Source organism: Abramis brama (genome assembly GCF_963993115.1).
Source record: "Abramis brama genome assembly, chromosome: 24".
Lineage (NCBI taxonomy): Eukaryota > Metazoa > Chordata > Actinopteri > Cypriniformes > Leuciscidae > Abramis > Abramis brama.
In genome coordinates, this window is record NC_139986.1 from 16,690,054 (window position 1) to 16,745,122 (window position 55,069).

The 55,069-nt window shown below is 37.7% G+C and overlaps 1 protein-coding gene across 8 annotated transcripts; it reads left to right on the forward strand.

The window, feature by feature from the left end:
• The first annotated feature begins 13,324 nt into the window (after positions 1–13,324).
• On the forward strand, positions 13,325–53,990 carry sulf1 (sulfatase 1). 8 transcript variants are annotated; one of them, XM_084102964.1, is made up of 21 exons: positions 13,325–13,465; positions 29,715–29,943; positions 31,437–31,676; positions 33,123–33,274; positions 35,890–36,059; positions 38,338–38,488; positions 38,583–38,758; positions 39,528–39,656; positions 39,959–40,015; positions 42,020–42,155; positions 43,989–44,199; positions 45,254–45,509; positions 45,607–45,703; positions 45,788–45,882; positions 46,796–46,873; positions 47,518–47,690; positions 48,329–48,471; positions 48,772–48,895; positions 50,539–50,572; positions 51,013–51,063; positions 51,725–51,898. In XM_084102964.1, the coding sequence occupies exons 2-21, from the start codon at positions 29,775–29,777 to the stop codon at positions 51,756–51,758; spliced, it is 2,676 nt and encodes an 891-aa protein (XP_083959090.1). In that variant the 5' UTR covers positions 13,325–13,465; positions 29,715–29,774; the 3' UTR covers positions 51,759–51,898. The 8 variants fall into 8 exon arrangements, with proteins under 8 accessions (XP_083959090.1, XP_083959092.1, XP_083959093.1 ...); XM_084102966.1 differs by lacking the exon at positions 51,013–51,063 and having other exon boundaries at positions 51,725–53,428; XM_084102967.1 differs by lacking the exon at positions 46,796–46,873.
• The last annotated feature ends 1,079 nt before the right edge of the window (positions 53,991–55,069 follow it).

The window sequence follows — 55,069 nt, forward strand, 5'->3', positions numbered from 1 at the left end:
AATTCACAGGGATGGGCGAGTCTTTCTGTAGTCTTCAGCAAACAGGATGTAAGGTACAAAAAGTATGAGCTTGCATTATACTGAGATATGAAAGGGCTAAGAGTCATATTGTTGTCTTAGCTTAGAATTCTGATCCACGTGGGTGGCAAAGAAAATCTTATTCTTGGCTTCGACAACTTATTAACCCTTGTGGGAGCCTTGGTGTGTGTTCTGTGAAAAAGCAGCTCTGAAGATGTAAACCTGCTTGATGATGCCTAACAGTGCTAGCGGTGCTATGACCTGAAGGTCATGCAGGACATTTCCAGATGCTTTTGCACTCATCTAACGCAGGTCAAAAGGCTTGTGTAAGAATGAAAGACCAAGCTTTTCTTGACTTTTGAATTCAGTTTGTGATATATATATATATATACATATATATATATATATATATATACATATATATATATATATATATATATATATATATATATATATATATATATATATATATATATATATATATATATATATATATATATATATATATATATATATATATATATATATATATATATATATATATATATATATATATATATATATATATATATATATATATTTATTTATTTATTTTTTTATTTTTTTTATTTTATTTTTAGACAAATTTCTCAAATGGATCAACCTTTTCAGGGTTTAGTTGCCATGAAGATGAATACTGATGCCCTTTTTCCATCCTTAGCAGAGCACAGCATAAACACAAATCTCAGGTTCCATGACTAGGATGGACAACAAGCCGCAGTTGATGGATTTCAAAATGTTTTTCTCTTAATTCTGTGGTGTATCAATGTCCAATGTGGAGAGAAGGGGAATTTTATTATTTTGTCATGGAAGAAACCATTACCTAGGCCTGAATGAAGGCATGGAGACAGTACAGGCCTAAATTGGCATTGTGTCACTGGAAACTTACCCAACACAGACACTCTTCAGTAAGTTAAAGTTCAATTAAAGTTCACCAAATGACTGTTGAATGATTAGAAAAGGATAAGACAGCACAGTAAATCTTCTCTAACTATATGAGTGAGAGAGACTTGTAGCTTGTTGTAATTGTTTAATGTGTAAAGTCTCTTTGGATTTGTGAACTCAGTGCTCTGAAATCCCATGTTGGGATTGACAAAGAATTGCAGATGATGGCCATCCTGCTTTTAGACTAAAGGAATAGTTTGCCAAAAATGAAAATGGTAATTTACTGTTTTTCTGAACCTTTCTTCTGTGGAACACAAAAGATGTTCTGAATAATATTTCAGCTGTTTTTGTCCATACAATGAAAATCAAACGGGTCAAAAACTGTTTGGACAAAGATGTTTTTCTTTTGGGTTTCACAAGAAAAAAGAAAGTCATACAGGTTTGGATCAAAATGAGGGTGAGTAAATGATGACATGATAATTTTTCTAACTAATTCTGTGGTGTATCAATGTCCAGTATAGAGAAAAGGGGAATTTTAGTTTTTTGTCATGGTTAAAACCATTGCCAATTTAGGTCTGGACTATATCCCCAGCCTCCATTCAGTCCTCAGCACTGTCTAAACATGCAGGATCTGAATCAGCACTCCACATCGGCTGGAGGAAATCACCTGGAAATCAAGCGTTCTGGCTGGCTGCTATCTATAACTGAGAAAGTAAGTAAACAAGGATGATAGTCTGCAGGAGAGGAAAGGAGGGGTGAATAAACTAGATTGATCTGTTTTCACCGTTTTGCAGAGGACACAGGCTATCAAGATATCTTTTAAGAGGAAGTGGGCTTGTATAACAAGTATTCTTTTATTTACTTCTCTTGTTTTCTGGTCTGAAATGTGAGTAGGCGTTCCAAGACACTGGATGGGGATGATTCTGGGTTTGATGTTGAGAACTATTCTTCAAATTATCATGTGAGGAGCTCAGGAACTGCTAATAAGGCAGTGAAATGTACTTCCGTCCAGGATAGAGTGCAGAGTTTTGGCTTCTAGTGGTGGGGGTGAGGCCGGCCGGCCGATCCTTCCTTCATGCATATGCAAGCACATCCTGAGAAAGAAGCTTGGCTGAGTGTCAGGGGAGCACTACAAAAGATTGGTGCTTGACAAGAGGCTGAGCTCCCTGCCAGCCAGTAGGGTTACAAAGTGGAACAGAGAGCCTCAGCAATGTTTGCTAAGATCTAAAGCTGTTCCCTAAAGCACTGTTTACATTTCATTCACTTGCACAGCTGAAAAGTATAACCTCTTCTTTTTTTTTTTTTTAGCTTCCACTTCCACTGTCCTTCCCTTTTCTTTCTCTTTTGACTCTGCAAGTTGTATTCTGCCATTTGGTCAAAGAATGTGTACCAGAGGAAATTATGTGGCCTAATGAGATTATTAGTTGTTTTGTTCCAAAGAATGCTCTCACACCAGTGGTGCGAAAGCCAGATCACCCACTAGCGGGAGGTTTTTCTTGGACTGCCCATCTGGCTGGAAGAGTCACACTGCCATTCACTGTTTTTGCATGCTGTGCTAATCAATGTTATTATCATTAACTAAAACCATCAAAATTTACATTTGAAATAAGATCTACATTAACTATATATGTGTATGTGTATAAAATTGTTGTTTTTTTACTTGAGTTAATGTATTTTTAAAAAGAAAACAAACTGATAAAAGTGACACAAACATAACTAAAATTAAAACGCAAAATATAAAACCCAATTCAAAATATTAACAAACTTTAATAGTATATTAAAGATACTAAAATAACAGTGCATTATTTTGAGAAATCTGGAGGGGTGCCATTGAGTAAATAAACTCCAGACAAGAATACCGGATGGTTATGACAACTATAAAAGATTTAGTGTGGAGCAAATAGATTTTATTATGCGATTATGGGTACATTATGCATTTGCGGTTTAGGCTGCATAACAGATTTTACGTCATATGTTAATGCAACCCCCAAATCTGCACGAATTCATGGTTGATTTCAGAGGAAGCTCTATGAACAGTAGTCGTCCTGCTGAGATGAACCTGATCCATGTCAAGCTCTCGTTCCTTAAATGGTGGACTCTTCTTAGCTGCTTGTGGGGGAAAGTGGCTGTCATTTGGGGATTAGAATAGGATTCCTCTCACAAACTGGCTTTTTTATGGTTGTCAAGAGGTTCCTCTCTGGTCCTTGTTTATTGCCTTTTGTTTAAATGGGCACCCAATTAGCACCGAGATGACAGCAGAGCCCCACCAGCGCCTTTTAAGATGTAGTGGGCTTCCTGCTCGTAGATGGACACACATGCACAAAGGCTAAATATAGCCCTGGCCTCACAGTCCTCCTTACATTAGGCTGTGAATTATTATGGGGGAAACAGACAAATCTTGTGTGTTTTTGAAACTGAAGAGAGAGTTATACCAGTTCTGAATCAAGGCCGGTTATCCACCATGTGCAACTGGAATGGCTCCGATAAAAGCACAATACTCCCTAACACAGAGGTATTACTGGAATTTGCACCTGTTGTAGGGCAAGCCCATGTGATCTGTTTCAATGTCCTAAAAGATGACCGCTGCTGGCCACAGCATTGCAGTTCACATTTGGTAGTAAAGGTGACGAGTAGAAAAGAAAATGGACCATTTAGATGTTCCGTGGTGATCTTTGTGGCTTTATATTATTTTATTTATTTTTTATTTTTTTTTAGATCTCAAATTCAGTTTAACCTTTTTAAAACGTGTGTGTATATATATAAAAAATATAAAAAATTGGTATCACTGATTTTTATATATATATATATATATATATATATATATATATATATATATATATATATATATATATATATATATATATATATATATATATATATATATATATATATATATATATATATAAACCGCAGCCTAAACCGCAAATGCATAATGTACCCATATATATTTAATATTTAACTATGTCTTAAATAAACATCTTTATTTATTAATTTGTTAAAAACAAAGTATTGCAGTAGAAAATAAATATATATATATATATATATATAAATATAAATATAAATATAAATATATATTTATATTTATATTTATATTTATATTTATATTTATATTTATATTTATATTTATATTTATATTTATTTTCTACTGCAATACTTTGTTTTTAACAAATTAATAAATAAAGATGTTTATTTAAGACATAGTTAAATATTAAATACCAAAGTTTTTGTTTGTTTATCTTATTTATTCCTTTTATTTATTTTTCTATGTTCTATTAATTATTTATTATTTGTTTAATCAATTTACATTTATTGAAATTGTATTTCTTTAAAACATGCAAGATAATTGAATACAATATTTAACATGTTTTAAAGAAATACAATGTAATAAATAGATTTAACAAATAAATTAATAAATAAAGATCAATAACATTAAATGAATAGATAGATAAGATAAACAAATAAACTTTTGTATCTTTGCTTTTTAACTTGCATGTCACAAATAAATTAAATATTTGTTTTTGTTAAAAACATGCAAGTAATATACCAAAGTTTGTTTGTTTGTTTCTTTGTTTATCTTAATTTTATTTTCGATATATTTGTTTAATTTTTATTTACACTATTGACATTTACAACATGCAAGTTAAATATCAAAGATTGATATTTATTTCTTTTGTTTTTTTTGTTTAAATAATTTGTAATATATCTTTGAGATTTCTGATTTATTTGTTAGGAAATTGTTTCAAATCAACGTGCCCCCTTATTTTGAATGAGGCATGATGCTTCTAGACCATTTTCAGAAGAATGACATCAGCAGTTCCCAGTACTTTCATTTTCTTAACTAAACACATTTTTCCATGAGTGTTTGAGTTGACCAACCCCCTCACCATCATTTAATGCTATCTCGCACACAGGCACGCACACACACTGTGACGAGGACCTTTAAACGTGGTCATTCTCAGCGTGGCAGCTGCATCCATTCTCTGAGAGGCCTGGGCACAGACGTCCTCTATTGTAGCACAGGGCCATAATGTCCCCTTTCAACTGCCCCTTCATAAACAGCCAGGTGTGAGTGCTGTGAGAGGGGTGGAAGGCAGAACGCTGGAGGGCTTTGCTGGCACTTACCGCATCTATTTTCATACGAATGCTCCCTCATGTTCATAAGAAGAGAGGACTCCTAAACATTATAAATAACTATAGTGATGTGATAAAGCCCAGTGCTTGAGCTGTTGTTGTTTAGCGGCAATGCGCCTTGGTAATTATTTCCTCCTCTAAAAAAAGAGGCTAAATTTAAAGAGCTTCCTACTCTCATGCCAATCACAATTCGCCGGACCCTTGTCGCTTCCTCTACTCGAAGGCTGAAATTAGAATTAAAAAGCCACAGCCACTTCTGTCTTTTCCCACCACTCATGGTTCTGCACACTTGTATGACAATGAATTGTTTGTGCATTGTATGTGTGTGAGGTCCAAATCTGCATAATATATTACATGTCAAGACTTATAGCATTGCGAATCATTTATGCTTAGCCCAAATACTGATAAACTGCTGTAATTATGCATTTAAAAAAAGTGGCCAATATCACAATGTAATTATTTAAATTTTGGGTAATGTAAAGACCTTATTCGGAATATCCAGTGTAGCTGAACATTCATTTGTCGTCACATGTCCAAACAAAGGTACTTCTGGTTGATATTTCATGCAGACAGTTTGTCTAGACAGTCTATTGAAGACTGAAGAAATGCACTTTTTTATATATATATTTTATATATATATTTAAAAAAATTACACTTTTTTTTCATATATAAAAAATTGACTAGCATTATTTCACTATTTATTTAACTTATAATTTACTTTTATTATAATTCTATTTTATTTTTTTATTTTTTTTATTTTTTTTTGACTATGGCTTTTCATTTACTTGGTTACTCATTTATTTTACTATTTTACTTCAATTAAATACATTACATATTTATTCAGCTAAAGTCAATAAATACAAAAAATATTTTTAAGTTAAATTAGTGAATTTAAATAAAAAAAAAAATAGATAATTTAAAGTTAATTTCTTTGCACTTTTTACAGCAACTATTTAACTAAATAATATGGCCTTTAAAGGGATAGTTCACTTTAAAATAAAAATTCTGTCATCATATACTCACCCTCATGTTGTTTCAAACCTGTATGAATTTCTTTCTTCTGCTGAACAGAAAGGAAGATATTTAGCACAACCAGACAGTTTCTGGTCCCATTGACTTCCATAGTAGGAAAAAATATATACTATGGAAGTCAATGGGACCAGAAACTGTCTGGTTACTGACATTCTTCTAAATATCTTCCTTTCTGTTCAGCAGAAGAAAGAAATTCATAAAGGATTAAAACAACATGAGGGTGAGTATATGATGACAGAATTTTCATTTTAAAGTGAACTATCCCTTTAATTGGAAAATTGAAACATTAGTTTTGGTTTGTCATCAAACGTTTCACCTTTTATCTCATCTTTAGTCCTGAACTGTCCTTTTGCTCTTCAGCTGTCCAGAAGCATTTAGCCATCCGTTTACAATCTTCTTATCACTGCCCTAAGCAACCTCTAAGGTTGTGCGGGGGGTGACCGTTATCTAGATAACTATCCACCTCACACACACACCAAACATTAATTCTCTGTCAATGACCTGCTTGCGGCATGCTTTTAGGGATTATACTCAACCAGCCATTTGAGGATGTCGAAGTGCGGACAGGGCCTCCTCACATGAGGATTTGCCTTTTCTGTCTTGTTCCTTCTTTTCACTTCTGGGTCTGAGAGGATTAAACCATGCTTCCGGACGTAGGGCATTATTTGCCTGGGATGAGAAAGCTAGAGGAAGTAGCCAGGATCTAGTGATCCCTAAAGATAGAAATATCAGATTTTATACAGTTTTGGAAACTTTAATAGTTTAGTGTAGTTTCTGTGTAGGGTGAGTAAAAGTTCAAATTAAGTTCACCAAATAACCCAGAAGGCACTTATATTTGGGGTGAATGTGGAATTCATTGCGTCTCATTCACTAATAATTGCATAAGTGAATGCAAAAGGCTCTCATGCAAAATATCCAGAACACGTGCAAATGCTTGTGAACTTTTTCTAAACCATTTTTCATATGAATCCACAATTTTAAATGGAGAGAGTGTGCTTGCAGTTAGAGTTAGCAACAGAGACTCAAAGCCTTTTATAGTGAATCTGTAATTGCTCAATCCATGATGTCCATTTACATCAGTGACCTCTGCGCTGACCTTTTCCTCTACCTGTTTAAGGATCAGATGTAGTCTAGGAATGGGATGTTGTTAAGGCCTGTAAGAGGTAATGTAGCTGCTCTTTTTACTTTTTTTTTTAACTTTTTTTTAATGCCTTTTGGCTTTTATCTAAAGCAAAATTTGTACTCTGAGTATAAATTTGCATTGTAAACAAATTAATTACATGTATTATGCTACATCATAGTATTAGATTAATACATTTATATTATTTCTATAAATTGAGACACAAAAATTGGCATGAAGGTCTGTAACTCCTACTTTTCCTGAGGTGCCAAAAGTCTTTTCTGGTGGAGGAAGGTTGGCAGGACAGGAAAATTCAGAAAGAAAAAACAGTAATAAAGGAAATTCCATTAGCCTGGTGTCAGGCCTGATAACCTGCTAATGTATGATTTAATAAAAAGAGTAAAGCTGCAGAAATGTTATACATAAGGGTTTATCTTTCCCCTTGTCTCTCAATTCTTTTTTGTGTCATAAGTGCTCAGTTTCTGCTGGTTTCAGACATTTTACATTCAAGTGAGCTTAATTAAAATGACTCAGTCCCACTTTCGGGCTGAAATTAAATTATACCATGTAATGTGCTTTGTCTTGCAAGAATTGCCATTTTTTTTAATAGATTCCTTGGTATCTCGTTGGCCTTTTAAATTGAGCACATTCTTCATGACATTGATTTTGCGACTGTTCATTGTTGTTTATGGTGACAAATAAAAATGTTCATGTATTTGACCTAGTTTTCATGTTGTCTCATTCCTAGAGTCTTAGAGGATGGGAGTTTTCTTGTCCTGGAGGAATATATTTCTGTCTTCCGCCCTTTACTCTGACAATGCACCAATTCAAAGCCTGTTCCAGTGGAGATAGTGGTTCACACTAATGACCCTTGCTTGAGGTGCCTTTTCTGCAGTGGAAGAATGTTGCAGAATCTTTGTCTCACTTGCAGCTGCTTCCCATCTGCTATGTATGCAAGATTAGTATCGCTTTATTCTTACATGTGGGGCTCCCATGGGCTAATAATTTACACATGCTGTCATGCCACACTGTGCTTTACTGTTTCTTGAGTGCTGAGCAGTGACAGAGCCTGAGGGATTCAAGGGATCTTGGGATTCTTGAGTGCCACTAAGCATGCTAGGGGCATACAAACCCCCAGGACAGTCTGGACAATAGCCTGTCCCTTTCACCCAATACATCAATGTCGTCGTTCATCAAACCGATGGTCAAGACAACCTGGGTTTGAAAGTGAATCAACCTAACCAGAACCCAACAGCAAAGTGGTAGGGAGAATGTTGCAGAGATAAAGGTTAATTGCCTTTCCTTCATAATAAAGTACGTTATGGTTCGGAATTTGTAGCATATAGCCGTACTTTTATAGAAAATAACTTCAATAGGTCATTTAGTTTAATGAATTACCAATGTGATTTGAGTAAAATCATGTTATAAACTTCTGTACATGTCTTGGCTGCAATAATGTTTCAGAAATGCTAATGTACTTAACCATGCAGATGTTTTCTGGCCCAACTTGACTGAGGGGCCCATATTGCGGATCTAGATGATGGTTCTGATAAAGACTACAGAGGAAATGACTTCTATATTCGGTTTCAAGCTCGATGGGCAATGAGGGCCTATGAAACCAATACACCGTTTGAAGTGTTAGTCAATAAGCAGCCTGTGCGCTCGTTCCCTGATTGCACATGGCAGCCATGTAGCCTAACAGCTAAAGTAACACTCTCTTCCGACAGTTGTTTCAGCTTGAAGCTGAAAATGGTTATTGCTTGGGATCTGGAGGCATTTATAGTTACTTTCGTCCAAGAAAGTACTTGACAACGCTCTTAATTTTTCTGGCAAAAGGAACCATCCGCAGAGTGGTCAATCTAGGACATGTGTGGGCAATTAGCTTGAAGTTAGCTTCCCCTGATCTGAAGCACAGAAATGTTTTGTCAAGAAATAAAAGTTGAGTCTTAGCTAAGCAGTTTAACTGCTATTACATGTGATAGCTCTCTGGAGAAGTTTCCTTACATTAGCAGGTCTGTTATTGGTCATTATTTGGTTCCAGTGAGGCATGAATCCCCCTCCGCTCTCTGTATAAAATAAAAAAAAGATTGAAACAGATATGCAAATAGTGGTTTAATGTCATTTTGACAGTGTGTAAACACATTTTGTAGTAATAGGGTGAAATTACTTTGATTTAAGTTTCAATAATTGAGGTTCCACCCCATAGTTATTGGTTGATTAGAGCCAGTGACACATGACATTTGTCTGTATACTGATAATTACGTTAACTAGCAACCGGCTTTGATGTTGAATCTCAAAGAACGGTGCTGACAATGGTGAAAATTGTCTGGGAAATCAAAGTGGTGCAATTAGTTTGCAATTAGCCTACTGGTTTACCGTTTGATCTGAGTGATGTCCTAGTCTGATGAATGGCATTCAATGATGTTTCTGAATAGCTTTTGAGTTTTGGTGCATCCAAAGTGAAAATGGTCTTCCCTTTGGGATGTGTTCTGTGTTTGACACCTAAGCTTAGCCGTTTCATATACGTTGGTGATAAAGATGTGGATATTTCAGGATAGTGATGGGCTTATTTGCTGAGATCAGAGCATGCTTGAGGTCAAAGCATTAGGCAGCTGACTCGATAAAGTCTTTGATCCAGAGTGCGACTGCATTGCACGCGTGCTTTTGGCACTCGAGACCGTGGAAGGCAACACCACAAATGTCATTTATGTTTAGAGTCTGTTCACGCTCTCTCTCTCTCTCTCTCTCTCTCCCCTTGGTCCAAAGACACCAAATCTCATCCAAGCATAATGAATGAGATAAATGAACCAAGTAGGCCCCCTCTAGCTGATATACACATGCACAAGGTTCTCGCTGCACCTGTGAGGCTCATTTAGGCTTGTAGATGGGAGAGGGCCCTTGCAGGGGTTAATTCTGTGTCCTCCTTTTGTGTGTTGGGAGGGGGACTTTTTTTGGTTTTGCTCTGCACAGCCTAAGTGACCTCCTGCAGGGTCTTTAGGCTTAACTGACACAAGAACAGTTCATAGTGTCCTATTCTAGAGGCCTCAAACACGTAGGCTCAAAGATCCTTAAGGATGTTTTTTAGTCTATGGATTCACGTACCAACCATTTCTTTTTCCTTAGACGAGTTTTGTTAAATTATTTATTTGAATATTTTTTTTTTTTGTACTACACTGTAAAAAAAAAAGTTGCTGCCTTAAATTAAGTACAATCAACTTGGATGTTTAAGTCATTTCAACTTAAATTGCATTAAACTGACTTAAAAAAAAAATGCAAAATCTTGTACAACTTGCAAAATTGCTTAACTTATTTTGATGAGTTGGAGCAATGTAGAAATGTATGTTGCATAACTTATTGATCTTATAATTTTTGACAATGTAGAAGTATTTGTTTTATTTTATTCTATCTCACAAAACCCCTGCAAAATTTTTTGACAGAAATAAATTAAGTGTCTTTTGTCTTAATTTCGATCACAGTGCAAGGGTAGAAATAAATTTTGGGGGGAGCAGAGAGGACTCAAACTCATGACTTTCGAAGCACTGCTTCACTGTATTTCAGAGCGCTTGCTCACAAGGCTATGACTCTGACAAATTAATTAAATTAACATTTTCTAAAAGATGTTGTCATTTACATTTTGAAAGAATACTTGCAGTTCCCTTGAGATCTAAGATGGGTTTATTTTAGTCTTGGGACGGAGGGGTTTTAGCTGACAAAAATGTGGGAAACCTTGTTTTGGATTAACAAAAGACCATACCTACTGGTACAATAAGAGACATTTCTTGTCAGTGATCAGTGAGTCCACTAAATAGGATTGTTTGCCACTTCTCTCCCTCAAAGGCTTTTAGAAATTGTGGGGGTTGGGGGGCTGGCTTTGGGGTTTGAGGTGCGGCATGTACTAAGTGTGTAGATGTAAGGGGGTGGGGTCACACTTTGTGAATTCAGTCAATCTAATTTGAGCTCTTCCCCTGAAGCCCTCATCTCATTCCCCTTTTTCCAAACCTCATGTGAACCAATACCGGGGGTTTTCATGCCCCTGATGAAAATAGCCTTTGTTGCTCTTAATCTAATATCCTGCGCATTTAAACAGCAGTGAAAATGAGAATCCTGCTAAAATGTTGGAAGTATCTGTTTTCACCCAGTAGTTCCGCTGAACACGCTGGCTGGAAAATGGATCAGAGCGAGTCACACAACAGCATGCAAATGGAATTAAGATGTGTTGAATGCATTTGCTGGAAATTTGTGTCCTGTTACATTGGAAACCCTTTAAAAACGAGTAGAAAAAACCTGTGTGGTGGTATCAAACCTGAGTCACTCTGTTCTTTCCATTAGATATGCTGTGCTATGCTGTTTTGTCGTCCGCTGGTTCTTATCTTCCCTTACAGCCTCTCCTGAAACTGTCACCAGTCAAGTATCTCTCCCAGATTGACATCCATTAGCACATGAAAGACGACACAAATGTAGAATTAAAGTATAAGACGTGCTAGTCTTCTCTTTGGCTTCCTGAATAGGGTACGTGATGACGTGGTCTGTGTTTGTTTGATTTGGGGCTTTTGAGTGGTTTGTCACAAGTGAAGATTGATCAGTGTTTGAGTTTGGTCTGGGATAACTGAAACTTTTACCAGGTGTGAAAGCAGCTTTAAAGAATGCTAATAGGTCACTTAGCAGCCTTTGTTTTCATTTCCTCAACTGATGAACTCAGTTAGCACAGAACCAGGGTTAGCATGTTTATTGAGCTGAAGTTTCATGAAAGAAAAGCCACTTTCTATTGACCTTCTAACATGAGAATGAGAAATGATTGGCTTTCAATTGTCAGTGCACCAACATTCAAACTGTTTTTCTTGAGTATTGGTGGCTAAATGGTCAGTGGCATGAATTTTCTTTTCTTTTTTTATCCAATAAATATTCACAAGGTATAAAAATTGCAATGCATACCTACATACAAGGTGATTTTGGAATTAATTTACTTTATACATACAAAAAATACATTTTTAAAAAGTAAAAAAAAAAAAAAAGTCAGGGTTGTCTTACTGTCCTGATATAATGAAGATGTATTAAAAGGTTAGGTCAAATATCGAATAATAGGTCAATGTAATTCATACAATTATTATGAATTAAAACTTTCTGAAACTTTCTTTTTTATATATTGGTTAAGATGTGTATCCAAAGTGTTACACCCTTTTCTTGGTTACACCAACACAACATTTTAGACTCTGTTAAATTTAAACTTTTGTTAAGACTTTGGTTGAAAGTTTTTCCAAAAATTACATTTTTAGGAATGGCACATTGTATTTATTTTATTTTCTTGGACATTCCTCTGCCATTGACCGTAAAGCAAATGCTTCACTGAAGTTAAATTCAATGGAAAGTATGCTATTAACATTGAATATTTAGCCTGTCTTCAAATAAATTACAGTGAAGCTATTTAAATCCCACACAGCATTACAAATGACAATAGCTAAAATAAATGAAACTAAATGGCGCTAATGATCCTGGCTCAGTCTCTTATCTCTGGAAAATCTCTTTCTCGCTTAACTTAAGGCAGTAGATTGCGAAGGACAGGAATGCTGCCGAGACAGCTGAAGATTTATAACAGGGAGGTGTGAGTTGGGCAGATGTAACAGTGTAGTACAAACAGCAGTGCATTGTGGTCTATACAAGTATTTCTTTCTTTAACTGACCATACTCTTTTGTGGAGTTATTTTTTTACCCCATCGATGCTTTAGAGGCACTGCATTTCAACTACCGGTATATGTGTGAGTGAGATTTGAGGAACCCCAGGCTGCTTCTATGGGATTCCTGTGAGCTACAAGTGGCAACATAAATGTTCATAGACGTGCTGCCCTCCCTCCCTCACTCGCATTCTCAATCCCCTCCCTCCTCTTCTCCTCTCCTCCCTCTCTCTCTCTCTAAATCTCAGGTTACCGTGGCTGGAGTTTTTAGACATCTCTGACTAGTGTTTCCCTTATGTCCTTGTCCCTGCCTCCAGCCTGGGAAGAGCCACCCAGTACCCTCTCTGATTGGACTGGGTAGTTTGTCTTGACGCACCACTGTGCTGAGTGCTGGAGGACGTGTTTCAACAGATGGTTGGGGTTAGTGTGTGTCATCACATTGGAGAACAGATTAGAGGAGGAAGGTTGTCTTCCAGGAGCAGTGTGGTCCCCACAAACACTCTGAGGAGCTCAAGAGCGAACAACCCACAGCGAGAGAAGGATCAACTCCATGAGCAAGACTGATATCCAGGTACTAACACTTCTTATTCTCACTCTCTCCAACTAGTTTGTTTTTCCTTGGAGGGTCTGGAATTTTTAGTTCATCTGTATTAAATGTTTTTGGCTGTCTCAGGTGGTTCTCTTGTGTGAAGCTGAAGTGCTGTCAGGTTTGGGATTTAAAGAGGGGTATTTCTGAATGAGAGATTGTTTCTGACTGACGAGACGTCTTTTTGCATGTTATGCAAGTTTTAATGAACCATGTAATTGGATTTTCACTACATGAAAATGACATACCCTTTTGCAAACCTTGATTTAATTGCCGTTTCTGTCATGCTAAAAAGTTGCAGGGAACATCTCACTAAAAATCATGACCTTTAGACTGTGCCAGTTATGCATTCACATAAATTTGATTTGAAGTGAAAGCTAAACCTTTGCTGCACAAACTATTTTTCAGACTGATCCCTGCACATGTTGCCGGCAAACAAGTTTAATCCATTCAATTTTGCATCAGTTGTTTAAATGAGCTGTGTCCTCCATTAAGCTGACACTGTTTTCATAATGAAGAAATGTGGTGTTAAGAACATCCCCTGGACCAGGTTGCAACATATGCAAATGGCGGGGTGCCTCTAAAGACATCATGCCACAAGTTTCACTCAACTCCAGTAAACCAAAAAAAGGCAGAACTGCCAATGAAGAACTAGATGTCTAGCATTAATATGTTGCTGCCGGGCATGTATACAGGCGTGAGGTGTTTGCTGAGGGGACTGTACAGCTGTAAGGGCAAAGGGGGGCAGAAGAATGATGCCAGGAATGCCACAAAGACAGAGTTGTGTGAATGATGTTTATTTACACACATTAATCAGCCATGTCAACATCACTCACTCACACACTGAAATTCATTTGAGAAAACCACAAATACATCAGCACTAGTGTTGAGATTTAACAATGAGGGCAGTCATTACCAGTGACGACTGCAGGATTATGAAGGGACGTGATTTGAGAAACTTGTTTCTTTTCGTTCAGTGTGTTTTCGTTTCTGTAGATGTACAGTTATGCCTTATTAGCTAAATTTTTTTGGCTGTGACTTCATTAGTGTTTGAAAAATCATTTGAGAGATGACGCTTATGCAGACATTACCTTTCGTTGAACCAATTTAATGCACAAGTGGATTTGATTTAATGTGAGGTTAAAAATGACCTTGCTAAATTAATCTTGATGGGTTGCAATAGTCGCCAAAAACTGCTTTTCATTACATTTCTTTTACACAAGCCATATGTAATTAGGTGTTTTAGCTCTGAGGTCTTTGAGGAGATCTGAACTAAAGACTGTTTATGGTCTCAAACCCTTGGTTAAGTTTGAAAGCAGACAATACCATTGACCTGTTCGTTCTCTGCGAACAGAGCCATGTCGTAAACTTGTCAGTTACAGTTCTTCATCAATCACTTTCTCTAAGTGCAATTAGTTTTAAAGATACAGGCCTGCTTCTCATTTTTGTGCACTGGTTTTAAAAGTGAACGGTACTGTCAAAAAGGAAAATGTCAGTTACTCAAATGTTATTTCAAACGTGTATGAATATCTTTTGTGGAATGTGAAAGGAAATGTTGAATGTCCTGGCCCCTCTTTATCTTAATGAAAGTGAAAGATCTGGGGTGTCGAGTAAAATGTTGCTCTTCTGTACGGTCTTCTGAATTATAGACTCTGTATTGATAGCTTTGTGTAATGAACGGATGAAAATTTTGGAGCTTGACAGCCCGGATCCCTATTCACTTTCTTCATTGGAACACAAAAGGAGAAATATTTCATATTTGTTTTCCATATAAGATGATGCAAACATGTTTGGAATTACACAAGGGTGAGTATATAATGACATAATTTTCAGATTTGGCTAAACGGATATATGATCTTGATCCCAGCATCTTTGAGAGATTGTTGTGGTTTTGTGTCAGTCTAAACAGTTGCTGCAGCTGTTGTGAATAATTTGCAGTTCTAGATTTGGGTCTGCCAACACTAATATTGTTTCAGTAGCTGTTCGGTCTTTTGGAGAGTTAGACCCGGGGATCAGCTGTACCGTGAGAGTGGGACCACGAAAGAGCATGAACTCTAAGCTGTGTGTGTGTGTGCATGCGTGCATGTTTGTGTGAGAATGAGAGAGAGAATCTTTGTCTAACTGTCAATAACCATTCAAACTCTATGATCTAATATCCTGTATGTATTCTCAGTTTTCCTGAAGCTTTGGACATGTGTTAAGTATTTGACCCCCTGCCATTCGTGTTCACTTACCAACTCAAATCAAAAGCAGCGGGAACCCATGTGCCGCTGTACCGCATGGCTCTTGTGCCGTTTATAAAATGCCTCTTTGCCTTTATAGTTGCATATATTCACTGCTGTTCTGTCAAACAAATCACAGTTGCCAGGGTGCTGGACATTTAACAGCCCATATGTACGATCCTTTCTGTCAAGTGCTGGAAAAATGGCAGCATGTGGAGGTGGCCACCGGTGCCAGCTGTTCCCAGGATACTCTGAGGAGCACCAGCCATTCCCACCACATGGACATTAAAAGTCTTGTTTAGATGGGTAGTGAGAGAGGAAATTGAGCCACACTGTGTAGTATCTGTTTATCTCTGCTTAATAATAGTGTTCCTGCAGGAAGTGAGGTGGTAATTTAAAAGGGAAGGGTGGGTGATATCAAGGCTGTAATTGAGAGTTGACAATGCTTCGGCATGATGTTGTCTCTCTTATCTGTGGCTCTTAGTCCTATGCTTTGGGTGCACGGTTTATAATTTCACTGTGCATGTTATTGATCTCTCTTCATAGAAGGGGGAGGGGGGGTCGTGATGTTTGGATGATGCTTTCTAATCTAGGAACAACAGACTCATGGGAAACACTGCCACAGATGGCGCTCTCAATAGCACCCCCAAGTGTTTGAAGAGCATCACTCTATTGCAGGGGTGTCAAACTCAGTTCCTGGAGGGCCACAGCCCGGCAGAGTTTAGCTTCAACCCTAATTAAACACACCTGATCAGCTAATCAAGTCCTTCAGGCTTATTTGAAAACTGCAGGTGTGTGTGTGTTGAAGCAGGGTTGGAACAAAACTCTGTAGGGCTGTGGCCCTCCAGGAACTGAGTTTGACACCTGTGCTCTATTGCATCAGGGTCACGGTAGGCGAATCAACATTGTAAGAACCATTAGGAGAATCTCTAGGCAAATATAGCTGTTCTTTCAAAAACATGTGGCGACTAGTGGTTCCTCTAGAATAGATCCACCTTAAAGGAAAGGTTTTAAGGCACTTGAAATGATTTTGAGACAACTTCAGACAGTATCTAGAGGTTCTCAGTGGTTCTGGCAATGGTCTCTCCACTTATTTTGTTTTTACAATAATGCCCTCCTTAATGCAGAGAGGCATTCTAGAGTTAGGCGATGACTACTTGAATCCCTTGGTGTCATGATAATTAAGGTAACTCAGCCAGTCATTATTGACCTTTGGCAAGAAAAGGCAGGCAGCTTTGCCGACAGCTCACCTAATAAAAGACAGCATGCAATGCTTTCAAAAATGTAACCTCCCACCCTTCTTGCTTAATATTTTTATTCAACTTCTGCAAGAATGAATTGAGTGGGTCCATAAAGGCCTCTTTTGGACATGACAGCTAAGCATGCAACGTATCCAGATTCAAACGTACTCTGTTGCTGAACGACTTTGATTTGCTTTCATGTCTCTTTCTCGTCTTTACCATGGGGATATGAGTCTGACCTCTGCTGTGGCTTGCTCTTGAGTGGAATGCCTATAAACCTTTCATTGCTTTGGGTTTGTCTCGCCAGAGCCCAACAGGCAAGCCACTGGAGAGTCGTACCATCCAAATGAAGTGGTTCTGTGGTTTTCCTGTTTGGTTGCCATGGTGTGATCGATGTGGCAGAGAAGAAATTAGACGTAGATCAAGGGTAGGGAAATTGCATTTGTTTTTTTCCTCTTAATTAATTTAGCCAAAATGTTGTTTTTAGTTGAGTGACACTTTTTTTATGGTACCAAAAAAAACGGCAGCTTCCATTTTATTTATTATCTGTTCCAGGACCAGTATGAATACCTGTTTCTATCTCAAAGGAAAAAGTAAAGGAAAATATTGACTTAACCGCTTAATTGCGATTTTCAGATTTGACTTTTTTTGTAATTGCAAATGACTCGCGACTATCTCAAAATATTACTTGTTCATTATTGCTACTTTTTGTCATAATTGCAACTATTTCTCATACTTTCTCTTGTGATTGCAACTTTCTCACAATTGCGTCTTTACATCTCACGATTGCAACTTAAAAATTGAGTCTTTTTCCGTAATTACAATGATCATAGTTCTGACTTTTTCTTCTGCGACTTTCAACAGTCTCACAATTGTTAACTTATTTTCTTATGTGACTTTGATTATCTCTCAATGTAACTTTTCTTATTTTAAATTTTATTGTATATACATTTATATACATACTACTAGATTTTTTTACTCTTAGGTTGAAACAGGCTTTCATTAGAAAAAGACTGGCCAGCTGAGGTTCCCAGAGGGCATAGCAGAATTCTGCTCAGGCTAATTTACATATGGCATGTTTGTCTCTGGCACTCAGCGTTTTAGGTTTGGCCTGCTGACTGTGGATTTATAAATGCATGTGAATATTTGGCTGCACGGCTTTTGAAAATGAATCCTGTGATTTTGAAAAGATCATACAGTCGGTGGATGGGGCGTGACCTGTAAGTACAGGTGTCAGAAAAATGGCAGTACACTCAAAGTTAATTACGTTACAAATGATCTGATCGCACGCTTCAAAAAAAAAAAAAAGCCACACGCATTCACGCCTCAAGCACTGGCGAAGTGAGCACCAGAGGACAAATTACAGGTTGCATTTCTGCATGTGTCTGTGGCTGAAGGGATGGATGACAAATAGTTTTTTTTTGTTTTCTTTTAGGAGTAACATCCCACTCGTATCTATAGCAGAGTGACAGATAGGGTCAGGGATGGGTATTCTCATTGTCGTTTTTTCTGCATAGATTCTGTCTGTACATGCCCCACATTCTGGAAGTGTACCATTTCACACTAGGACAGAAATGCTCTGACTGGGGCCTGCTGACAGAGCCCTCTATGCACCCACTTACCCCGCCCAAAAACAGTCTGGAATTCGATTCCTAAGCGCCCCAGTACATTTTCAGCATTCAGGTAGCCACAGTCTTCGCTAGAATAGGTAGTCTCAAATTAACATGCACTAGACAGTGCTGGTGGCTTTGCTAGCCTCAAGTTTGTGATTTCCAGCCCATTTGACAACATGTAAAGCCACGTGATCACGCTTTGTCATTTGCAGCAACTAAGGCCCTATTTACACCTGATATTAAAATGCATTTTGGGCGATCAGATCACAACTGGGCGATGCAAAATACAGGTGAAAACGGGGTCTAAAACGTTTTGAGCTTTCGACCACTTTCAGAGGTAGTCAAACACATTCGGCAGGATTGCTTTCGTAGTGTAAACGCTCATGTGGTGTTCGAACAGCCACAAAAGACTGTCTACTCTCTGCCTACTGACCTAACGTTTAAACATTGCGGGAACCGTGCTAGCCAGATTTAAACTTTATTTAAAAATGACGAAAAACGTTCCAAGCACAATGTTCTCTCACCATTCCTGATTTCTAACGCATTCACAGCATTCGGCAGGACCTTGCGGCTGTCAGAGCAGAAACGAAAGCTGCTGCTCTCCGTATGTTGTTCCGTCTTCTCTGGGTGCATTTATATGTAAATTGTGTGAGCTTATTTTATCCAATAGATTGAAAGATTGGAAAAAGCCCATATATTTACCCCTGCCATACAGCCTCCCATCAAATAAATCAGGACAGAAATGGTTGAAAGTGGACAAAAGAGACATTAAAGTACCAGGTGGAAACAAGTATGTGTCTCCCTCGTCTATTTATGATTCGATCGACCAAAACACATCATAACACCAGGTGTAAACAGGGCCTAAGTCCCTTACTTTGGAGTTACTAAGTGCGAGTTGAAAGCTGATCCTGGCATTAAATGGAGTAACACTGTCTCAATCTCTCCACTTTCAGACAGGCCATATGGTCCAGTGGTGAGGCCTGCCGTGTGCGCTTGCTGGTAGACCAAGTATTTATATTTGGGGTTTGAACACATTTCAGTTTGGCTCATTAATGTAGCAATAAGGGTAATAATTCAAGGGAATCACAGTCTAATCCTGTTTTTACCTGGCTTTTTTTTCCTCCTCCTTTTACCTGTGCTCTTCTGTGACTGATTATGAATTGACCTTCTTCCTTGTTGAAGAATCATGTTAAAAAGTACTAATTTGTTTTGACAAGTGTTCCAGTAAGGATATTCATCAATCCTCATCAGATCTTCATGGGTCATTTAATCTGTATACATCTGTGGCCAGGTCTCAATGATTAACCTGCTCTCCAAGACACAGAACCCCCATGGTATAGATGTGGCCTGGTGGCACCTCTTCTACTATAGTGAGGGATTTATGTCTTCAGGCTTGTAATGGTGCCACGCGTCTTCAGTCAGCGAACTGCACATAATATTAGGATCACTTAAGCGGCAAGGATACTCCAGCTCAAACAGATTTGCTTGGCTCCCTACGTTCTTCATGTGGGAGCTGGCCACTGATTTCATGGAAAAGACATTGATTTATTTATTCAAGACAGTTACGTCAGTGGAAACTCACTGAAGCTATTTGAATATTTTCTTTATGTGGCATTTTAATGTGTTTGGTGTATTTGCCACTGTGGTAGAGAGGAATATTTCTTTAAAAATGAAATTAAGAAGAAACATATTCTTTGGGAGGTTCTCTTTAACTGGTTTTATACTGCAATCTGGAGTTTTAAAGTTTTCTACTTGTGATGTATGTTTTGTGGAGAATATGAACTATACGTCAAAGGCTCTGAAAGAAGAGCATTTTTCAAGACAAAGAAGCACATTTATTATGGTATGGCTGGTTGCAGCTGTAATTAATTTTTCTCCCCCTCCCACCAAAGACCCATAAAATGCTTTACTGTGTCTGTTTCTCTGTTATTTGTCATATACTGAGTTGATCAAAGGCCAAATGTTTGACATTGCCCCCCCCCCTCCATTATGCTGTCTATGGATATCTGCTTTTTTGCTTCTTTCATTAACCACATACTTAAAGGAATGGCCTGAAAACCTCTCCAGCGAGACCTCCCAGCTGACCGAGAGGGGCGAGGATGGCTTGCTTCGGCTGCTCCAACTCGAGCAAAAACGCCAGGAAGAATCTCTGTTAGGCTTTGCTAGAACTCTGCCAAATTTGGTCAGAGCTGATTTCAGTCCTACCTGGCAATCTCAGTCGATTGTACTTGCGTTTAAACAGCAGGGTAAGTAGCCGGAGAATGTCGAGAAGGTCTGAAGCTTTGACTGGTTTATGCTGTGCCGACTTTGCAGGTGGCTAATGAGTTGGGCCTTCATAAGAGAAAGCTAATCTCTCCCAAAGCCAAGCCGAGGAGGAGCTGAATGGAATTTGCTTAGCTCTGAATTCTGTGCCCTGTATGTTTAAGCCTGTGAGCTGCTCTCTCTTTCTCTCTCACAGTCATTGAGATGCTGTACGGCACCCACCGGCGCTCCTGAGTCATGTATGCCACAGTACAGGTCACCTATAGCTCCACCGTCGCTCTCAGACATCGTGACTTCAGGGGCCTCTCTGGTGCTAGTATATTGGATTATGGAAAAATCATAAAACTCTCGAAGGTGGCTCCAGCCCCCCTGCCTTGGTATTTAGAAATAAAGGGTAGTAATGTGTGCTTAGTTTGGAGATTAGAGAGGGGTTTTGGGTGGGCTTTAAGGTGTGAGTGAGGCCCAGTGGCTGGGGTTCTTGTGCGATGGCACGGTCGACTGCCATCAGCTGCTGCTGGGTCAGGGTGTGTGCAAAGCTGGTGTCACTGGAGAACATGTTAATGTGAGCTGGCATAGCAAAGCAGCGTGGCAGCCTGGGGGAACTAAAGTGGCCATGGCATCAATGTTTAAAAGTATTAGATCTCAAACTGTCTGCACAAGTTCACAGAAGAATAAATTACTAAATCTGTTCTACCACTGTCCTAATGTTTTCTTTCTGCCATCTTAAGGCCATGACTTCAAGCAAATCAGCAAATCAAAGAACTAACTGTTGTGACGTCTTCTTGAACAAAATCATATCAAAACGAAGTTCGTTTAAATTTCGCTTCTGTAGTTTTTACTTGCCACTTTCAAACTATCATTGGTCCGTGGCGATTACGTAATAAGTGTGTGTGCTCTGGAACTCCCTTCTTTGATGTGGAAATCTTCTCCGGTTCATTTCATCTGTTCAGTCTGTAAAAATGTGAGCAAAAAAATGTATACGCTGGAGATGCTTTATGGTAGAAATTGAAGTTGTAATTCTAATTGAAAGTGACACTGACACCGTTTTTTATCTTTTAATACTCTAAAGCTTTCTTTAAAGCAATCTATTATATAAAGTGCTTTATAAATAAATGTGACGTGATTTGTTTGCAATGCCGAAATACAGAAACATATCCACATCGTGGTTTTGTCACCACTGTCATTTTTGTTGTTTACTTTCTGACTGAGAGGAAAGCACTTATTAACAGTATACCACTGCAAAGGTATTTCACACATCTTTTTACCCTGTGTGAAGAACAAAAAAGAACTTTGCCATGAGTATATCAGTGCCTTAAATCTGGGTCTTTGTCCTAACCAGCTGCCACAGGATAATTTTGTCCGTTGCCAGGTTTTTATTTGTTGCGTCATGCTGGGTAGCCCCAATTCTCAATGACCGAGATTCCTGCTCCCCACAAAGAGCCTCTTCAAGACAAAACTTTAAGACTTTGAAGTCTGTGGGAGGCAGATTATTTTAATGATATTTACATACATTTATAATTAATGAGATGGAGCCCTCAGGTAACAGGACCCCAAAGCCCCCCCTCTTTGGGGTTTTTTGACTAGCATAAGACCGGTTTTCGATGATAGTCACTGCCATTTGCTTTGAAACCACAATGTCAAAGCATTTATGCTATTTAATGTGGTGGTTAAACACTAACAGTTCTCTGCTAAATATAGTCCAGTGCCTGTTGAAATGAGTTTTTATAAAGCTTCTAAAAAATAAACAGAAATCATGAAGTAATGGTTCATAGTAGTTCATGTGTATCTTGTAAAAGCCTAAGCTTATTGCATTTTGGCTTTTTTTTTTTTCTTTTTTTTTTTAAATACACAGCCACTAGAATTTGGTTGTTTTGGTCCATTTCTTCAAAAACCACCAGATACTGTGGTCAGGATGGATATCTTTAGTCTACAGGCATCCATATGCCATGTTCTCCTATTTGGACATTGGCATTTTTATGCTGGCTGGCATCACACTGTTGACAACTGCTGGCGCTCCTGATTTGATTTGATTTTTTTTGAGGTTTGCTCAGCTGTTCTAAAAGATAGAAAAGCTTCTGTTCCCTCGGCTCAAGTCATAGATGCGCTTACAAACATGGCAAGTGCCAAAGAGAAAAGCTACATAGGAACATCAATTGGATGTTTCAAGCATACGGCTTGGTTTTGAAAGAACTTTTTTTTTAAAGACCTTCTCCCATTGGGGTTGTGTGACTACCAGGGCAAAGCTCTGGCTTGCAAAGGTGGCTTTTGTCATGGAACTTCTGTAGTCATTCAAATGTAGAAATTGGGCTTTCTCTGTTTGTGATTTAAGTGTTTGTTGTTGTTTTTTAAATGTAGAAATGCTATAATCATCTTGCTGTACACATTAGCATTTTGCTAAAGTCATTATTTACTCTCATTACTTTGTTTTTAAGTAATGGGAGCTTCAGAGAACCATCATAATCTCATTTAAGGGGCGCACGTTATATTAGTATTAGATATTGGAGACATTTTTTTTAATTAATTTCTCATGTTCTGTTTAAAAAAAGTTTATATTTTATATCAAATAATGTTATTTAAAAATTATAATTAATAATAATTTAATTTATTGAAATAAATGTTATATACATTTAACAATTTAATGTTGAACGTACTGTGATATGGGACTAATTCAAAATCTTTATAACAATTAGTACAGATGGGACTGCAATGTACTAGAACATCATCAGCTGAAGCAAGTTTCAGTGACTAATCTGAAAAAGAGTTTCTTCTGAGCTTTCAGGCAGAGAAGCAAAGCTGCATGTGCTTTTCCCATTTAGAAAAGGTGTTTGCGTGCGAGTCGGTTGGCATGGCTGTCGTTCATGCGACTGCAGTGTATCCATTCACTCTACAGTGATTAAGCAGAATGGTCCAGTGGCGTGAGAACAAACTGAAGCCACTTCAGTCGGATTCCACATTCTTGTTCTAACCGCATAATCAGTCGTCTGTTCCATCAGTGAGAACAAAATGTGCACTGAAAGTGATTGAGCAAAGAGAAGCTACACACTCTAAAACTGGTCACATCACGATAGTTTTGTTGGCCTTCCTCGCTCCCATGTGGGTGGATGGCTCTTGTTGACGGAGGCTCGTGCGGTGTGCTCTGGCCACGGACCTCCACGACACCGTAGGGTTTGACGCTGTGGATGGAGCAGCGAAGTCCTGGCTGATTCCTAAAAAAAGAAACGTTGCAAAATACAAACCTCAAAATTCTGTGGCTAAGTAATCATTTCTCCCCCGATGGGAATAATCAGCATACAGAAATATGCAAACAGCCTCTGCAGAAATAGTCATTTATGTGCATGTCCCTTTACGTCTTTAACCAGCCTGTCTTTTATGTAAAACTCACCAGATGATCCTAAAGAAACAGTTCACCTAAAAATGAAAAATTTTATTTAATTACTCATTTCATTCAGTGATATCTGTAATGGGATATTTTGAGCGTCGTCCCGCAAAAATCACTTTAACAGCGCCATTAAAGTTAAAACAAATCTTGTCTTGGACCCTTTGATAATTAAAATGCAACTGTCACAACCAATAAACTGTGAAGTGTTCTTACTGCTGATTGTTCTCCAGTGACTTGGCTTCTTTACAGGGAGCGAGCGAAGTCTCTATAGTGAGGGAATGGAAAGGGGGATTAGCCCTCGAGACTGTGTTTGTCTATGGAAACCTTGCATTTATGAATGGCTGACTCACTATTTAGCCGTGCCATCTGGTTTGATTTATACTCGTTCTTGGCTCACAAGGGACTCTCATTTGCAATGAAGATGCACAAACAACTTTGCCATGGTGAAGGATGAGTTCTTGCATGGTGCTTTTGCTTTAAAAGGAATTATTTCAAGCTGACAGGGATCAGAGTTTTCATTTAAGTGATTTTTAGAAGCTGATCGCTCATGTTACGAATGCGGCCTTGCCATTTTCGTCTTCCTGGACGAGGGATTGACAGAAACCAGACTATTCGTGATGCAGTCTAGATGTTATTAAACCCAGCGCGGTTGGAAAGAATGTGCCGGGTCATGACATTCTGATCTTAATCGTGTGGCCTCTTCCTCAGGAACTCATCTTTCCTTACCTGTGAATCCTGTGAATTCGGCAGACCTCGTTTTGGAGTCTTCTGAGAGTCCAGGTGTTTGAGGTTTGGGTTAACCACCCCACATTACCACGTGGGTCAAAGGAGGTTCAGGGTGCATGAAAGTATGTGGTCTGGGCCTTTACCACAAGCAGCAGTGGCGGTTTTTTGCTTGCCAAGAACCTCTGTGTCGCTGTCTCTGATAGCACTACATGGTAGAAAACACCGCTATGTGGGTAGGAAGGTGGGAGGGATGCTGGATGCTTTAGTATACATGGAGTGGGGAAGAAAGCATAGTGAAATCATAAAAGTACAGAATTTGGATCACATTGAAGGACCCTGGTCCTGTCATCCATTAATCTGAAAATTGCACCTCTTTCATAAGGGGTTATTTTTTGGCAGCTGTGTCTCAGGCTTGAAAAGTCCAATAGTAGCCTTTTTGTTTTGCTCCTTTGAACCTTCGAGACCTTTTTTCCCTTAATAAATCCCAAATATTATTCGACCAGCTTAGCCCTGATTAGTACAGTAGAGGCTAATTTACTGGGTCATTTCCTCTAATCCCTAAAAACAATAAGGAGCTGAGATGATGCTTGCTCCGGTGCTCATCTGTGACCCAGAAGAAAGCTTTCTTGTGTTCCTCAGCAATGCAGGTCTACAAAGGCATAGCGCTTGGCCAATGTGCGCAGCCGATTTGGGTGAATGAAGACTATGAACTATAATTTAAAATGATTTTAAGTTATGAAATTGTTATAAATGTGTATATATAAATAATTTTAAATAAGTAATTTGCCATCATCTAGCGCTCACTAGTTTTTTTTCTCTAATCATTAAACACACAAATGTAATCTAAAGATCTCAGAATTAACATTTGTCTTCCATACTTAAAACTGTGGATTTTTATATTTTGCTTTTTAACTTTTATTGTTTTGAACTCGGAATAGCTCATCAATATTTGCCAGATTTTTAATATCAGTGCATTCCTACTTTTTTTTTTTTTTTTTGGGGGGAATTTGATAGTTCTTTATGACCTCTCCAGAGTTTATTGCAGAGATCTGGAAACTCCATCTCCAGATATCCACTGTACTTCAATGGTGAACGTGATTTTCACCAAGTACAACATGTTCCTGGATCATCTTTGTTGATCCTGGAACAACATTCCAATCAACTAATCAGATTTGAGGGAAGTTTACAGTTTATGTCAATTGTAGGCCTACAACCAGGGTGAGGTGCTTCTGCATCAGTGTTATTCACCAATCATTTTCCTCTGATTTTAGGGATAAGTTATGGGAATGGTTTGGTTTAGGGGTATAGATATAATTAGGACTACATTTTCTGACAGGAATGTTGTTCCAGGATCAACAAAATATGTTGATCCAGGAACATGTCTGTCTTTGCAAAATCACGGTGACCTTACTGCAATATAACTGTAACAAATTTATAAAAAAAATAGTTGCTTAAGACATATATTTAAAGCAAGTGAGTTGGAAGTACTTTTTGTTCTGCACATTACAAGAACATTAATCTGAATAACCATTCGACTAAAGCCAGAGGAAGTCACCAGGTTTTCCACTGAAGGCTTCAGACACAAACATCACATCTTTTTTGCAAACCAGCCCAGTGCTGATTCAGTGTCAGGGAGCCATGGGAGTGTGGAAGCTTTTGTTTCCCATTATTCACGGAAATGGAGGACAGCAGGTCTGTTTTTCGAAGGCAAAGGGTCAGAGCGTCAAAGAAAAGCAAAGTAGTGGTTTATGTTCTTGCCAGTGCCACCAACTGGAACACATTTTCACAGTAATAAGGGTAATTAAAACAAAATTATAATTCACGACCCTTTTCCCTCCAGGGAAGAAAATAGAAGAGCTATTTTGGGTCGACTGTATTCTAAAATTACAGTGCTGGAATGAGGGTGAATGTGTCATCATTGAGGGCAGAGACAGTTTAATTCATGGTTGCTTGAGGAACACATGATTTAGCTAAACAGCACAGTATTGGCTCAAATCTGGAGTTTTTATATATATATATATATATATTTTCTTTTGGCTGAAGTTAGTTTCAAATTGCTGGAGGCACATCACAAAATAGTTCATCCTGTAGGTCAATGAAAGGATTTAACACTTTAAATTGAATACTGATGAGAAAAGTAAATCTAATTTGCACAGTGTAGACATAAAACAAATGATGGAAAGGAAGCATACGTCTAAATGAACATTTGAAGGAGTTGTTCTCCATATATTTTCTCGGCCTTAGGAGGTTTTCATGAGATCTGGAAGTCATACTGTGTGTGTGTGTGCGCACTCTGGTCTGACTGGACCCTGCCATTCCCTGCTGTTTGTCTAAACAGCGCCAGTGTTTGTACAGTGCTGTCAGGGTGACTGGACTGACTATCCCTCATGCTGCCTGTCTGAAATCCACTCTGTCCAAAAAAGCACTTAGAGACCCATCTGAGAGGCAGACCATCATCTGCACAATGATGGAGAAGGACAAGCACATGGTTTTCCATTCAATGGCTCCTTCTTATCGGATGTCACATTAGATGTACCCAAAGAGTGAAACTTAAAGGGATGGTCTAAACCTTAAAAATGAAAATGGACATTTACTAAAAAAAAATCAATTTTCTTCTAAATCCATATGAGTTTTTTTGTTTGTTTTTTTTTGTTTACCTTGATATCAATCCAAAAAAAAAAAGCAATACAAAGGCAATGTAAAATAGTTATAAAATATTACATGACCTCAAAAGATTGAACCTAGCTCCATATTGACTACTTTTATGCTTTCTATATTTAGTTTGATATATATGATAACAGCATAAATGTTTTTGGGAATGTCATGAGTGAGTAAATAAAGTGACTCCCATTGACCCATTGATATCAATATTCTTGATGCTGCTCTGCTGCACTCCTTTACACACTGCTCTCTGTGTTGAGATGATAAAAAGCTTAAAAAAGTAACATTTCTAAGGTGTTCTCAGAAGGTTTAACAGCGCCAATGTCAATTTATGTGATATGACCAGTCGACTGGACAGAAGCCAAGCATGAAGCTTCGGTTTTAATGGTAAAAGAGTGTTAGGTAAGATATAAAATAAGAAGCTAAACAATTAATGTTTGACAACTTTTTATTATAGACATGTTACACGACCAACAATAATATTCAGTGATGCAAAGTATCTGACTTTCGATTTGTCAAATTTTGCCATTTTGAATTGAAAAGCCTTTAATCATATGTGATTCATGTAATTTAATTTATAATTGAATGTGATGAGACAAGAAACATTAAACAGAGCTGTTTTAGTCTTGTTAGGCTTATGATTAAGAGTGAAAGTGTGCATATTTTAAAATAAAAACTGTAAATGCTAATAGTTTGCAGTAAATTATACTTTTTACCATCTTTGTCTTTCTATTTTAATTATTCCATTAAATTATTTTCATTTGAATTTCTTTGAATAAAAAAAAAAAATTGATTTAAATCACTAATTCTGAAGGGATTTCCCGCGTCTTTCAAAATGGAATATTGTTTGAATATGTGGACACATTGGCCTTGAGTTGATACTGTAACACCAGTGCTGACTCTAATTTACTAATTTATTTCTACTCTCACTGGTCTTATTGTTGCATAAATGACTTAAGCCATTTTCATTGCAAGCAAAATTATCAAGCCAAATGAATGCCATGCGACGAACCTCAGGTGCATAAATGCCCATATTGTTTAACAGCTCACTGATTGGAGACAAAGATCAGCTTGAGGCCACAGGCAATATGGTCCTCAATAAGGTTTATACAATAAACTCATAGATAAATTGGACGGTATATCAATCAAACCTACTTTTGCGCATGCTAGTCGTCAGGTAAATTAAAATGTGAAAAATCAACTCATGCATAAGTACAAAATCTGAAGACATGGCTTTTTAGGAAATTGAGCATGTCTGTGGAATATGAAAGATTTCACTGAGTAATCTTTGCTGGCGTAGAGCGAATGCAGTGCTGTGTAAAGGGGTCCAGTGTGTAAATCTGTGACTGGCGACCACAGCACAAGGGTTAATGTAGCGGAACCCTCTACCCCCTGTACTGGCTTGGTAATTCCCACCGGGTGTCCGCTAGGGGTCACAAGCTCTGGGCCGTCTGACTGACAGCTCTGCCATAAAATGTGATTGGCTGGGTTTGGGCCAGAGCAGCCCCTAATAGCCAATAGAATAGCCTCAATAGTACTGAAGTAGTGTGACTGATTAGAAAGAAAGAACTGGCTTGTCTGCACACACGGAGAGAGACACTCAGGCCTTTCTGACTTGAAGAAAGTGTCTGTAAATATGAGTGCAGAACTGAAGTAAAGATATTGGGTGTACTGTTGCCACATGTGATGCTGCTAAGCTAAGAACTGTACAGGTAGGGTTTAGAGTTTTTGTGTTTTACTGTTCGTTAAGTAGCAAAGATTTCTGTAAAAGATTCAGCTAGTGTTTTTTAAATTTTCTTTCATGTTGATTTTGGTGCATGCACATCCTGGAAGCATGTTGGAGTTTAAAATGTGTTGACTCCTTTAAGAGGGTGTGCTGTGTTTTTTTTTCAAGTGCAAAGGTTGAGATTTTCTATGGTCTGTTCCTGTGCTTGTGGATAGATGTGAAAATAGATGGCATCAAGCTTAAAACGGATGCGAATGATTTCGCAGACAATGATCTGGAATTCTCGTTTGTCTTGTGAAGGAAGGAAAAGTGGTACTTTTTAGTCTCTCCAATTTCTGTTAACCAAAGTAACATTTGATTTGACCTCTTTGGAAATCATCTCTTTGCTTTTTTCCCCAAAACAGATTACCTTGTGAGGATTCCAGCCTTCTAAATCGTGTTTGCAAAGCCTGGTGCGCAGTCCCATGATGCAGCTGGTGAACCTGGCCTGGATGATGGTCCTGGCCGCTCCACTGGTCTGCTTTGGTTTCACCACCCGCGGTCAGGGCCTGCGTGGGCGGGTTCAAGGTGACCGCCGAAACATCAGACCCAACATCATACTCATCATGACAGATGACCAGGATGTGGAGTTGGGTGAGTATACCAGATGCAATTCATCATTAATGGCCCATCTGTTCTGCAGACGAATGAGGTGGAGACCTCATACGACTCTCTTGAGGCTTTGTCAGCACTCGGCACGCATCAGTTATGAATAAGCAAGTCGTCTGGAAAGTTACTGTAGAGATCTTCAAATACCATAATGATACTTGGAGAAACATGGGAATGGAACTTCAGATGAAACAGATTTTTATTGACCTCACTGATTTAGATGTTTGAATTTGCACACTCCACTTCAATATTTGGAGACATTTGAATTAATTCAGTTTTAGTTTTTACTTCAAGTTGTTGTTGTTTTTCTTGTTTTCCAGTACAAATATGTAAACATTCTTGAATCAAGGTTCATTTACTTGAGAAAACCTGTTTTCTCTGAAAAAAATATGAAAATAAATATAGTTTTTGTATAAAACAAGAAAAATATCTTCCAATGGGTTAAGAAAATTAAGTTTATTTTTCTTGCCTCATTGTCAGATGTTGTTCTTGGTTTATGTATACACTTACTTGATTTAGATTTTTTTTTTTTTTTTTTTTTTTTTCAGAAAACAAGACTTGATATCCAGAGCAATTTTGCTTCTCAAGTAAATATTAAATTAAGTGTTTTTGTTTTGTTTACCTTTGTCTTAAACCAGCGTGAGTTTCCATACTGGTCCAATACTGGTTTAAGTTAGTGCTGGTCTAGCTGGTGGACCAGTACAGCCAGTCATAGCTGGTAATGCAGGTTGACCAACATGATATTTCTAGTGATAACAGCTGACGAAGGTCTTGATCCTAGAGGGTCAAGTTCCTTTAGAATTTGGCTCCAACACATCTGCCTTGTAATCTTAAAGACCTTGAATAGCTTCAGGAGTGTTTATTTACGGTTTTAGCTAAACCAAGGCAGTCATGCTGGTTTAACTAGTTAAAAAGCCTTGTGAGAACACCAGCATACCAGCATTCAAAACTGGTGCTGGTGACCGTTTATGCTGGTCTTATTCAGGAGGATTGTCAGTTCTCTCTTGTAGGAGCTCTGTTTAGTTTAAGTTGTTCATTATTAACTCAGCCTTGGAAAGAAAAAGACTTTAGCCTTCTCGGACTTCAGTCCTGGAAACATTTGCTTGCTTGTTGTTAGTCTACTTGATCTGCCACCCAAGTCCCTCTCTTGGTATTTGTCCCATATTGTAAGCATGTTGTAACTGGATCAAGTTCCTTCCTCTTGAGCATAACATCCAATGGGTTTCAATCTCAGACTGTCATCACAGGTTTGACTTATTTCCTATTTCAATATTTAATGGCTTCCCTCAGACATCTGAGAGGATAAGGGCCTTAGTCCTGGAACCACAACCAGTCGTTGCATTGCCACAGAACGGCAGGGATCCTTTTCCACATCTAACACTACTTTTGACAGCATAGTGAATATTAAGACGTGTAAAAGGTTTGAACTTCTCAAACATGCATGACTGAACTTGCATTTGTCTGGTTTTGTCTGTCAGGCTCATTGCAGGTGATGAACAAAACCCGCAAGATCATGGAGGACGGTGGAACCTCATTCACAAATGCGTTTGTAACTACGCCCATGTGCTGTCCATCACGCTCTTCCATGCTGACTGGGAAGTATGTCCACAACCACAACACGTACACCAACAACGAGAACTGTTCCTCGCCTTCATGGCAAGCTCAGCATGAGCCACGCTCCTTTGCCGTTTATCTCAACAACACTGGATACCGAACAGGTGAGAAACCAAATGAGAGACCGATGACTCATTCTAACCTGCTTGATTCAAAACAGGGTTGAATCCAGTTTGCATCATGTCCTGTTTTATAAATGTTGTTCACTTCCCTATAAAATAAAGGCAAAAAGCCTATAAATAAAATGTTTTAATGTAATATAGCTGTCAAAATGAATGCGCTAATTTTACGGTTGAATTGATTTTAATAATTTTAAAATTAATTTTAATAATTATCTCAACTCAGATAAATTTTTTTTAATAATTTTTTCAATAATTTTTTTCTTGCATCCTTTGGCTTGCATTACAGTATATGATCACACTATCATTCATTCAAGTGCTTTTAAAGCATTTAAGTGTGATTAGACGCAAAAGAGAATTCAAAACTGTACCGTCTTTGTTACCGCAATTAATCGTTTGTGATTACATTTTTTTTATTGATTTACAGCACTAATATAAATATATATTATATTTTTGAAAAGTCAAAAAAAGACCATGTTTGATCAAAAATACAGTAAAAAACTTTATATTGTAAAATGTTATTACAATTTAAAATAACTTTTTTAATATTATTTAAAATATATATAATAGTAAAAGTCTATCACTTTTGATCAAATTAATACATCCTTGCTAAATAAAAGTATTAACATTAAAAAATAATAAACAAATCTAACTGACTGCAAACTTTTGAATGGCAGTGTACATTATTATTGTGTGTGTGTGTGTGTGTAATACTTAATGTGTGTGTTAATCTTTTTAAATCTAAATAATAAAAATAACAGACATTCCAGTTTTACATTTAACACAATTCTGCCAGGAAAATGTTAAATTAAATAAAAAGAATGAATATCTGTTGACTGATAATGCTCAAATTATGCTTAATGTTTTGACCTGAAGGTCTTCGTGAAAGTTTATTATTATTAATATTATTATTAGTTTACATTATCATATCTCATCTATCATTTATCATTAGCACTATTCTGAATATGTACTGGGAATTTTTGTGTTCTGCAATTTCACGGGATTTTTGCTTCACATTTGTTTCTCAAAGTCAAATAAAAGTTTTACAGGAATTTTTAATCTGTCTGGTTTGTGGAAGCTAAACATTCTGGTAACCCAGTGCCGTGTGTCTTGAGTGGCAGTAAGTTCTGACCCTGAATACAGGGGTTCAGGCCTTACCACTGCTTGTGGTTTCCAACTGATGTGTTAGTCTACAATTAACTCTCCAGGGCAGACTGGCTGCGTGCCCGGCTCTTTTGGAAGATGTTTTGGCTTAGCTTTGAGGGGAAAGGGTAGAGAAGACATGAATACAATGTAGAGACAGATATTTACAGGTACTCTTCAAAGGCAGTGTGTTGAGACAGTTGTCATAAAATGATAATTTTAGTCTTTGCGTCGACCTCACTGAACATGCTCGAGTTTATATGTTGTCTTTATTTTTTTTTCCCACAGCTTTCTTTGGGAAGTACCTCAATGAGTATAACGGCACCTACATCCCACCTGGGTGGCGTGAATGGGTGGGGCTGATCAAAAATTCCCGTTTCTATAATTACACCGTCTGTCGGAATGGGAACAAGGAGAAGCACGGCGCAGATTATGCCAAGGTATGTGCGCCTGGTCACATAAGTTCACAGCCCTGTCAGCGTGCCAAAGGCTTCTTTTAAACTCAATTTTCAGTTTATGCTCAATTGTATGTTCTGTTCTCAACTAATTTCAGGCCTCTAATTACATATAAAATTTGGGTTGGTTGACTCCACATGGAATGTGGTTAGATTAAAGGGGGCATGGGGAGTTACACTAGTGTCTTGTGTATCATCAGGTGGGTATGTTGAATAAGACTTGGTAGGCAAAGAGATGATGTCCTTGGGGCAAAGTTTCTTTTGGAAACAACCACTGTTGTTGTGTTGCTGATTTGAAAGGGGTGGACATTTAGACTATGTTATGAATGGCACACTTCTCTAGTACAGCATTTTGTTTCACATACTGCTTTTACATTTCTTTAGCAAGCAGTATACAGAGTATATACTATGCAATTTTAAACTAGTATTCCATTTCAAATAGCCATAGTTTGCAGGTCATCCAATACTTTTACCATTTAAAAGGTTTAATTTGATATGGCCACCTTCCATCTCTAGAGTGTTTTGAAGCTGCTGTCAAAACAAGGTTTTGGATCTTCTCATGGCTGTTTTTCAGGTAGCATATTTTTGGGGAACGTGGAATTTGTGCTGAGGTTTCATGGTTTGGGCATAAATTGAGTTGGAGGCAGTCTAAGGGATGAGTAAATAAATGTTTCGACTGTTACTTGGATGTCAATAACCTGCTTGGATGAAGGTGTTAAGTTGCCCATAAGCGGAGAGGCACAAGAGGCTGAAGGTTTCTTCATTAGGTCTGGAGGAATTTTGTGGCTAGGTGTTCAAGTGGTTCCTGGAAACCCTTTAGGAACACTTAAAGGTTAAGGTTCCTGTTTAAAGGTTAAGATTCATGTTTGAAGGGATTAAATAGGTAGGCAGAGCTATAAACGTATAGAAGAACGTCTTGGACAGAAATGTTTTCCCAAATTTTGCATCATAAAATGAATGCACTTGTGATTCTTATTGTTGAAGAATGCCACACATTTCAAATCACCTGTAGCCTTTTAGTCAAGTGAATCATTAAGAATTTGCTGCAAAGGCACAGTTTGTGCCTTAATTCAGTCCAGGCAAAAGATCTTTTGATGAATTGGACAGGTTAGGTACATCCGGATGCTATTTCACTCAAACATTCAATATGATGCTGAATAGTTTTCCAAAATGAACAAACATGCTGGTTCAATTAGTGGTACAACAGAGACTGAAGTGACATAGATGTGTTTTGCTCTAATGCTGAGGAACAAGGTCTACTGAGCATATCTCTAAACAATAACTTCCACAAGATTTTCACTCCCACAGATGCCGGTAGCTGCATGTTTTAGCAATGGGGAGGGTAGAAGGGGGGGATGGAGACTTTCCCACAACCAGCCCAGACCAGGAGCACTGCCATCAAAGGGCTTACGGCTTCAGTATCACGTGATTTTTACCCCCAAGCCCTTGTGCGCATTCCTGCTGCTGCCTCATAGCAGTAAGATTGAGACCATAGTGTTGTCAAAACACCAGACCCATGGAGGGCTACAAACCTCTATTACCATTGAGTGACGCAGTCAACACCCTTGTCGTGCTCAATACCATGTTGTTAGCATCAGGGCATTAGTTGTGTTGATGTGGGTCAATAACAAATAATAGTGTCCATGATGAAGAATAATCATAAATAATGGTTTCATGTGATTTTGAAAAATGTCTTTACTATTTTTAAGAAAACTTGAAATGTAATGATTCTAAAATGTCATGAAATGTAACCAAGTAAAAAGTAATGATGTACTTTCAATATTCTTGACATCCTAATCATGATTGTCAAAAAGAAAATTAATATTTTTTTCTCTCCTGCATGTTGGTTGCATCACATGAATGATTTGGCTGACTAAAGATTTTTTGTTTTGTGTTTTCCTTTTAAGAAATAATAATAGTGTCAAACTACTTTAGGGTTTTTTGGTTACAGTTTATTTTGATGGTCCACTTTAGATATTATAACTATAAGTAACTTTGCAGCTACATGTCAATTAACTCTCATTAGAATATAAGTAGACTGTTAGGTTAGGGTTAGTATAAATTGACAGTTATAGAATAATGTTAGCATGTTTACCTTTTTGGTTATGAATATAATATTCTAAAATCTATTTTCAAATACTTCAAATAAAATTACAAATAAATATAGAAAAATTCAATAATTCAGATAAATTCATAAATGCATAAATACGTATACATTGTAAAAAGTTATATGATCAATAAGTTGACAACATAGATTTTTACATTGCTTTAACTCTTCAAAATAAGTTAAGCAATTTTCAACTTTTTTATAAGTTTCAACTCATTCAACTCAACTCAGATTCAACTCATTTTTTTCAAGTCAGTTTAATGTAATTTAAGTTTAAATTACTTACATTTTTAGGTGCACTCAACTTGGATGTTTAAGGCAGCAACTTTTTTTTACAGTGTATAAAATGGATAAATAAATACATTTAATAAATTCATAAATACAAATAAATAGATCTGGACAAAAAAAACTTGTTTTCTTTTGTTTAAGCCTTGAAAGCAAAGCCAAAACCAAGCATAGTAGTTTATGTTTGAATTTATTCTGCCCATTCCAGGACTACTTCACTGATTTGATTACCAATGACAGCATCAACTACTTTCGAATGTCCAAGCGCATGTACCCGCATCGGCCGGTGATGATGGTGATCAGTCATGCAGCGCCTCATGGCCCAGAGGATTCAGCACCCCAGTTCTCCGAGCTCTTCCCAAACGCTTCCCAGCACATGTGAGTGACTCCCAGAACATTCAGTTACACTCTGCTAGAGCAACAATGCTGAACTACACTGAACCCAGTGTATCCTGTCCAAGAGCCAAGCCCTGCTGGAATATGCCCTGGAGTTTGAATTGTTGAGTCTAGATATTTTTATTGTCCTGTATGTATTTATAATAGGATATTCCAAGGGACACATATTTCAGAAGAACAGTAGCATTCCAAGCAGATAATTTTCCTATAAATTTTAAACCATTATAATTTGGCTTGCAGATAAATATAAGTTTGTAGCTTTAGGAATTTTTGTGGCCTTATATATTTGGATACGCCATTAAAATTAGACTCTTAAGAGATGACTGTGCACTGAAATGCACTTCACACGTGACACTACCAACATGAAACTGAAGTGATTTATCATCCAAGTAAAGTTCTGGCACATGCCAAGTAAGATGATGGGGGATGAGATTTTTATGGTCCTCTCTTTGGTGCCAAGACCTTTATGGCTTCACTGCACTATCAGTTTTGTGGCTAGGCTCCTATTCCACACACTGTGCTGTGGCAACAGGCCATCCATCTCCAAGTCCTTAACATCCCAAGCATGTCAGGATCCTGGTCAGGGCGACATCACACTTTTGTCCCTCAGGCCTATCTATTTCTTTCTCACAATTCTTTCAGCTTGACTTCCTACACAACTTTCTGGCTTCTCTCATATCAATCATGCCTTTCACTATATAGGTTTGGGGAATGCATTGTCTTAGAAGACCCTTTTGTGTTATTAATATGTTTTTAAGTGCATGGGCTCTGAATAGATCACACTTGGATACCCCAAGGTTCACATCGGCAGGCAAGTCGCTCTAGTGCCGAAAGGGTTGCCTGGCAAGTTGTGCCAAAAGAACAGGGAAACAGATGGCAAGCGCAGGTTGCATTTTGGAATAATGCAGCATGGTTTCAGACACTTTTGGGGGTTTATTTGTCATCTGCGTGAAAATTAACAAAAGCATGCACATCCAAACAAAAGAAATAAGGTGCTCAAGTATAAAAAAGTTATGGCTCCAAGAATATTAATTTATTCATATGCATTTTTTTATATAATACATATACACACATTAAAAAAAAATATTTATACACTTATTTATTTACACATTTATTTATATTTTATGCATATATAAATAATGTAAGTACAATTTAAATAATTCAATTAATTAATTAATATTTTACTTTTCATTATTTTAATTATTTTTCTTGTATTATTAATTTTCATAATAGAATATAATAGTAGGTGGCCCTGCTAACGTCATCATGTAAAGGGTTAATAAATCCACAGATATGGAAGAAAAGCATTACATAATCATTTGAGCTTTCTAATGTGGGGATTTGTTGCAAAAACTCTTAAACGCATTGTTTATATTGCTATAAAATAAATCTGCTCATGAAATTGATTTGACAAAGTATTTTCAGTTTTAGTTTTTCGAACGATTCATGAAAAGTAATGCTTTCAATGTTATAGCAGAAACTAAAGGAGGATTTAATCTCAAAGACAAATGTTCTTCACCCTGCCTTGTGACAGGTGTCAAAGTCAGACTAATTCTATCCTTTGACCTCCAAATTCCAAATTTGCTCTACCTGTGCGAAGAGACAGGTTCCTTTTGTGTGGTATATTAGTGTGCCTCACTGGCTGGGTGAAGAGTTCAGTGAGCGGACAAAGACGGACTGAGAAGGAAAGGGCAGAAGCCATCCACTCAGACAGAATGGAGCTTTCCTGTGGCCATCATTCATTATGACACCAGGCACAAGAGTATGGTCAGAAAAGCAAAGGAAGACCATGTCTTTCAGCTGTGGAGGGAGGCCAACTGCAGTCAACAGGTGGCCATCTCGTAGCCTTAGCTCCACAAACTAGTCCGCAGCCTCCTGTTTACCCAGCTTTTTATTCTCCACTTCAAATGCAAATGAGTTATAGCCCTGTCGTTGCTGGACTTATTACAAACTTTATTTTGGGCCTGAAGGCTGGGGAAGCTATTATTTTTCTTCTGCATGTGCCAACCCTCAAACGATTAAATGCTGCCAAGAAACCCTGAGACTCTCAGCATGGTGTGAGGAGAGATGGAGAGCGAACCCAAGAAAAACACCTAGCGAGGAGAATTAGTGCGTTTCCGTGGAGGGGGAAGAGCGACTGCTCTGTTATTGATGCTTGTCAAGTGTGTTATACAACAGACAACTTTAAGCACAAGTGGTTGTGAAATAGCAGACAGGTGCATGTTTTTCTCACAGTAGCATGTTGTGTTTATTCACACAGAACTCCCAGCTATAACTACGCACCAAACATGGATAAGCACTGGATCATGCAGTACACCGGCCCGATGAAGCCAATTCACATGGAGTTCACCAACTACCTGCACAGGAAGAGGCTCCAGACGCTGATGTCTGTAGATGACTCGGTGGAAAAGGTCAGTGGTTTAGGCTTTCTTGCTCTGAATTCTGGATATTCAATTGGCTCTGTATATGAATTGAAAGGAAATGTGTGTTTGCTCTGCATTACAGATATATAATGCTCTGGTCGACACTGGGGAGCTGGATAATACCTATATCATTTACACAGCTGACCATGGTTACCACATTGGCCAGTTTGGCCTAGTCAAAGGGAAGTCTATGCCATATGATTTTGACATCAGAGTGCCTTTTTTTGTCAGAGGTCCTAATGTGGAGCAAGGGGCAAGGTAAAATCAACTTTTGTTTGAAACACACCTTTTGCACAATATAATTTCTATTCACACTTTATTTATATAATTAATCAATGTATAAATTATTCTACATATTTATTTTAGGAATTATTATTAGTTTTTAGCCATATAGTATATTTTTTCTACTGATATATTAAAAATAAATATATAAATGTAATCTACTGTGTACAATATGTATGTAAAAATGATGATGATTAGTGATATAATATAGAAATTACTTTGTATGTTGTATGTATATATATGTATATGTATATATGTGTATATGTATGTTATTAATATATACCCTTTAGATATAAATTAAATTATATATTCTTAAATTAACAGTTATTAAGGTCACACTTGAGTTTAGGGTCCTATTCTCACTATTAACTAACTACTAACTATAACTTTTGCCTCAAGAAACTCCTAATTACTGCTTATTAATATAAGTAGTTGTTAAGTTTAGGTATTGGGTAGGATTAAGGGATGTAGAATATGGTCATGCAGCAGAATAAGGCATTAATATGTGCTTTATACGTATACTAATAAACACCCAATATCCTAATAATATGCATGCTAATAAGCAACTAGTTCATAGTGAGAATTGGACCCTAAAATAAAGTGTTGCCGTTTATTATATTATATTATATTATATTATATTATATTAATTATATTATATTATATTATATTATATTATATTATATTATATTATATTATATTATATTATATTATATTATATTATATTATATTATATTATATTCCACAGGAACAACCATCTTGTGCTAAACCTCGATCTAGCACCCACAATCCTGGATATAGCTGGCCTGGACACTCCACCCGATATGGATGGCAAATCTATCCTGAAGCTTTTGGAGCAGGAGAAGACTGGCAATAGGTGAGCAAAATCCTCTTCATAAACACATTCCCAGTATAATATATAGTTGGTTAGTGTCTGTTTATTGCTTTTAATTTAATTAACTCGAGTTTAATGGTTCCTGAACATTTGGAGTTAATTTATAAAGGGTTTCTGGCGAGTAAAGAACGCTGGAAATGTTCTGGGGTCACTGCCACTCACGATGGCAGGAGATGTTGAGCAAATTAAGGTGTCATAATTCAGGCCAAGTTAAACATCTGCTTATGGTATGCAAATGACACAAAGATTGAGTGAAATAAAATATTTGCGTTTTCATGTTGCAGATTCAAACCCAACCGGAAACCCAAAGTCTGGAGGGACACATTCCTCGTGGAGCGGGGGTAAGACAAACAATATTCCCTCTCTTCTCAATCATACTATAAAATCGCTGCAGAATGTGCAAAATAAATTTGAATTGATTTATTTTGTAAAGGAGGCTCACCGCATACAATTCAAACCATTCCAGGATTTCGCTGTAAAATCGCCAAAAGATAAGATCAGAAGTACTTATGATTTTAGGATTCCATTGCACAAACATCCTTCTTCCTTGACGTGTCTTGGTACAAGTTCACTTAAAAATGAGGCAAAAAATATTCTTTTCTTTTTTTTTCAAAATTACCATTAAAAATCACTACAGCATCACAAGTAAGGTCAGACTTTTACATTCTTTGATCAAATGTGTTCTCAGGAGCTCAACTATTCACATGGCAGATTTAGACCCCCATTATCGGATATGTTTCAGTAACCTACTCGTGACAGAAAAAAAAATCCTTCCCCAGGGTAAATATATGATATTACCTGTGGTATCAGACTCAAACTTGATATGTGTGTGTAGTGTTTCCCTTGATTTCTATGACTGATGTTAGGAATGTGGGTATATGGTATTGAGGTTACCCTATTTAACTCACATTGCCTTTGCATTCTCTTATATATTGTAACTGTGGCCGTGGGCTCAACCACGCAGCTATTTCAGTCTAACATTCCTCGTGTCACTCACATGGAGCTGTCAGTCTACATAATGGCACATTATCGCTCCCACAGTCAGCCTGTGCTTAGTTTCTCCTTAAGGCTAAGTAAAAGAAGGTTTTCCAGAGATGGCGCAATCGTAAAGCACATCGTTGATCAGTGCCGGCTGTTGCTTCCGTGACTCAGTGCTGTTGTGTATAAAGCCAGACCGTGGACTCGAAGCATGTTTATACCAAAATGCCATTAATTCAACCTGTTTTGCACGGTCACGACAGCTCCCATTTTGTGAGAAGTCAGATTAGTGAGTACTTCATTTATCAACCGTGGTGAAATCATGCAGAGCACTTAATTTCCGCTACAGGCGGAGGCCGGAATGATTCGGAATGGCGTTCCAGCACTTTATATTTCTAAAATGTTTTTGTAGATGATGGTGAAGGTAATTTTTAAATGTAAAAATAGGCTAAATGAAATTTTGTATGTAGGTAAAACTTTATTTTAAGGTGACGTAGTTGCACGTTACTACATGTACTTACTATACTAATAACAGTAAATTATGCATTATTACAAGTAACTAATTCTAAACCAAACCCTAACCGTAACTCTATAGTGAGTAGTTAATTAATATTACTCTACTTATTTGATTAAGTACAATGTAACTACGTCACCTTAAAATAACGTGTAACCAATATCTATTATTGAATTCCATAAAATATTTTTAATTCATGCTTTTGGGGGGACTTCATTCATATTTTAAATCAGAATCATCACATTTTTGGGTTCGCTCCACTTCAAATCCTAATTCTACCTTTTTAATGCTTTATTGTTATGGGTGGCTGGGCTTAACAAATGTCTTATGTACAATCTAATACATAGAAATTGTTCTAGAAACAAGTTTGCTTAGAAATTGCTAGTAAATTTCTAATTTCATTTTGCCATTAATTCAACCAAAATCTTCCAGGATATATTTGTCCTCCTAGTTATCGTTCAACAGGGGATTTTATTTTTTTTTTCCTTTTTTGGAATTTGTAAATATTGGAAGAAAAAAAAAATCCCCTGTTGAACGATAACTAGGAGGACAAATATATCCTGGAAGATTTTGGTCCCATTGTTTCACTGTAAAAAGTGATCAGTTGACTTAACTTGAAGTTTGAAATTTACCTAATTTTAAGGCAACGGATTTCCTCACTTTTTAAGTTAAGTCAACTGATCACTTTTTACAGTGTTCTATGTGCTGTGAAAGCTGTATGCACTTATCACAACAATTATGAGATGCGGACCTGGAAGGGACGGTAATGATTTCCAGGCTTCCGAAACTTCAGTGAGGCTGCCAACTTCAAAACGTGGCCTAGCAACTCACCCAAGCACATTTGTCATTCTAGTAAAATCCTGCGCAAGAAAGATGACTCAGGAGGCAACCTGAACACACAACACTCCAACAGCTTACCCAAGTACAAGAAGCTGAAGGAAGTGTGTCAGCAGGCTGAGTTTCAGACGCCCTGCGAACAACCAGGACAGGTATAAACTCAAATACACACATGCATCACTGTTATTCTCACCCACTGGATATATCTGTATATGTGAACTTGCCCACTTATGCGCAATGCATTCAAACATTCACGTAGTCTCAACCTGGTCCTTGTTTCCTCTACTGTCAGCTATGTGCTAAGAACTGTGAGTTATAACGAAGCTTATAATGATTGAATACATTAATTTGCACCTTCAACATGAAGCCGGAGATTGGAGTGTGCAGCACATGTGAGTGGTGCCACTGTAATTGAAACCGATATTTACAAAAAATTCTGGATAATTGGAGATTGGTCATCATAGTTTTCTTTCATCAGCACACTGTGTGCCTGCTGCACCAGAACCTCTGTGGCGTGGCAATGAATCAGAGACAGCTGAACATTACAAATTGGTACATTTTCAGGTAGTGTAAATGCAGACAGTATTTCAAGGACTACACTAATGCAAACCAGATTCATTTTATGGTCAAGTTAAGTGATTGCCTGCAACACTTTGTCTGGAAATTTGATTGAATGCAGAAAGGTCGTTTGTGTGCGCCTGGAATAACACACAGATTTCCGTATTCACATTTTAGTCCAGTCACCTGCCAGAACAAAGCTGAAGAAGTGTTGGAGAAAGATCTGAACGTATTTTATGAACAGACCTCATTTCATTATTTACATATTTAAAGTCAACATGAAATTAGATTAGACGTCATTTGCTTTAACACAAGTCCCTCGTTATTAAATGCAGCTTTAAGTTAAATGTATTGCATGTGCTTTTGTGTTCACTTTAAACAGCAAAATATATGTACAATGTATTCTCTTCCCCCTCACCGCTGAACTGACATTGACATTGTCGATTTTGTGTGAAACGCACACTCTAAGAAGACTGATATGGTTTAGGTGTTGAGCACAGACAAAGCTTGAAGTTGTTATGGTCTGCTACTTCCAGCTCAAGTCTTAGCTTGAGTAGAGTATAAGTATCTGTTTTTCCAATATACTCTCCCTCTTTCTTTTTGACTAGGAATGTTGTTGAAAAAGCCTAGCAAAGATGGCGTTAACGCAGTCTTACTGCCTGCAGTGGGGCCAATGAGGGCAGTGTGTGTGATTGAGCCTGTGTGAAAGTTTATGCCCGTTTCTTCCTGAGTCTGAGTTGTGTCTCCGTCATTCAAGAAGCGAGGCCTTACATAGTTGGCTGTGGCGCTGTTTGCTTATGTCTGTTTGACTTCTGCCTATTTGGAGCCAGTCTCTGTGTGTGGATGTGAGGTACAAGAAATTTTCAACGTGTGTTAGTGTGTGTGTGGGGCGGGTGTTTGGCTACTACGTTTGGAGGAACTAAATGAGTGAAATACTCAAGCTAGCCTTGGCTAACTCCTTTTTGGTTTGCCGCCCTTCAAACAAACATCCTTGCTGCAAACAGATATAGCATCATCTGCAGATACATAAACTCATTGACAGGACTCTAGAGTTTAACAGGGAAACAGCAGGGTTGTGGCCATTGTTTGGATATGGTTTCCCATAGTCGTGAGCACATGTCTGAGCTGTGGTCAGTTTGCAAAGCAAACAGCTCTGCGAAATTAGGAGATTGAGTCTAAATTGGCTTCTGATTGCTTCTTTATGGGAAAGAATTGCAAGGTGGGTCTTGTGCTGTATGATTGTGAATTAATGGGATTACTCTACAAATGCAGATGTTTGACCGCTAAGCTCACTGTTCACAGACAGAAGATTAGTTTAATTCATAAAATAGCTGTGGTTATGCAAATGAGGCGGCTCTAGCACATTAAGTGGTTAGCCAGACAAAAATGTCTGTCCTCAAGCTGAATTCCTTCCCTTTTTGTTACAGAAATGGCACTGTGTGGAGGAGGTCAGTGGGAAGTGGCGTTTACAGAAGTGTAAGAGCTCTCTGAAGGAGGGATCCAAGAAAAGAGTGAGAAGTCTTCGCTCTCGAAGCTATGAGAGCCGGGAGAAAGACTGCCACTGTGGAGAGCGACCTTACAAAGCGGCCAAGGCAGCGCGGCGGGCACACCGACAGTTTGCCCACAGCAGTAATCCACGTAAGTATGTGCGCTCAAATGAGGTGAAGAGAGTTCATGGGTCTGCTAGCTGTTCAAGACTGTGTAGACAAACACTGGACCTTTTAGACTTGGGTTGAAAGTCACTCCCAAGTCGCCACCTACTGGTTTAACAATGTAGCGTACAGGAAGAGGCACTTATCAAATCGTTAAAGAGTGAACTGATTCAAAAGTTTTGAGTCAATGGGAAGAATCAAAGTCCTCACTACTAATGGACTAATCTTGTTCAACACTGAAACTATCTTCCCAAGATACAAACTACTTATTTAGTTTAACTGGTAACACTTTACAATAAGGTATAATTTAACATTTAATGTATTAACAAACATAGAGTAACAAATGCATTGCTCATTGTTAGTTCATTTATTCATCTTTGTTAATGTTAGTTAATAAAAAATACAGCTGTTCATTGTTTGTTCATGTTAGTTCACAGTGCATTAACTAATGTTAACAAATACAACTTTAGATTTTAATAATGCATTAGCAAATGCTGAAATTAACATTAAGATTAATACATTCTGTAGAAGGATTGTTCATTCTTAGCTCATGTTAACTTAAAGTAGTTAACTAATGTTAACTAATAAAACCTCACTGTAAAGTATTAACATTTAACTAGTTAGCTAGACTAAAACTACATAAAAAGCTATATATAAGCTATAAAAGTATTCTATAACTAAGAATATACCTGCGACCGATAAGTGGTTTGGAGGATGGATGGATATTTGTAATAATATACATAAATTAAAATTTTACTTTTTTTTAATGTTTTTAAAAGTCGTCAATATTTTTCAATATGCAATTTGTCTGTGATGGCAAAGCTGAATTTTCAGCAGCTGTTACTCCAGTCTTCAGTGTCACTCCCATAGTGAGAGAACTCTGAATCATATTTTTGGTGCCATCTATTGGTTAGGAGCTGAAGTGGCATATTTTTGTGGAAGTGGAAATTTAAGGAGCTCCAGCAATGTTAATAAAATAATATTAACTATGAAATGTGAGTATTTAAGTATGTGTAGCTTATGCTGATGTTTTCCCTAAGGCTACAGACCTCGCTTTGTGCACACACGGCCTGCCAGATCCCTGTCAGTGGAGTTTGAGGGCCAAATCTATGATGTGGACCTGCAGGCTGATGACAAAACCCCTCTTGAGCCTCGACCAATCAGCAAACGGCACTATGAGCCTGAGGGAGGTATTGATTCTGACTTTGGGTTGGAGTCTGATGACGGATCAGAGGAGATGCAGTCAGATGACACTAATGCTGTGGGATACCCCAATTCTCTCAAAGTCACACACAAGTAAGAGCTGCAAGCCTTTGGACATTCAGTGTTATTGTAGTTTAGGCTGCTAAGTGTGTTTTGCTCATTTATTGTTAATTTTGACTTGGGATCACAGGTGTTTCATATTAATGAACGACACTGTGCGCTGTGAAAGAGAGATTTACCAGTCTTCCAGAGCGTGGAAAGACCACAAGAACTTTGTGGACCAAGAGGTGAGACCCACTGTCCCATACTAACTTTAGGATTACTGCTGTTTAAACCACATGAATGATGTTTTTCATATACTTGTCCCATAGATTGAACTTCTCCAAGATAAAATGAAGAAACTGCGTGAGGTTAGAGGTCATTTGAAGAGGAGGAGACCAGATGAGTGTGACTGTGGAAAGAAGAGGTCAGTTTTGACATTTGTCTTGGCAATGTGAACTGGATGATTTTGAGGCAACTCTGAGCGTACAATGGAAACATGATTGGTCATCGTTCCACTCATCATCTCTCTTGTATTTTACTTCTTTAGATACACTACTGTTCAAAAGTTTGGGGTCAGTAAGATTTTTTTTTTTAAGCAATTAATACTTTTAAAGTACATTAAATTAATAAACAGTAAAGACTTTTACATTATTACAAAAAATATATATATTTAAAATAAATCCTGTTCTTTTGGATGTTCTATTGACTGTTTTCAACATTAATGATAAAAAATATATATTCTTGAGCACCAAATTACCGTAATAGAATGATTTTTAAAGGATTGTGTGACACTGAAGACTGGAGTAATTGCTGGAATAAACTACATTTTAAAATATATTAAAATTGAAAACTTTATTTAAATTGGGATATTACTACAAGAAATTATTTTCTTACTATTTTTTTGTTTTGTTTTCCTGTTCAAATATCTCAACATTTCTTAAATCAAGATACATTTATTTGAGAAGCAAAATGAAAATGAGTTTTTCCTTGAAACAAGAAAACACATCTGCCAATGGAATAAGAATTAATTATTTCCCTTTGAATTAAGTTTATTTTCAATTTTTTTTTATTATTTTCTCACTTAATAAATAATTGCAGCCTTGGTGATACTTTGTTTAAAAACAGTAAAACAAATCTTACCCACCCCAAACTTCTGAATGATAATGTAACTGTAGTTTGGATATTGAATATCTGAATTCTTCAATCCTGATTAAATAGTAACAAATTCATCATTTTGAATCTGAACAGCAATATTTAGCAAATCAATCTGAGTTAGTCGAAGGCCTTTTGAGAAATTCCAGCTGAATTTAGTGCTGTTCTCTCCTTATTACAACCAGTTACTATAGCAAAGAGAGAGAGCAGAAAAACAAACCTGAAAGATTGAAGAATAGGAATGACCACCTCCATCCCTTTAAGTGAGTTCTATTCGTGTGTGTCTGTGCCTCGTCAGTTTGTCTGTACTCTGTAGGATTGTCTCTTTGTTAAAGTGTGTTGGATTAATGTCTAAATCTGTGTAGCATCTCTAACACACTTTACACAACACACGATTCACGCTGATAATGTCTCTTCTAAATTCAATGATTGTTGTATGTGAAATAGTGTATGGATGTGTATCATGTTTACAATCGGTTTGGTGGAAATGTTGGTGAGCTTATATAAATCATGGAATCTAAGAGTTCTCAGTTGGTCCTGTTGCATGTGTAATGTTGCATGCATGCATGTGTACCTGTATATTGACTTCTTTTCATTCCATGGGTCACTGTTTTATACCATACAATTCCAGCAGCAGTCTCTACCCATAAACATTAGCATTTCAAGTGTAAACAAATCACTTTAATTGTAAAGTGAGATTATGAAACACCCTGATCTGAAAATAGGACAAGAACCTTGTGGTTTTGGGGGAGGGTGGTGTGTGCACGATCCTTCCACTTTCTCACGACCTCTGACCCCATCTATGTATGGAGCTGGCTGGTCTACCTCCCCCTATCATTGTGTAACTCACCTGGGATGGCGTTCCCTTTTGCTTTGGCTCTAATGTCTCATTCATTTATGCCACCAGAGAGGCCACGCAGGAAGTGGACAGCAAGGCTCAACTCTACAACGAGATCCGCCGCAGGAAGAAAGAGAGGAAGGAGAGGAAGAGGCAGAAGAAGGGTGATGACTGCAGTCTTCCTGGTCTTACCTGCTTCACACATAATAATGACCACTGGCAGACCGCCCCCTTCTGGAACTGTAAGGAAATGCTCATTGTTTTTGCTACACTCTTAAACAGGGTACAAAAGATACACCTTTGTACCTTATTTACTCATAAAGGGTACATATTAGTACCTTAAAGGTAAATATTAGTGCCTAAAGTGTATGTATTAGTCAGATGTGTGTAGTAACAAAGTACAAATACATTGTTACTGTACTGAAGTACAGTTTTTGGATATTTCTACTTTTACATGTCTAAATATGTTTAACTCCATTACATTTTTAAGAGAAAATTTATACTTATTCTCTGATATGTTTTCCAGACGCTTTCATTATATTTTCAAATGCAAGGCACAAAAAAGAAAAGCTATGCACTATGCAGATTGGTCAGAGCGATATCCAGTTCTCTAAAGAATCTTCTGATTTAATTCAGTTCCTTTGAATCTTTAAAACTGGTTCACAAAGAGGTCTGAATGATTAATTTAATCACAAATATGAATCTAAATCCCGAGAAGTAGACTGAATAATAAGTACCTTTTGAAAGGGTACTGCCCCAGTGACAGTGACAGATTTAGTACCATTATTTGAGAGTGTAGTCTATAAGTCAACTCTTTTTAAACATATTTTTTTCTACTTAATATGTTCATTGACAAAACTATTTCTCTTTTTTTTCATAGTGGGTGGCTTCTGTGCCTGCACAAGCTCTAACAACAACACATACTGGTGTCTGAGAACTATTAATGACACTCACAACACGCTCTTCTGTGAATTTGCAACTGGCTTCCTGGAGTATTTTGACCTAAACAGTGACCCGTATCAGGTGAGGATGTGTGACATGTTTTCAGTTGCATTTGAGTAGAATAAATTGCTCTATTGAGTCTGAGATTATGCACATCAGTAGTGCTTTAGCGCTGCTGTGGGGATGCAGGTTTGAATCTGATCCTTCTGCCTCACTGCTTTCTTTGTATGCAGTGCACTGTTAAATAAAAGCTTTAAAAGCCCATCATTTAAAAAAGAACTCTGAGGATAATGACTCTTCCTGTAACGACATGCTATTATCCTTCATCTACATTACAGCACTTACAATAACTGACTCAATAATACATATTATGTTTTGCAGTTAACCAACGCTGTTTACACAGTGGAGAGGGACATTCTGAGCCAGTTGCATTTACAGCTGATGGAAATGAGGAGCTGTCAAGGCCACAAGCAGTGCAACCCCAGACCCAAAAGCTCAGATGCAGGTACTGTAACACTCCTGTCCAGTCTCTGTATCACATGTTCCGTGTGAAATAGGGGGAAAAAACATGCCAGCACACCTTTATTTTTGATTCTAAGATGCTTTCAATGTCCAAATCTGAAAAATCCAGTTGCATCTCTGGTGAGAAACCAGATTAAACCAGCCTAAGGTGGTTTGCTAGTCTGGTTTAAGATGGTTTCCCAGCATGTCTAAGCTGATGTTTAGCTGATTTTTTTTTTTTTTTTTTTTTAGCTGGTCTTCCAGCCTGACTACCTGAAGCGCCATTTTAAAACCAACCAGTAAACCAACTTAGGCTAATTTATTGTTTTTTATTCTAGCAGGTATACACAATGATGCATGCTGGCTCATTTTTTTAAGCCAAGATTTCATTGTCCAAGTTGAGAAGAAAGTGCTGAATATTTAGCAACACTTGGTCTAGTATGTTTTGGCACACTCTGAGGATGCATGAATGGGATGAACCATGTGTCGGATCTCTAAATGGTGGATGATGGATCGGTCACTGATTTCGGTTTCTCTCTAAACCGCCTGCTCATCTCTTTATTTCCCTTTAATATTTTCCATTTTATTCCCTCAACAGGGGACAGTGATTTCAGCAGTCTAGCAATCACATCATCTCCTAGTTTTGCATTTTTTCCCATTCCTGGTGGATATGAATGGCTCCTGTGAAAGTTTTGTACCAATAGAGATGGTTTATTTTATATTTATATATATTTATAGGTGTAAGAACCTATTTATGTGCTCTGTAATTTTGAAAATCTAAAACTATAAACATACTGACAAACATTCCTCTCTGAGTGTTTTTTTATATATATATACATATATATTTTAGCAGTGGAATTGTGGTTTAAAAATTCTAGCAGGAATGTTGTCTTTATTCATTTCTAGGAAGGAAGAGGTCATAACTTTGGGTAATTGGCTGTATAAAACCTGCTGTCATCAGAACCACTGAGATTTTCACTGTTCTGAAAACCGTTTATAATTTCCTATGAGGAGAGACTGACTCATCATAATGACCTCATAAAGACCAGTTATAAATGCTACTGAGATTATTTGCAATATTGAATATTTTTGATTTATACAAATTGTCATAGCTTTTCAACAACTGAATTAGTAATGTGGTCAGCACCTGTGTTTTGGGGGGCAAAAACAATGGCTAAAATCTAAATCTAAAAATCTAAAATCAATAGTTTGCCCAAAAAATAGATTGTCAGCATGTACTCATACGCATGTTGTTTCAGATCTGTATGACTCTGTTCCGTTAAAAAACAAAAGAGAGGCCAATCAAAAAATAGGATTTACCACAAAATATCTCAAAAACAGATGCATGTTTTTACATATTAGTCTGCATGTTGGCATATTCTCATGTTATTTGTGATCTTACGTCATTCATCGCTGTTAACAGTCATTCCATTCTTAACACTACACTTCCTTACCATCTTTTTCTTCAGGACCATCAGAGGATTTTCCTCATTTATCCTTTAAATCATCATTCCTTCATTGTGTCTTTAACACAACCTCTCCTCAGGAGCTGAGGGTTATGCATGAAGATCTGCAATGTGATTTACTTACTTTTTTTTTATTACAATAGACATTTAACATGTTAAATGCTTTTATTTTCCTGATCAGGAAGTAAAGATGGAGGAAGCTATGATCAACACAGGTATCCACATTTTTGAATCCCTCATTGGCTTTTGAAATAACTGCATGGGCAGCTTGTTTCCACTAATACGCCATGTTTCATTGAGCTAAGTGTGTGGTTGCATGCTGGGTTGAGCTAACAATTTAAGTACATTTAAAAATCACACGAATATTAGTATTTTAAACCCCAATTACAAGTTCATTTTAACTCTCGAACAGTTTGTTGCTTTTTATGTATGCCTAGATGTCATTTAAACCAAAATCATTTACATAATTTATCAAATATGTTTTGAAATTTAAAATCCAAGACTTTTGACTCTTCATATACACATCATTTAGTGGGAAATAGCATCTCATAAACATCTCAGTGCACAGATCATCAATATTTGAGACTTTTTAATTACATTTTTCTCGTTCATGCCTGTCTTGACATCTCTGTTTTTTGGCTTACCTGCTTACCAGGCAACAGCATCGAAAATGGTCAAAGTTGAGGAGGCCAAGCCTTTCATTCCTGTGAGTCTTTGAGACCATACGAATCCATTTCTGTTCTCATTCCACTTTCAAGTAGTTCTCCACACCGCATACCATATCTCCATAGACGTTGAGTGGCAGTTCTGGTTCAGCGTGGGCCGTGTCTCCTAGGCCATCGGTTACTGCCTGACCCACTCGGGGAATGCTCATTTCATTCTCTCACCCTCCTTTAACACGCTTTTGTTTTTGCAGATTTTCATTTCCTGTACCTTTCACCCACCCTTTCAGCCTCATATTTATTTCTTTTTTCGGTTGCTGATTTCTTGGTTCCAGGATTTTCCATCTTTTCAGTCTCTTGTTGGATGTTTTACTTTGATTTGAACCTCATTGCACAGATTTTCAGTCTGTCTGCGCACCCTTTATTTATGATGTATTGGTTTTGGGTGTCCGTTTGGAGGACATTTGTTGTCTTGATCTGCATTCACACTGCTTTACTGCTTCAAAATAGAGCTTTTCTATTGGTCTAAAGCTTAAATAAGGCACTGCAGTGGTGTATGGGGCACTAATTCAAGACCCCTCGGCAGGAGTAGGCCGGGAATAACTGCATGTTTTAGACACATTCCAAAGCAAAGCTTTTCTGCGCAGCTATCGCCAGCCCTTACTGACTTTTCTCGCTTCCCCCCCCCCCCTTCCCGTTTCCCAGAACACAACCAGCCTGGGACGTCCACAAAGGTTAAACTGCCCAATTTCACAGAGGACTTCATCTGGCAAGAACTGGCAGATTTGTACAGCGTGAATGAGAGTCTGTACGAACACAGGCACAACTACAGTCCCGTTCTGGATGACTGGATGAACTTTTGGAAGGATGTAGATAGTATGTTTGCACTGCTGAGAAATTTAAAGACACTCAACCAAACCGATAAGCTTGACCCCCTGGCTGAGCTGGGCTCCGGGGTCCCGGAGGAGGCCAGCGGCGCTGGTTCCCCCATCCAAGAGGAACGGCCCCAGAGCCCCGTCACCACAGGTCCCCCAAGAGACCTGAGCCCCAAAACGCTTCAAGAGAGTCTCTTAAAGTCTCTTAATGAACTCCCAGAGGGTCGCCCGACCAAACCGAGCGCTCTTCCAAGAGGAGACACCTGGGTTCATCAGCTGGAAAACGAGTTGGACAATGACGGAATGACGTTTAGTGGCAATGGAGTCACCGAACTGGAGACCCGCCATGACTTTCTGTTGCGCAGCTCAAAAATTGTAGATCTCCACCTGCAGGAAGAAGAGGAGGACATTTTTCAGGCCCAGGGTTACCTTCCCCTCTCGCCACAGCCAGCCAGACCTCCAGAGCCTGCTCTGGAAACTCTTCCAGCATGGAGTGAAACCTTACAGGAGAGGTGGAACGGAAGCTCCAAACCTTTTACCCACAAGCCCAGGGACGTTCAGGAGGGCAGTGCCGCGGGCCCATCCCATTGAGAAAGGACTGTTGCCCATGCACTGTGAAGCCAGACAACTCAGAGACACTAACCCCACGGAGCATGGACTGATCTCCTGTATAATCCAATGAATTATTTTATTTTTTACAGGTGTTTCCATTTATTAGAATTCAGTGTTATGTATTTTGTAAAAAAAAATATATATATAAATATAAAAATTGAGGTAAAGTATTGGATGCATCTTAAATGTTGGGTTTGGTTTTAAATCTGAAGTGGGAAAATGCCATCAAAGTAAGGTTTTAATATATTTTTAATCAAAAAGAAAGAGGTTAAAATGGTGAAACCATTGCGTTCAGTTTTGAATTAACCACATGCAGATTGTTTCCCCAAGATGCACTTTTGTTTCATGTTTCTCAACGCATTCTTCAGTCTCATTTAGACATAAACAACTCCATGTTGACACTAACACAAGTCATTATTTGTTGGATTCACGTTCGATAATGAGTATTGTTGTTCTCCTCTTCTATGTTTACTTCAGCTTATTGGGTTTACACTATAAAACACAGCTTGAACATGTTTTATACACTTGGATTGTGGGTTTAATGGTTTGACTTCTTGGCGAAATGTTTTTCTCACAAATGTTGTATAGTTCGGTCCATATAATGTAAGAAGGGCATTCACTGTATAAGTGCTTTTATCATGGATGACTCTAACGTTTTCACTAACCCACAGTAATTACTTTTAAAGTAGCTTGTTTCATTTGTGAAGAATGTGAGATGGGCCTTTATTCAGAATGTTGTGACCATTTTTGTCCTGTCTTTTAGAATTACAATGTCTAAACTCATTTTTGAAGAAATTGTTTGAATATGAGGTGACCTTCCAAATTTGCAAATATTATGTTACTTTTTAACCAATGGTGTTGGAACAATTCTGGCTTCTGGAAAGCCAAGAAGCTGTTTTGAAATAAAAATCTTCCAAACATTTGTTTCAGCTACCTTGTGCTTTTAACCCTTAAATGCATGAATGTTTCGCTAATCATTATTACATATTAAGGTCTTTAGCGACCCGGATCTATATCTAAAATGGATCTCTGCCTGTCACGATAATATAAAACTCTCCTGATATTAGAGTAACAATTACAGAGGAACAAGAATAAAGTATTTTATTACCTTTTGAAGCTTGGAAGGTTTGAGCAGATGTTTTAAACCATCATCACTGTCCTCGTCAGAGCTCATTTCCCAGTACATTCAGCATCATATTTGCCATTTCAAACATATTCTCAAAACTATCATTTTCAACATCTTCAAAATCAATATTTTAATCGCTAACAGCTTCAACAGATCCACCATCAAGTGACAGTGACCCTAATATTTGATTGTGTTCAGTACTTGTAATTTTTTTTTCTGATGTTTTTTTTTTGCTGAGTAAATAAGTTTTGCTGATGATACTTCCTATTCTTTTTTTTTTCTGCCTGCCGTAACTATGAGTGAGATGTCACTTCATCATTGTATCAGACATTGCCACCTTGTGGAATAAAGGTAAACTGCACTTATTCAGTCATCAAAGATTCAATTATTGTTGTGCAGAAAAATATACTTCCACTATTACACACCTTGGGTCGTTTGCGACCCTATAAAATGCGACCCAAAAAATGAATGGGAAAACAGGCATCATTTAATTTATATATATATATATATATATATATATATATATATATATATATATATATATATATATATATATACAGTGAGGAAAATAAGTATTTGAACACCCTGCTATTTTGCAAGTTCTCCCACTTGGAAATCATGGAGGGGTCTGAAATTGTCATCGTAGGTGCATGTCCACTGTGAGAGACAATCTAAAAAAAAAAAAATCCAGAAATCACAATATATGATTTTTTAACTATTTATTTGTATGATACAGCTGCAAATAAGTATTTGAACACCTGTCTATCAGCTAGAATTCTGACCCTCAAAGACCTGTTAGTCTGCCTTTAAAATGTCCACCTCCACTCCATTTATTATCCTAAATTAGATGCACCTGTTTGAGGTCGTTAGCTGCATAAAGACACCTGTCCACCCCATACAATCGGTAAGAATCCAACTACTAACATGGCCAAGACCAAAGAGCTGTCCAAAGACACTAGAGACAAAATTGTACACCTCCACAAGGCTGGAAAGGGCTACGGGGAAATTGCCAAGCAGCTTGGTGAAAAAAGGTCCACTGTTGGAGCAATCATTAGAAAATGGAAGAAGCTAAACATGACTGTCAATCTCCCTCGGACTGGGGCTCCATGCAAGATCTCACCTCGTGGGGTCTCAATGATCCTAAGAAAGGTGAGAAATCAGCCCAGAACTACACGGGAGGAGCTGGTCAATGACCTGAAAAGAGCTGGGACCACCGTTTCCAAGGTTACTGTTGGTAATACACTAAGACGTCATGGTTTGAAATCATGCATGGCACGGAAGGTTCCCCTGCTTAAACCAGCACATGTCAAGGCCCGTCTTAAGTTTGCCAATGACCATTTGGATGATCCAGAGGAGTCATGGGAGAAAGTCATGTGGTCAGATGAGACCAAAATAGAACTTTTTGGTCATAATTCCACTAAACGTGTTTGGAGGAAG

Excerpts from the sequence above, each read along its gene's own strand:
- sulf1 (XM_084102962.1), top strand. The coding sequence starts at position 29,775 with ATGATGCAGCTGGTGAACCTGGCCTGGATGATGGTCCTGGCCGCTCCA. Across the intron at positions 42,156-43,988 it reads CCTGCGAACAACCAGGACAG|AAATGGCACTGTGTGGAGGA; the intron begins GTATAAACTCAA and ends TTTTTGTTACAG. Across the intron at positions 45,510-45,606 it reads TCTCTCAAAGTCACACACAA|GTGTTTCATATTAATGAACG; the intron begins GTAAGAGCTGCA and ends TTGGGATCACAG.